Genomic DNA, 72089 nt, shown 5'->3' on the forward strand with positions numbered 1-72089 from the left:
CAACACTTAAACATATTATTACCCCATGATTCGGGCATTTGTAGAAGACTCGGCCAGGGTTGAGGATTGTGGTTGAGACGTGACGGATGACTCTGCGTGATTTGAAGCAGTGGCACCACACCAACGGCAGCGGGTTGCGATGAGCAACCGGCTGCGATGCGCGTGCCGGCAGGGGTGTGATGAGACCCACAGGCGATGGTACGGGTGGCGACTTGGCGCATATTTGGTCGTTGTCTGCTGAAGAGCAGGTGGACGAGCAGCCAACGGACATGGTTGCTGTGGCCTGAGCTTCTGATGCTAGGCAGAGTAAGTAGAGAAGAGGAGAAGCGAATGTTGGATATGTCGGTTTCATTACTTGCAGAGTAGCATAGCACCATATATAGTCATAGTCTAGGTTTGGATTGGAACCAGCTACAGGAGCACGTCTCTCTTTTTTCTAAAACTCAGCAACGTCTCTTTACTGGTACACTAGCTTGTTCTGTACGCCTTCTCAAGTCTTTGATTCCTCCACCTGACATCTAGGACCCACCAGAAGGGTCTCTGTATTTCACGAAAAAAATGTGCCCCCCGTTGACAGGTCGGACCCACCAGCTATCTTCGCACGCAAGGAAGTGCCTCCTTATTATGCACAAAAAAAATGAATACTCCCCCTGCCAGCTGGAACCCAGCATCGTGGGAGGCTGACTTGTGGGCCTACCAAGTTGACGGGGATGGAGGGCTTTGTCAACTTAGTCAATATGAACGATTCTAGCTCCAGTTACCGTACGATGTTCATCCAACGACAGTAGTGCTTCTTCAACCTCTAGTCTTCTTGCTCCAGCCGCCCAAACCAGCGCCGGTTGTGCCGCGTGCTCCTGCCTCCTATGGCCGGCTGTGATGCCGTGGAGGCCTTACCGCCCCCTACTACTCCCACCGCTCGCCAGGCCATCCCCCTACTCACCCACACCCCCTGTTATTCTGCGGCGACGACAGCCTCACACCACAGCCGAACCAGTGAACCCTCGTACTCCTCTCCACCTGGGCATCCACTGCTGCGTCTTCCCCGGCTCCGCGTCGTCCCCTTCCTAGGCCTCACCATCGTCCACCGCCTTGGTGCTCTCGGCGCGGCGTGATCAATGTGGTCAACGACCGACTTCTATCGGAAGAGTACTGTACGTGAAGAGGCTGACAGCTGGGTCCACGGCCGCAGCTGGGTCCACGGCCACAGCCCAGTCTTTTTGTGATTTGCCAGGTAAGTTGCTTTGTCAGGCCTGTTGGGCTGCAAATCTTTTAAGACGAGGAGAGATTCATTCGGTTGGGCGAGAAAATGGCCTATAAGTAATGAGAAATGGGCTGTACATTTTTGAAACACATCAAACCGGCAATTAGTTTCAAATTTCTTCTTTTCATTTCGAGATTTTAAATTGCATTGATTTTTATGCGTGGACAATTTGTTGGATTTTATATTGACATATATTTATTTTTAAAATCAGTTTGAATGTGACTCGAAATTTCGGGATTAAAAACAGTTCGGACCGCACCGAAATATGCAAAATTTTGTATAATTTTTTAACCGTGGCCACAAGATGGGCTGTAATGCTAACAAAAAGAATATGGGCTCCAAAAAAACCCTTAAGAATTAGCAAATGGGCTGTAAATTATTAGAAATAATGGCAGATGGGTTGTATGATGTTTTCCACAGATTTTAGGCTTTCCTAAAAAAAAGGTTGACGCACAAGGAGTGACTGTTGGATGTCCATCCAACAGCCGTCGTGCTTCTTCAATCTCTGCTCTTCCTGCTCCAGCCGCTCAAACAAGCGCCGGCGGGACTGCCTGCTCCCTCCTCCCCGCGGCCAGTTGTGCTGCCGCGCAGGCCTCACCGCCCCACCGTACTCCCATCGCTGGACTAGCCATCCCTCTACTCACCCACACCTGCTGTTATTCTCCGGCGATGGCAGACGAATCAGTAAACCCTTGTATAGTCGTACTCCGCTCCGCGTGGGAAACAACTGCCGAGTCTTCCCTGGCTCCGTGTCGTTCCCTTCCTAGGCCTTGCCGTCGTCCATCACCCTGGTGCTCTCGGCGCGGCCTGGTCAACGTGGTCAACGACCGACATGCATCTGAAGTGGACTGTACGTGGAGAGGCTGACAGCTGGGTCCACGGCCGCACGCAAGGAAATGCCTCCTTATTACGCGCAAAATAATGATTCCTCCACCTGACATCTGGGACCCACCGAAAGGGCCTCTGTATTTCGCGAAAAAAAACGTTACCGTTGCTGACAGCTTGGACCCACCAGCTATATCTTCGCACGCAAGGAAGTGCCTCCTTATTACGCACAAAAAAAATGAATACTCCCCCTGCTAGCTGGGACCCAGTACAGTGGCAGGCTGACTTGTGGGCCTACTAAGTTGACGGGGACGGAGGGCTTTGTCAACTTAGTCAATATGCACGATTCTAGCTCCATTGACCGTACGATGTCCATCCAACGGCCGTAGTGCTTCTTCAACCTCTGGTCTTCTTGCTCCAGCCGCCCAAAGAAGCGGCGGTCGTGCCTCGTGCTCCTGCCTCCTGTGGCCGGCTGCGATGCGGCGGAGGCCTCACCGCCCCCTACTACTCCCACCGCTGGCCAGGCCATCCCTCTACTCACCCACACCCCCTGTTATTCTGCGGCGACGGCAGCCTCACACCGCAGCGAACCAGTGAACCCTCATACTCCTCTACGCGTGGGCATCCACTGCCGCGTCTTCCCCGGCTTCGCGTCGTCCCCTTCCTAGGCCTCTCCGTCGTCCACCGCCCTGGTGCTCTCGGCGCGGCGTGGTCAACGTGGTCAAGGAACGGCTTCCATCGGACGTGGACTGTACGTGGAGAGGCTGACAGCTGGGTCCACGGCCGCAGCAAAGAAGTGCCTCCTTATTACGCGCAAAATAATTATTCCTCCACCTAACAGCGGGGACCCACCGGATGGGCCATCGTATTTCGCGAAAAAAACGTTTCCCCCTGACTGCTGGGACCCACCAGCTACATCTTTGCACGTAAGGAAGTGCCTGACAGTCGGGACCCACCTGGTCGAAGCGTACGTAGCATTGTCATTCTGTTCGCGAACGTGTACGTACATACTGGTCGATGTAGAGGCGCGCACGTGTCGTAGTAGAGGCGCGCACGTAGCATGTACACGTATGTACAACGGCCAGGGTGCAAGAAAGTAAATACGGCCACATACGTACATACGGGCGGGGTCTCGAACGCCTACTCACGCGTACGTACGGCCAGGCCTCGTGTACATGGCTGGGTCGGAACGGAGAAACAGCGTCGTCGTCGTGTTCATGGGGAGCCAACCGGCTGGGTCGGAACGGAATGCGTCGTCGTGTTCATCGGGAGGGCTTGGACGGAATAGCCGATGGAAACGAGGCCTAGCGTACCGCAGAACAAAGGAAACGGCCTTGTGTTCGACCGGCCACGTGCGAAACAGGATCCTGTTCATCGGGAGGGGTCTGGCGTACCGCAAACCGGAGGAAACGGACCTCCTATAGTCGAAACGGGGGTCCTGTTGATCGGGAGGGGTGTGGCATACCGCAAAACGGAGGAAACGGACTTGTGTTGGAGCGCTATGGTCGAAACGGGGGTCCTGTTCATCGGGAGGGGTGTGGCATACCGCAAAACGGGACTCCACGGGATACTGTTCATCTCCACCGTCGACCCCCTCCAGCCTCCATGGGCTACTGTTCATCCACCGTCGACCTCCTCCAGCCTCCACCTGCGACTGTTCATCCACGGGCTCCTGTTCATCCAGCCTCCACCGCGCGCTACTCCACCGGCTATTGTTCAACCAGCCCTCTCAATGGGCTTTGTTCAACCATCCCTCCATGGGCTACTCTTCATCCTGCCCTCCACCATCTACTGTTCATCCTGCCCTCCACGGGGTGGTCCTATTCATCCTGCCCTCCACGGGTCCTGTTCATCCAGCCCCAACTGGCTCGAACGATCGGGGTCCTGTTCATCCACCCCCACCGAGAACTGTTCATCCAAATCCCCCAAAAACACTCACTGTTCATCCAGAGGCAACGCCACGGGGTCCTATTCATCCACCCCCACCGGGAACTGTTCATCCACCCCCCCCCCCCCCCCGCAACGCTCACTGTTCATCCAGAGGCAACATCGATCGGCTTCAGTTAGCAGCAGTAGCGAAGGAATCGCTCGATCGGGTTCAGTTAACAGCCATCGATCGATCGCTTGGGTTCAGTAACGTGTAGCCTGCAGTGCAATCGCTCGGGTTCAGTTAGATCCCAATGCCTCGCTCGGGTTCAGTTAGAGCCCAACGCCTCGCACACACGCGCGTACGTATGAGAGAAACGCGCATCGCTCGGCCCCCGACCACCCACCGTAACCGGGGACTCCCCAATATTTTCCGCGCCCTCGCTTCTACCACGGTTTTTTCCATCATGGACAGCCCAAAGAATGTCATGCAGCTACGTCTCCGGCCCGCCCAGGACGAAAAGCCCATTTTGTATCATGATTTTTTGTCATAGAAGTAGGACCCCACCACATCTATGATGATACCGGGTTTTGTCACAATTATCGTCATAGAAGTGTCATAAGTATGACAGAAAAGATTTTCGTTCGGCCCAAAATGTCACGGATGTGTCTTTTTTTTGTAGTGACGTCTTGTCAAAGCAGAGATCGTGTCCCCTTATTGCGGGATTCTCATCAATACAGGCGTGGGTAACCCAACCGTGTCGTTTACACATCCCTTGGGAATAGGCGAGTTTTGAGGAGAGTGGGGAGGCGCTTGACATTCTCGGCCTTTATAAGGGGATAAGGATTCGTCCCCATTTACTCACGCCTTCTCCTTCCTCCACCCATCCATTCTCGAGCTCCAGCGCCCAAGCTCTAGCTTTCCCCACCCGAGAAAGTACTCCAACCATGTCCGGATCCGGAGCTGGCGACAAGTGGATGGCCTCCTCCGTTAAGAAGAAGGATATCAAGGACCTCCGAGAGGCCGGATACCTGACCAAGGAGATCGTTCACCGACTCCCGGCCAAGGGACAAATCGTCCCTACCCCAGAGCCCCATGAGAGGGTTGTGTTTCTCACGCATTTCGTCTGCGGGATGGGATTCCCTCTCCACCCGTTTGTCCGCGGACTGATGTTTTACTATGGGTTGGACTTCCATGATCTAGCCCCCAACTTTATCCTCAACAGCTTGGCATTTATAGTCGTGTGCGAGGCCTTCCTCCGCATCCCACCTCACTTCGGCCTATGGCTAAAGACCTTCAATGTGAAGCCGAAGGTGGTGACCGGCCAACAAGCAGAGTGCGGAGGTGCCATGGTGGGCAAGATGCCCAATGTCACCTGGCTCGAAGGCTCCTTCGTGGAGACGGTGAAGGGGTGGCAATCAGGGTGGTTCTACATCACTGAGCCACGCGACACCAACTGGGCGGCGGCCCCCGAATTCTGATCCGGAGTTCCGATGCGGCTCACCTCCTGGCAAGAGAAGGGCCTAACCTGGGGTTCTGCGAACGAGCTGACTGGCTCCAGACGTGCGTCCAGAACATGATAACCAAGAGAATCAAACTTGTCAACGTGATCCAGCTTATGCTCATTCGCCGGATCCTTCTTGCCAACGCCGGACTTGCTATTTGTGGGAGTTCAATCCGGCCAAGCACGAGACACTGCTAGAGCTCTTCGGCATGACGCACGAAGACATCTGGAAAGTGCTCTTCAAGGCCGGCGAGACACCACCGCCTACGATCGAGGATTGCGGGCTTAGCTTAAAACGTGAGGCCAATTCGGTAAGTTATTTCATGTTTTCAAGGTATAGCCTTTACTGGCATATTTTGAGGAAGGAGTCTAAGCCTTCCTATCAATTTTTAGGCCTGGACCGACATAGCGGGGCGGATTAATTGTCCGGCCCCACTAACCAAAGACGAAGAAACCCCACTCCTGACGAAGATGCTGTTTCCGGCACCTTATGTCGTGCGGGAGAAGAAGGTCAAGAAAATAGCCAAAGGGACCAGGAGTGGCCTTCCCCAAAGAGGTGCTTCGGACATGTCGTCCGAAGACGAGACTCACTCTTCGGCCGCCAAAGACGACGACGACGAGGAGGAAGAAAGAGACTCCCCCCTTGAGGGGGGAAGGAAGAAAAGGGGGGCCTCCACAAATCTGGAGGCGAAGGCGCCCAAGAGGGGGAAGGGCTCCCTTGCAGATAACTCCGCGTGGGATGTCGATAGCAGTCCGGAGCGAATGCCCCGGACCAAGCCTCAGGCCGCCTCGTAAGTACCAAAAACCTTATGCACATCCAAATGCCTGGCCTTTCCACTTTGTAATATTAATATGTTTAAATTATGCCATTGTGGTCCGGCCCGCGACAGCTCCCCGCGATCCTTGACAGAGGGTTCACTAGATTCAAAGGAGATGGCTAGCATGTCACCGCCGCCCGCTCACTCTGTCTCGGCCAAGGGTGATTTCGCTAGAATCAAAGGAGATGGCAAGCATGTCACCGCCGCCCGCTCACTCTGTCTCGGCCAAGGGTGATTTCGCTAGAATCAAAGGAGATGGCAAGCATGTCACCACCGCCCGCTCACTCTGTCTCGGCCAAGGGTGATGACGAGGTGGTGTCCCAAAGGACCTTCCCAGACCGGAGGGAGGTTTCGGAGATCGTCGGGGTGGCGCCCAAGGATGACTCCTCAGTCGCCGGACACATGGGGGGAAAAGCCCCCATGGGGACTGGTGATGGGGGCCGAATTCCATTCGGCCCCCAGCCAGATACCATTCCGGAGACCTACGCGGCTCCGGAGTCCAGCGAACGGCCTTCCCGAAAGGAGGAGGTATGCCTATTCCGCCGGTGACCTCTGTCCAACCAGAGGCACCAGATAATCTGATGGAAGCGCTGCGAGGCGCTTCCATTGTGGATGAACACCGTGTCCTTATGGGTATGGTTATCGAGAAGGTTCAGTCTGCCAAAAGTGGACTGACCGAGGCCTGCGCTAGCCTTTTAACAGGCTTTGAGGTAAGTAATGTAATTGTAGACAGAATATCACAGAGTAGACAGTAGCCCCTGATGCTCTGTTCGGTGTTCGGAAAGAAAAAGCCGAACAGAAGATCAAAATAATTTTCGCAGGAGTCTAACATAAGATGTCTATGTGAATAAGCATGTGTCACTGCTGGCTGCTGCCGCTCATACTGCGGAGGTGTCCGTCCTGAAGCAAAGCCTGGAGCGGGCCGAAGAAGAGCTCGGCCTCATGAAGAAGCAGCTAGAGGACATCCAAGGTATGCAGTAACCTGCGCGTATATTTAGGAAGGATGATTTCGTACTGACTAAATTGTCATGAACTTTATTAGGGGCCACGACCGAGGTGACGGTCCTCAAGAAGGTGTTAGCCGAGGCCGAGGACAAAGCGGCCAAGGAGCGCGCTACGCGCGAGAAGCACGAGGCCCAGGTCAGTGAGGTCCAGCAAGAGCTCCAGGACGCCGTCAAGAAGTACGAGTCTTTGGAGCGTGATTCTAAGACGCAAGCGTCCGAACTTGCGAAGGCCCGCCAGAGCACGTAAGAGGCTCGAGCTGAGGCCCAGAGCGCCCTTCAGGAAATCTAGGCGGCCAAGAAGATCGCAGCGGGTAAGGCTTTCATTATGCAAAGCAAGTCTGTGAAGGAAATGTTCCTTTTACTTACCCGAATTTGGAGCTCTCCAGGGGCATTTACGGATTTGCCGCGTAGCGTATCAGATGCTGCCGAGTTCTATTGAGCCGAAGAAGGGAGTTCTACGGAGAAGCTGTTCTAGTCTCAATATCTTGGACCAGAACATCTGGTGCCCTTTAGCGACCAGCTGAAACAGCTGGTCGAGCTGCACAAGGCGGCCGAGCTACCCATGAAGGACCTGATAGTCCAACTATGGCCTGCCGCGCCGATACCCAGCAGCTACTTCGGACTTGTGAAGTGGCTTGTTAGTGCCTGCCCATGGCTTGAGGTCATAATGCAGTCGGTCTGTATGGAAGGTGCACGGATGGCCTTTGCCCGCGTCAAGATGCACTGGGCGAAGATGGACGCCAAGAAGCTGATGACCGAGGGGCCACCTGAGGGCAAGGAGCACCGCCGACCCGAGTTATACTTTGATGGTGTCCTGGAGGGATCCCGCCTTGTGGCGGAGCAATGTGCGAAGGATGGTATATTCCCATGAAAACATTCGTATTATCCTGTCCTGTAATATGAAACAATGATGTTATGTAATATAATGCTTGTGACTTTTAAAATTTTACCTCCTGTGCGGCCGTTTATGAAATCTGAGGGTTGGCCAGTCGCCGGCTCCTGCCCCAAGTAGATAGTACGAGGGTGTTCGGGATAAATCTAAACACTCTTTACTCCACATTCTGGTCCTTAAAGGAGGTGTTTAGCGCAACGAACGAGGCAATCAGACTATACGGCATTTATCGCCCTCACTTAGCCATAGGAGTTTGACAATGAGAATTTTGGCGAAGCCCGTGGTATTCGAAAGGCTGAACTTGGGGCGTTATACGCACCTGATCGGATAAAAACCGATTCCTCGCATAAAGCGGAAAAAATCTCTAAGGATTTGAAACCTCTCGAACAGCTGACCAGCTCTCGCTGCATCATGACAATCAGTTTTCGGCTTTCTCTACTGAGGTGCTCGTCCGGAAGAACCGGGACATATCGCAGTAGTTCTCCCTTTACTACCCTAGCCGATATAGCGGAACATAAGGTAGTAAGCACAGGAGCCGGGCAACCCAACTATTGACCAAAGACATGATTCAGAGCCGATGCATATAATGCTATAAGTTCGGGGTGCCGAACTGTACTGAAAAAGGTGTTCGGACTTTATTGTCGTACTGCGGGGCGCGAAAGCCCCTGGCGAAGTAAAACGTACCAGAGTGTACGGGTGCAATGAATAATAAATACAAAGGTAAGAAAAAAGAAAAATCAAGTAATAAGCTGACGCTACCATTTTATTTTCCATTGTAATGTGACTAATACGTCGGGGCGTACTTGTACAAGTAATACGATAAGCAAGTAAGGCTATTTAACATGCCATGACCAAGAGCGAGTTGCGTGCTGGTATGTAAAATAGGTATAGCAATCGTTAGCAGAGACCACCTGGGGATTCCCTTGTACGTCAAAGCTCCTTGCCTCATCGGTGTGTCCGATGATCGGGTTATCAGAAAAAGCCTCGAGAGGAGAAAAACCTGGAAGGAAAAGTGAAGGTCTGCGAATCTAGGGTCGGTCGAGCCGCACTGTGGATCACGAGCTGGCTATGCCTCCATCGATGCCCATGGGATTTTGAGTGTGTAGTTATGTACGCGCGGTACGAATGCCGTTGTTTGATCGGGACTGGGACGGAGGCCAAATTGCTAAAGCTCTTGACGAGCCGGGCTGTCTTGCTGCAGAATAGTCCGGACTCTTTTAATGGTGTTCGAGGGCTTGGCCACCGAACTAAGGTTCTACTGAAAAAGGCTGCGCTGTATTTCTGCTGCTAAGGCCGTGGTATGCTCCTCGGTACGGAGGGAGGGTTCCGTATTTCCATTGATTGTTATGACGCCACGTGGTCTGGGCATCTTGAGCTTGAGATAAGCGTAGTGAGGTACCGCATTGAATCGAGCAAATGCGGTTTGTCCGAGCAGTGCGTGATAGCCGCTGCGAAAGGGGACAATATCGAAGATTAACTCCTCGCTTCGGAAGTTGTCCAGAGATCTGAAGACGACCTCTAGTGTTATTGAGCCCGTACAACAGGGCTCTACGCCTGGTATGACTCCTTTAAAGGTAGTCCTTGTGGGTTTGATCCGTGATGGGTTAATGCCCATTTTGCGTACTGTGTCCTGATAGAGCAGATTGAGGCTGCTGCCACCGTCCATGAGGACTCGCGTCAGGTGGAAGCCATCAATGATTGGGTCTAGGACTAGTGCGGCTGATCCGCCATGCCGAATACTGGTCGGATGATCCCAATGATCAAAAGTGATCGGGCATGATGACCATGGATTGAATTTTGGGGCGACTGGCTCTATCTCATAGACGTCCCTGAGTGCGCGCTTGCGCTCCCTCTTGGGGATGTGTGTAGCATATATCATGTTCACCGTTTTGACCTGGGGGGGACTTCTTTTGTCCCCCTGTAGTTGGCTGCAGGGGCTCCTCATCATTGTCCTCGCTTTGCGATCCCTTTTCCTTGTTCTCGGTGTTTAACTTGCCGGCTTGCTTAAAAACCCAGCAATCTCTGTTGGTATGATTGGCTGGTTTGTGTGGGGTGCCATGGATTTGGCACGGTTGGTCAAGTATGCGGTCCATGCTAGATGGTCCCTGATTGTTTCTTTGATACGGCTTTTTCCGCTGGCCGGACTTGGAGCCGCTGAATCCGGCGTTTACAGCAGTGTCATCGGTGTTATCGCCATTGCTTCGGCGTTTGTGTCTGCCGCGTCGGAGCTTGCTGTTGCTGTTTTTGGCCTTGGAGGGGCCTGCCTCGCTGACCGTATTTTTACTATGAGCCAGCCAGCTGTCCTCACCCGCACAAAAGCGGGTCATGAGTGCCGTGAGGGCTGCCATAGATTTCGGCTTTTCTTGGCCGAGGTGGCGGGCGAGCCATTCATTGCGGATGCTATGTTTAAAGGCCGCTAGGGCTTCGGCATTCGGACAGTTGATGATCTGGTTCTTTTTGGTTAGGAACCTAGTCCAAAATTTCATGGCTGACTCTCCAGGTTGTTGGACTATGTGGCTTAAATCATCAGCGTCTGGTGGCCGGACATATGTACCTTGGAAGTTGTCGAGGAAGGCTTCTTCCAAGTCCTCCCAGCTGCCGATAGAGTTTTCAGGCAGGCTGTTTAACCAGTGCCGAGCTGGCCCTTTGAGTTTTAGTGGGAGGTATTTGATGGCGTGAAGATCATCCCCGCGGGCCATGTGTATGTGGAGAATGAAATCCTCGATCCATACAGTGGGATCGGTTGTTCCGTCATATGATTCAATGTTAACGGGTTTGAACCCTTCGGGGAATTCGTGATCCATTACTTCATCGGTGAAGCAAAGAGGGTGTGCGGCGCCTCTATATCGGGCCGCGTCGCGACGTAGCTCCGATGGAGTCCGTCTGCGGTTGTCGGCTCGGGTGTGACTAGGTTTGTCACGTCCGAATAGGTAGCCATCATCACGTGTCGAGGAACGTCCTCTACTATCCAGGGTTTGCCGGAGGTCGTATGTATGACCCAGAACTATTTTGTCTCTGTTTTTTCATGGCGGCGGGGCGGGGCCGCTGTTCGGCTTGAGTTGCCGCTCTATCCCGACCACGAGGTGGTCGGTCCGCCGCACTGTCCCGACCGCGTAGTGGTCGATCAGCCGCATTACGCGAGGGAGGTATGGGCTTCGGTGCCTCTTCATCGAACTAGGGTAGTAGCCTTCGCTTCGGGTAACTCTTGGCTGGGCGTCTGAGGCCGTATTCTTTGGCTGCGAGGACATCAGTCCATCTGTCGACGAGCAGATCTTGGTCAGCTTGAAGTTGCTGCTGTTTCTTTTTCAGGCTCCTTGTAGTGGCTATTAGCTGGCGCTTGAAGCGCTCCTGCTCGAGAGGTTCCTCAGGCACGATGAAATCTTCATTGCCGAGGCTTTCCTCATCCTCGGAGAGCGGACGGTAACTACCGTCCTCCGAGTCGTTGGGCCTGGCCTGTTCGTCGGGGCTAGCTTGCCCGTTTTCTTGCTCCTCCTGTTCGGATGTTACCTCAGCGAGGTCTTCATTTTTTTCGGCATCATCCGGAGTATTATTTTCACCGGTCCCAGCATTGCTGTCTTTTGAATGACGTGACTTAGAGCGGCGCCGAGGACGCCGGCGTTTTTGCTGTGTCTCAGGAGGTTTATTCTTGACTGGATTTTCTTTGTCATCGTCGTTGGTTGTTTTGGGTGTATCCACCATGTACACATCATATGAAGAAGTGGTCGTCCAGTGTCCAGTATATGGTGGATTTTGGTCTTGCTCTTCATCAACATCGTCGTCCATACCGTCGATGTCTTCGGAGCCGTAATCAAGCGTGTCGGTTAAATCCTCAACCGTGGCTATAAAGTGGGTGGCGGGTGGGAAGCAAATTTCTCCATTATCAGCCCCTAGTTCGTACCGAACATGGTTCGGCTGTGAGTCCCCCGCCAGGGACAAGTTCTTTAATGAGTTCAGCACATCGCCCAAGGGCGAGTGCTGGAAGATGTCTGCGGCGCTCAACTCGAAGATCGATAAGCGATCAAGTTCGGCATCCGCGAACTCACATGGTTCGGAACTTATACCCAGAGAAGAGTCCGGAGTTCCGGTGACACGAGTATTGTGCAAGGTTAAGTCCATGTGCGGCTCCAACGCCGGGGAATCTGTGGCCTCCTGATACGTCTCCAACGTATCTATAATTTTTGATTGTTCCATGCTATTATATTATCTGTTTTGGATGTTTAATGGGCTTTATTATGCACTTTTATATTATTTTTGGGACTAACCTATTAACCGGAGACCCAGCCCAAATTGTTGTTTTCTTGCCTATTTCAGTGCTTCGAAGAAAAGGAATATCAAACGGAGTCCAAACGGAATGAAACCTTCGGGAGAGTTATTTTTGGAACGGAAGCAATCCAGGAGACTTGCAGTAGACGTCAGGGAAGCTTCGAGGAAGCCACGAGGCAGGGAGGTGCGCCCTACCCCCCTGGGCGCGCCCCCACCCTCGTGGGCCCCTCGTGGCTCCCCTGACCGACTTCTTTCACCTATATATATCCATATACCCTCAAAACATCAGAGAGCAGAATAGATCGGGAGTTCCGCCGCCGGAAGCCTCTGTAGCCACCAAAAACCAATCGGGACCCTGTTCCGGCACCCTGCTGGAGGGGGAATCACTCACCGGTGGCCATCTTCATCATCCCGACGCTCTCCAGGACGAGGAGGGAGTAGTTCACCCTCAGGGCTGAGGGTATGTACCAGTAGCTATGTGTTTGATCTCTCTCTCTCTTTCTCTCTCTCTCGTGTTCTTGAGATGGTACGATCTTGATGTATCACGAGCTTTGCTATTATAGTTGGATCTTATGATGTTTCTCCCCCTCTACTCTCTTGTAATGGATTGAGTTTTCCCTATGAAGTGATTTTATCGGATTGAGTCTTTAAGGATTTGAGAACACTCTATGTATGTCTTGCATGTGCTTATCTGTGGTGACAATGGGATATTCACGTGATCCACTTGATGTATGTTTTGGTGATCAACTTGCGGGTTCCGCTCGTGAACTTATGCATAGGGGTTAGCACACGTTTTCGTCTTGACTCTCCGGTAGAAACTTTGGGGCACTCTTTGAAGTACTTTGTGTTGGTTGAATAGATGAATCTGAGATTGTGTGATGCATATCGTATAATCATACCCACGGATACTTGAGATGACATTGGAGTATCTAGGTGACAATAGGGTTTTGGTTGATTTGTGTCTTAAGGTGTTATTCTAGTACGAACTCTATGATAGATTGATCTGAAAGAATAACTTTGAGGTGGTTTTGTACCCTACAATAATCTCTTCGTTTGTTCTCCGCTATTAGTGACTTTGGAGTGACTCTTTGTTGCATGTTGAGGGATATATAGTTATATGATCCAATTATGTTATTATTGTTGAGAGCACTTGCACTAGTGAAAGTATGAACCCTAGGCCTTGTTTCAAAGCATTGCAATACCGTTTGTGCTCACTTTTATCATTAGTTACCTTGCTGTTTTTATAATTTCAAAAACCTATATCTACCATCCATATTGCACTTGTATCACCATCTCTTCGCCGAACTAGTGCACCTATACAATTTACCATTGTATTGGGTGTGTTGGGGACACAAGAGACTCTTTGTTATTTGGTTGCAGGGTTGTTTGAGAGACACCATCTTTGTCCTACGCCTCCCACGGATTGATAAACCTTAGGTCATCCACTTGAGGGAAATTTGCTACTGTCCTACAAACCTCTGCACTTGGAGGCCCAACAACGTCTACAAGAAGAAGGTTGCGTAGTAGACATCAAGCTCTTTTCTGGCGCCGTTGCCGGGGAGGTGAGTGCTTGAAGGTATATCTTTAGATCTTGCAATCGAATCTTTTAGTTTCTTGTTTTATCACTAGTTTAGTTTATAAAAGAAAATTACATAAAACATGGATTTGAGTTTGCCTCATACGCTTCATCTTTTTAATATCTTTGGTGAGAATGATGGAAAGAAAAATTGTGCTCAAGTGCTAGAAGAAGAAGTCTATAAAATGTTTGGCACTAAATCTTTGAATGATGAGCATGATTGCAATGTTGTTAGTATGAATTCCTTGAATATCCATAGTACTAATGATGATTGCACTAGTCATGATGAAAATGTCTCTTATAAGCATGTCAATTTCTGCGGAGTTCATAGAGCTTGCAAGTACACACCAAATAGGGAAACTATATTTTGCAAGAGGCATAAGTATTTGGAAACTAAATGGTTGCAAGAAAGGCTAGATGTTTGTGCTGAAAATTTAAACTTTCTTTGGCGTCCTTGTGAACTTTGCAATGAACGTGATCATTTCAATACCCAATGCAAATTGTTTCATGATCGTATCGTGTCCAAAAATTGTGATGACTTGATTTCCCTTGCACATCATAATGAAACTTAGTTTGCTTTTGGGTTATGAAGAAATGAAACGTATAACTAAGGATCTTCCAGAATTTGTCCTTGATAAAGTTCTTGATTTTGATTTAGAAGAAATTTTTATGTATTGTGCGGTGAATTGCATTGAAAATCCTTATATTGCCAATTACATAAAGAAAAGAAAACAAATAGAGGATGAAGAGAATACTAATGAAAGGGAAGAGGCTTCCCAATATCCTCCTATTATTTCTTATGATGAATCAGGTAACGAGGAGGAGCCTTCTATTCAACCAATCTCATTAATAAGGAGCTCAAAAAAGAGGGTTAAACCCACACATGATGTGAAGAAGAAAAAGAAAAGACGGAGAAGCAAAGGTGAAAAGGTATCCCTCCCAAATGATGTTGCTCCTATTACTCATTGTGATGATGATAATTGCTATACTATTGGTGCTATCCATACTATTAATGATGAGAGTGATTGTGCTTATGATATGAAAAGGCCCAAGCTTGGGGATGCTATGTTTGATGAGAATGACATGTTTGAGAATATATTTTCTGCAATTAATGTTTGTCCCAAGCTTGGGAATGCTATGTTTAATGAAGATGATATTTTTAGCCTCCCAAGTTTTGATGAGCAAATTTGTTATGATGATAGCATGCCTCCTACTTATGATGATTATATTGATGAAAGTGGGTTTGGAAGAGTGTCAACTTTAGGAAGTAATGATCCCACTATTTTGGAGGATGTTGGATCTTATTGTGATAATTATGAAAGTGGATTTGGAGAGGTCATGACTTTATTTAGTAATGGTTCCACTATCTTGGAAGAGGTTTCAATTGATTATGATGAGAACAAAGTTGCTACTTATGATGATTATTGTGATGATACCTATGCAATAAAAAGTAGTGATGATTGTATTTATAAAACTTGTCATGATTATGATTACCCTTTTTCTGAACATTACCCTTTTAATGTGGAAACAATTCATAGTATTCAAGTTTCTTATGATACTCCCACTATTCTGAATGAGAAGAATTTTGCTTATGTGGAAAGTTATAAAATTTCTATGCTTGTAGACCATGAAAAGAATTCTTTAGGTGCTGGTTATATTGTTGAATTCATTCATGATGCTACTGAAAAATATTATGATGGAGGAACATATGCTTGTAGGAATTGCAATAATATCAAGTTTCCTCTCTATGTGCTTAAAGTTTTGAAGTTATGCTTGTTTTGCCTTCCTATGCTAGTTGATTATTGTTCCCATAAGTTGTTTGCTCACAAAATCCCTATGCATAGGAAGTGGGTTAGACTTAAATGTGATAGTCATATTCTTCATGATGCTCTCTTTATGTTTTAATTCTTATCTTTTATGTGAGCATCATTGAAATCATCATGCCTAGCTAGGGGCGTTAAACGTTAGCCGTTATTGGGAGGCAACCCAATTTTATTTTTGTTCTTTGCCTTTTGCTCCTGTTTAGTAATAAATAATTCATCTAGCCTCTGGTTAGATGTGGTTTTATGTTTTAATTAGTGTTTGTGCCAAGTAGAACCTTTGGGAAGACTTGGGTGAAGTCTTTATGATCATAGTGTAAAAAACAGAAACTTTAGCGCTCACGAGATTAGCTGCCATTTTTTACTGGAGAGTGCTTTTAGGTTGATTCTTTCTGCAGATGATTAATAGACAAATTCCTCAGGTCCACCAATTTATTTCAGAATTTTTGGATTTACAGAAGTATACGTTTGATACATATTACTACAGACTGTTCTGTTTTTGACAGATTCTGTTTTCTATGTGTTGTTTGCTTATTTTGATGAATCTATGAGTAGTATCGGAGGGTATGAACCATAGAGAAGTTGGAATACAGTAGATATTACACCAATATGAATGTAGAATGAGTTCACAACAGTACCTAAGTGGTGATTTATTTTCTTATACTAACGGAGCTTACGAGTTTTTTGTTAAGTTTTGTGTTGTGAAGTTTTCAAGTTTTGGGTAAATATTCGATGGACTATGGAATAAGGAGTGGCAAGAGCCTAAGCTTGGGGATGCCCCAGAAGGCATCCCCTCTTTCGTCTTTGCTCATCGGTAACTTTACTTGGAGCTATATTTTTATTCACCACATGATATGTGTTTTGCTTGGAGCGTCATTTTATTTTCTTTTGTTTTGCTTGCTGTTTGAATAAAATACCAAGATCTGAAATTCTTAAATGTTAGAGAGTCTTCACATAGTTGCATAATTATTCGATTACTCATTGATCTTCACCTATATCTTTCGGAGTAGTTTGTTGTTTGCTCTAGTGCTTCACTTATATCTTTTAAAGCACGGCGGTGGATTTATTTTGAAGAAATATATGAACTCTCATGCTTCACTTATATTATTTTGAGAGTCTTTAGAACAGCATGGTAATTTGCTTTGGTTATAAGTTTAGTCCTAATATGATGGGCATCCAAGAGGGATATAATAAAAACTTCCATATAAAGTGCATTGAATACTATGAGAAGTTTGATTCCTTATGATTGTTTTGAGATATGAAGATGGTGATATTAGAGTCATGCTAGTTGAGTAGTTGTGAATTTGAGAGATACTTGTGTTAAAGTTTGTGATTCCCGCAGCATGCACGTATGGTGAACCGTTATGTGATGAAGTCGGAGCATGATTTATTTATTGATTGTCTTCCTTATGAGTGGCGGTCGGGGACGAGCGATGGTCTTTTCCTACCAATCTATCCCCCTAGGAGCATGCGCGTAGTACTTTGTTTCGATAACTAATAGATTTTTGCAATAAGTATATGAGTTCTTTATGACTCATGTTGAGTCCATGGATTATACGCACTCTCACACTTCCCCCATTGCTAGCCTCTCTAATACGGCGCACCTTTCGCCGGTATCATACACCCACCATATACCTTCCTCAAAACAGCCACCGTACCTACCTATTATGGCATTTCCATAGCCATTCCGAGATATATTGCCATGCAACTTTCCACCGCTCCGTTTATTATGACACGCTCCATCATTGTCATATTGCTTTGCATGATCATGTAGTTGACATCGTATTTGTGGCAAAGCCACCGTTCATATTTCTTTCATACATGTCACTCTTGATTCATTGCACATCCCGGTACACCGCCGGAGGCATTCATATAGAGTCATATTTTGTTCTAATTCTTGAGTTGTAAGTAAATAAAAGTGTGATGATCATCATTATTAGAGCATTGTACCAAGTGAGGAAAGGATGATGGAGACTATGATTCCCCCACAAGTCGGGATGAGACTCCGGACGAAAAGAAGAAAAAAGGAAAAAAGACAAAAAAGAGGCCATAAAAAGAGAGAAAAGGCCCCAAAAAATGAGGAAAAAGACAGAAGGGGCAATGCTACTATCCTTTTACCACACTTGTGCTTCAAAGTAGCACCATGATCTTCATGATAGAGAGTCTCCTATGTTGTCACTTTCATACACTAGTGGGAATCTTTCATTATAGAACTTGGCTTGCATATTCCAATGATGGGCTTCCTCAAATTGCCCTAGGTCTTCGTGAGCAAGTAAGTTGGATGCACACCCACTTAGTTTCTTTTGTTGAGCTCTCATACACTTATAGCTCTAGTGCATCCGTTGCATGGCAATCCCTACTCACTCAAATTGATATCTGTTGATGGGCCTCTCCATAGCCCGTTGATACGCCTAGTTGATGTGAGACTATCTTCTCCTTTTTGTCTTGTCCACAACCACCATTCTATTCCATCTATAGTGCTATGTCCATGGCTCACGCTCATGTATTGCGTGAAGATTGAAAAAGTTTGAGAACATCAAAAGTATGAAACAATTGCTTGGCTTCTCATCGGAGTTGTGCATGATTTAAATATTTTGTGTGATGAAGATAGAGCATAGCCAGACTATATGATTTTGTAGGGATAACTTTCTTTGGCCATGTTATTTTGAGAAGACGTGATTGCTTTGTTAGTATGCTTGAAATATTATTGTTTTCATGTCAATATTAAACTTTTGTTTTGAATCTTATGGATCTGAATATTCTTGCCACAATAAAGAAGATTATATTGATAAATATGTTAGGTAGCATTCCACATCAAAAATTCTGTTTTCATCATTTACCTACTCGAGGACGAGCAGGAATAAAGCTTGGGGATGCTTGATATGTCTCCAACGTATCTATAATTTTTGATTGTTCCATGCTATTATATTATCTGTTTTGGATGTTTAATGGGCTTTATTATGCACTTTTATATTATTTTTGGGACTAACCTATTAACCGGAGGCCCAGCCCAAATTGCTGTTTTCTTGCCTATTTCAGTGCTGCGAAGAAAAGGAATATCAAACGGAGTCCAAACGGAATGAAACCTTCGGGAGAGTTATTTTTGGAACGGAAGCAATCCAGGAGACTTGGACTAGACGTCAGGGAAGCTTCGAGGAAGCCACGAGGCAGGGAGGCGCGCCCTACCCCCTGGGCGCGCCCCCACCCTCATGGGCCCCTCGTGGCTCCCCTGACCGACTTCTTTCGCCTATATATATCCATATACCCTAAAAACATCAGAGAGCAGAATAGATCGGGAGTTCGGCCGCCGCAAGCCTCTGTAGCCACCAAAAACCAATCGGGACCCTGTTCTGGCACCCTGCCGAAGGGGGAATCCCTCACCAGTGGCCATCTTCATCATCCCGGCGCTCTCCATGACGAGGAGGGAGTAGTTCACCCTCGGGGCTGAGGGTATGTACCAGTAGCTATGTGTTTGATCTCTCTCTCTCTCTCTCTCTCGTGTTCTTGAGATGGTACGATCTTGATGTATCGCGAGCTTTGCTATTATAGTTGGATCTTATGATGTTTCTCCCCCTCTACTCTCTTGTAATGGATTGAGTTTTCCCTATGAAGTGATTTTATCGGATTGAGTCTTTAAGGATTTGAGAACACTCTATGTATATCTTGCATGTGCTTATCTGTGGTGACAATGGGATATTCACGTGATCCACTTAATGTATCTTTTGGTGATCAACTTGCGGGTTCCGCTCGTGAACTTATGCATAGGGGTTAGCACATGTTTTCGTCTTGACTCTCCGGTAGAAACTTTGGGGCACTCTTTGAAGTACTTTGTGTTGGTTGAATAGATGAATCTGAGATTGTGTGATGCATATCGTATAATCATACCCACGGATACTTGAGATGACATTGGAGTATCTAGGTGACATTAGGGTTTTGGTTGATTTGTGTCTTAAGGTGTTATTCTAGTACGAACTCTATGATAGATTGATCTGAAAGAATAACTTTGAGGTGGTTTTGTACCCTACAATAATCTCTTCGTTTGTTCTCCGCTATTAGTGACTTTGGAGTGACTCTTTGTTGCATGTTGAGGGATATATAGTTATATGATCCAATTATGTTATTATTGTTGAGAGCACTTGCACTAGTGAAAGTATGAACCCTAGGCCTTGTTTCAAAGCATTGCAATACCGTTTGTGCTCACTTTTATCATTAGTTACCTTGCTATTTTTATAATTTCAAAAACCTATATCTACCATCCATATTGCACTTGTATCACCATCTCTTCGCCGAACTAGTGCACCTATACAATTTACCATTGTATTGGGTGTGTTGGGGACACAAGAGACTCTTTGTTATTTGGTTGCAGGGTTGTTTGAGAGAGACCATCTTCATCCTACGCCTCCCACGGATTGATAAACCTTAGGTCATCCACTTGAGGGAAATTTGCTACTGTCCTACAAACCTCTGCACTTGGAGGCCCAACAACGTCTACAAGAAGAAGGTTGCGTAGTAGACATCACCTCCGTGGTGGGGTTGAGCCTCCAATCCTTGGATGCCGCAGTGTGCTCTGGATCTAAGGACAGAGTGGTTACATGAGCTGTCTCTTGGATGCCGTCTGACGATAGATTTAGGTCATGTTTGTCAAGGTGACCAGGAGCGGTCGCCCGGTCTCGAATCCGGCGAAGATCAAATCACCACGGATGTCCGCAACGTGATTCAAGCTCCCAAATCTGATCTGATGGCCAGGGGCATAGCTATCGATCTGCTCCAGGTTGCCAAACGAGTTGGCCCACAACGCGAAGCCGCGGAACACGAAGATCTGTCCGGGGAGGAAGGTTTCTCCTTGGACAGCGTCATTGTCGATGATTGAAGGGTCCATCGAACCTTTTGGGGATGGCACAGTGGAACTCTCCATGAAAGCACCAATGTCGGTGTCAAAATCGGCGGATCTCGGGTAGGGGGTCCCGAACTGTGCGTCTAAGGTCGATGGTAACAGGAGACAGGGGACACGATGTTTACCCAGGTTCAGGCCCTCTCTATGGAGGTAATACCCTACTTCCTGCTTGATTGATCTTGATGAGTATGAGTATTACAAGAGTTGATCTACCACGAGATCGAGATGGCTAATCCCTAAAAGCCTAGCCTGTATGACTATGGTAATGAGTATCTCCCCCTCCGGACTAAGTCCTCCGGTTTATATAGACACCGGGAGGATCTAGGGTTACACAAGGTCGGTTACAAAGAAAGGAATCTACATATTCGGTCGCCAAGCTTGCCTTCCACGCCAAGGAGAGTCCCATCCGGACAAGGGTGCAGTCTTCGGTCTTCGTATCTTCACAGCCCATCAGTCCGGCCCATGGCTAACAGGCCGGACGCCCGAGGACCCCTTAGTTCAGGACTCCCTCAGAGGCTAGCACATAGATTGAGAAGCAACCAACCAAGAAACAAAAATTCTCATAAATGAGCATTAAGCATAACTAACACTGAATAATGCACCACAAGTAGGATGTAATTTCATTGCGTAACTATTGGTACATACCCTCAGCCCCGAGGGTGAACTACTCCCTCCTCGTCATGGAGAGCGCCGGGATGATGAAGATGGCCACCGGTGAGGGATCCCCCCTCTGGCAGGGTGCCGGAATAGGGTCCCGATTGGTTTTTGGTGTCTACAGAGGCTTGCGGCGGCGGAACTCCCAATCTAGGTTATGTTCTGGAAGTTTGGGTATATATAAGAGGTTTTGGCGTCGGGAACAAGTCAGGGGGGTCTCCGAGGCGGCCACTAGGTAGGGGGGCGCACCCAGGGGGGTAGGGCGCGCCCCCACCCTCGTGGGTGCCTCAGGACTCTTCTTGCCCATCTCCGATACTCCGTGGGCTTCTTCTGGTCCAAAAATAATCTCCGTCAAGTTTCAGGTCAATTGGACTCCGATTGGTATTCCTTTTCTGCAATACTCAAAAACAAGGAAAAAAACAGAAACTGGCACTGAGTTCTAGGTCAATAGGTTAGTCCCAAAAATCATATAAAATAGCATATAAATGCATATAAAACATCCTAGATGGATAATATAATAGCATGGAAGAATAAAAAATTATAGATACGTTGGAGACGTATCAAGCATCCCCAAGCTTAATTCCTGCTCGTCCTCGAGTAGGTAAATGATAAAAACAGAATTTTTGATGTGGAATGCTACCTAACATAATAAAAAATGTAATTTTATTTATTTTGGCAGGAATATTCAGATCCATAAGATTCAAGACAAAAGTTTAATATTGACATAAAAATAATAATACTTCAAGCATACTAACCAAGCAATTATGTCTTCTCAAAATAACATAGCCAAAGAAAGCTCATCCCTACAAAATCATATAGTTTGGCCATGCTTCATTTTCGTCACACAAAATGCTCCCATCATGCACAACCCCGATGAAAAGCCAAGCAATTGTTTCATACTTTAGTATTCTCAAACTTTTTCAACTTTCACGCAATACATGAGCGTGAGCCATGGACATAGCACTATGGGTGGAATAGAATATGATGATGGAGGTTGTGTGGAGAAGACAAAAAAAGGAGAAAGTCTCACATCGACGCGGCTAATCAACGGGCTATGGAGATGCCCATCAATTGATGTCAATGCGAGGAGTAGGGATTGCCATGCAACGGATGCACTAGAGCTATAAATGTATGAAAGCTCAACAAAAGAAACTAAGTGGGTGTGCATCCAATTTGCTTGCTCACGAAGACCTAGGGCATTTGAGGAAGCCCATTGTTGGAATATACAAGCCAAGTTCTATAATGAAAAATTCCCACTAGTATATGAAAGTGACAAAATAAGAGACTCTCTATCATAAAGATCATGGTGCTACTTTGAAGCACAAGTGTGGAAAAAGGATAGTAGCATTGTCCCTTCTTTTCTTTTTTTGGGCCTTTCTCTTTTTTTCTCTTCTTTTTTTGTTTCTTTATTTGGCCTTTTTTCATGGGACAATGCTCTATTAATGATGATCATCACACTTCTATTTATTTACAACTCGATACTAGAACAAAATATGACTCTATATGAGTGCCTCCGGCGGTGTACCGGGATGGGCAATGAATCAAGAGTGACATGTATGAAAAATTATGCATGGTGGCCTTGCCACAAATATGATGTCAACTACATGATCATGCAAGGCAATATGACAATGATGAAGCGTGTCATAATAAACGGAACGGTGGAAAGTTGCATGGCAATATATCTCGGAATGGCTATGGAAATGCCATAATAGGTAGGTATGGTTGCTGTTTTGAGGAAAATATAAGGAGGTTTATGTGTGATAGATCGTATCATATCATGGGGTTTGGATGCGCCGGTGAAGTTTGCACCAACTCTCAAGGTGAGAAAGGGCAATGCACGGTACCGAAGAGGCTAGCAATGATGGAAGGGTGAGAGTGCGTATAATCCATGGACTGAACATTAGTCGTAAAGAACTCACATACTTATTGCAAAAATCTACAAGTCATAAAAACCAAGCACTACGTGCATGCTCCTAGGTGGATAGATTGGTAGGAAAAGACCATCGCTCGTCCCCGACCGCCACTCATAAGGATGACAATCAAAGAAACACCTCATGTTTCAAATTTGTCACACAGCGGTCACCATACATGCATGCTACGGGACTTGCAAACCTCAACACAAGTATTTCTCAATTTCACAATTACTCAACTAGCACGACTCTAATATCACCATCTTCATATCTTAAAACAATTATCAAGTATCAAACTTCTCATAGTATTCAATGCACTCTATATGAAAGTTTTTATTATACCCATCTTGAATGCCCATTATATTAGGACTAATTTTATAACCAAAGCAAATTCCAATGCTGTTTTAAAAGACTCTAAAAATAATATAAGTGAAGCATGAGAGTTCATCTATTTCTTCAAAATAAAACCACCGTTGTTCTCTAAAAGATATAAGTGAAGCACTAGAGCAAACGACAAACTACTCCGAAAGATATAAGTGAAGATCAATGAGTAGTTGAAGAATTATGTAACTATGTGAAGACTCTAACATTTAAGAATTTCAGATCTTGGTATTTTATTCAAACAGCATGCAAAACAAAAGAAAATAAAATGACGCTCCAAGCAAAACACATACATGTGGTGAATAAAAATATAGCTCCAAGTAAAGTTACCGATGAACGAAAACGAAAGAGGGGATGCCTTCCGGGGCATCCCCAAGCTTAGGTTCTTGGTTGTCCTTGAATATTACCTTCGGGTGCCTTGGTCATCCCCAAGATTAGGCTAGTGCCACTCCTTATTCCATATTCCATCGAATCTTTACCCAAAACTTGAAAACTTCACAACATAAAACTCAACAGAAAACTCGCAAGCTCCGTTAGTATAAGAAAATAAAACCACCACTTAGGTACTTTTGTGAACTAATTCTAAATTCATATTGGTGTAATATCTAATGTATTCCAACTTCTCTATGGTTCATACCCTCCGATACTACTCATAGATTCATCAAAATAATCAAACAACACAATGAAAACAGAATCTGTCAAAAACAGAACAGTCTGTAGTAATCCGTATCAAACGTAAACTTCTGGAACTCCAAAAATTCTTAAATAAATTGTTGGACCTTAGGAATTTGTCTATTAATCATCTGCAAAAAGAATCAACCTAAAATCACTCTCCAGTAAATATTGGCAGCTAATCTCGTGAGCGCTAAAGTTTCTGTTTTTTACAGCAAGATCATAAAGACTTCACCCAAGTCTTCCCAAAGGTTCTACTTGGCACAAACACTAATTAAAACATAAAACCACATATAAACAGAGGCTAGATGAATTATTTATTACTAAACAGGAGAAAAATGAAAAGAACAAAAATAAAATTGGGTTGCCTCCCAACAAGCGCTATCGTTTAACGCCCCTAGCTAGGCATGACGATTTCAATGATGCTCACATAAAAGATAAGAATTGAAACATAAAGAGAGCATCATGAAGAATATGACTAGCACATTTTAGTCTAACCCACTTCCTATGCATAGGGATTTTGTGAGCAAACAACTTATGGGAACAATAATCAACTAGCATAGGAAGGCAAAACAAGCAAATCTTCAATATTTTCAACACATAGAGAGGAAACTTGATATTATTGCAATATGTAGAAGCATATGATCCTCTCTCATAATAATTTTCAGTAGCATCATGAATGAATTCAACCATATAACCATCACATAAAGCATTCTTTTCATGGTCTACTTGCATAGAAATTTTACTACTCTCCACATAAGCAAATTTATTCCCATCAATAGTAGTGGGAGCAAACTCAACAAAATAACTACCATGTGAAGCATAATCCAATTGAAAATTAAAATCATGATGACAAGTTTCATGGTTATCTTTATCCTTTATAGCATACATGTCATCACAATAATCATCATAGATAGCAACTTTGTTCTCATAATCAATTGGAACCTCTTTCGAAATAGTGGATTCATCACTAAATAAAGTCATGACCTCTCCAAATCCACTTTCATCAATATAATCATCATAAATAGAAGGCATGCTATCATCATAATAAATTTGCTCATCAAAACTTGGGGGACAAAAAATATCATCTTCGTCAAACATAGCATCCCCAAGCTTGTGGCTTTGCATATCATTAGCATCATGCTATTCAAAGAATTCATACTAACAACATTGCAATCATGCTCATAATTCACGTATTTTATGTCAAGCATTCTATGTAATTCTTCTTCTAGTACTTGAGCACAATTTTCCTTCCCATCATTTTCACGAAATACATTAAAAAGATGAAGCATATGAGGCACCCTTAATTCCATTTTTTGTAGTTTTCTTTTATAGACTAAACTAGTGATAAAACAAGAAACTAAAAGATTCGATTGCAAGATCTAAAGATATACCTTCAAGCACTCACCTCCCCGCCAGCGGCGCCAGAAACTGCTTGATGTCTACTACGCAACCTTCTTCTTGTAGACGTTGTTGGGCCTCCAAGTGCAGAGGTTTGTAGGGCAGTAGCAAATTTCCCTCAAGTGGATGACCTAAGGTTTATCAATCCGTAGGAGGCGTAGGTTGAAGATGGTCTCTCTCAAACAACCATGCAACCAAATAACAAAGAGTCTCTTGTGTCCCCAACACACCCAATACAATGGTAAGTTGTATAGGTGCACTAGTTCGGCGAAGAGATGGTGATACAAGTGCAATATGGATGATAGATATGGGTATTTGTAATCTGGAATTATAAAAACAGCAAGGTAACTAATGATAAAAGTGAGCAGAAACGGTATTGCAATGCTTTGAAACAAGGCCTAGGGTTCATACTTTCACTAGTGCAAGTGCTCTCAACAATAATAACATAATTGGATCATATAACTATATATCCCTCAACATGCAACAAAGAGTCACTCCAAAGTCACTAATAGCGGAGAACAAACGAAGAGATTATGGTAGGGTACGAAACCACCTCAAAGTTATCCTTTCTGATCGATCCGTTCAAGAGTCCATAATAAAATAACACGAAGTTATTCTTTCCGTTCAATCTATCCTAGAGTTCGTACTAGAATAACACCTTAAGACACAAATCAACCAAAACCCTAATGTCACCTAGATACTCCAATGTCACCTCAAGTTTCCGTGGGTATGATTATACGATATGCATCACACAATCTCAGATTCATATATTCAACCAACACAAAGAACTTCAAAGAGTGCCCCAAAGTTTCTACTGAAGAGTCAAGCCGAAAACGTGTGCCAACCCCTATGCATAGATTCCCAAGGTCACGAAACCCGCAAGTTGATCACCAAAACATACATCAAGTGGATCACGTGAATATTCCATTGTCACCACAGATAAGCACATGCAAGACATACATCAATTGTTCTCAAATCCTTAAAGACTCAATCCGATAAGATAACTTCAAAGGGAAAACTCAATTCATCACAAGAGAGTAGAGGGGGAGAAACATCATAAGATCCAACTATAATAGCAAAGCTCGCAATACATCAAGATCGTGCCGAATCAAGAACACGAGAGAGAGAGAGAGATCAAACACATAGCTACTGGTACATACCCTCAGCCCCGAGGGTGAACTACTCCCTCCTCATCATGGAGAGCGTCGGGATGATGAATATGGCCACCGGTGAGGGATGCCCCCTCCGGCAGGGTGCCGGAACAGGGTCCCTATTGGTTTTTGGTGGGTACAAAGGCTTGCGGCGGCGGAACTCCCGATCTAGGTTATGTTCTGGAAGTTAGGGTATATATAAGAGGTTTTGGCATCGGAAACAAGTCAGGGGGGTCTCCGAGGCGGCCACTAGGTAGGGGGCGCGCCCAGGGGGGTAGGGCGCGCCCCCCACCCTCGTGGGTGCCTCGGGACTCTTCTGGCCCATCTCCGATACTCTGTGGGCTTCTTCTGGTCCAAAAATAATCTCCGTCAAGTTTCAGGTCAATTGGACTCCGTTTGGTATTCCTTTTCTGCAATACTCAAAAACAAGGAAAAAACAAAAACTGGCACTGGGCTCTACGTTAATAGGTTAGTCCCAAAAATCATATAAAATCGCATATAAATGCATATAAAACATCCTAGATGGATAATATAAAAGCATGCAACAATAAAAAATTATAGATATGTTGGAGACGTATCACACTCTTACTTATCGAAAGGACTACGATAGATCCCCTATACTTGTGGGTCATCAAGACTCTTTTCTGGTGCCGTTGCCGGGGAGTGAAGTGCCTTTGGTAAGGAAACATTTATATAGTGTGCTGAAATTTACTGTCACTTGTTACTATGGAAAATAATCCTTTGAGGGGTTTGTTTGGGGTATCTTCACCTCGACCGGAACCACAATTAGCTACCCCTCAACCTACTTCACCTACTGAAAATATTTATTATGAAATTCCTTCGGGTATGATGGAGAAACTGCTAGCTAATTCTTATGCAGGAGATGGAACATTACATCCTGATATGCACCTAATCTATGTGGATGAAGTTTGTGGATTATTTAAGCTTGCAAGTATGCCCGAGGATGTTGTCCAGAAGAAAGTCTTCCCTTTATCTTTGAAGGGAAAGGCATTGACATGGTATAGGCTATTGGATGATATTGGATCATGGAACTACAACCGATTGAAATTGGAACTTCATCAGAAGTTTTATCCTATGCATCTGGTTCATCGTGATCAGAATTATATATATAATGTTGGGCCTCGTGAAGGTGAAAGTATCGCTCAAGCTTGGGGGAGGCTTAATTTAATGTTATATTCGTGCCCCAATCATGAGATCTCAAGAGAAATTATTATTCAAAAAATTTATGCTCGACTTTCTCATAATGATCGATCCATGCTCGATACTTCTTATAATGGTTCCTATATGAAGGGTATTGAATTCAAATGGGACTTATTAGAAATAATTAAACGCAACTCTGAAGATTGGGATCTCGATGAAGGTAAGGAGTCAGGTATAAATCTTAAGTTCGATTATGTTAAATCTTTTATGGATACTGATGCTTTTCGTGATTTTAGCACTAAATATGGACTTGACTCTGAGATAGTGGCTTCTTTCTGTGAATCTTTTGCTACTCATGTCGATCTCCCTAAAGAGAAGTGGTTTAAATATCATCCTCCCATTGAAGTTAAAGTAGTTGAACCCATTAAAGTTGAAGAAGAAACTACTACTTATAATGTTGATCCTATTGTTCCTACTGCTTATATTGAGAAACCAGCATTCCCTGTTAGAATAAAGGATCACGCTAAAGCTTCAACTATGGTCAAGAAAAGTAATATTAGAACACCCAAACCCTCTAAACAAATTAAAGTTGAACCTAGTATTGCTATGGTTAAAGATCTCTTGATTGATAATATTGATGGGCATGTTATTTATTTCTGTGATGAAGCTGCTAGAATTGCTAAACCTGATACTAAAAATAAACATAGACCTGTTGTTGGCATGCCTATTGCTTCTGTTAAAATTGGAGATCATTGTTATCATGGGTTATGTGATGTGGGTGCCAGTGTGAGTACAATTCCTTACACATTATATAAAGAAATTATGAATGATATTGCACCTGCTGAAATAGAAGATATTGATGTTACTATTAAGCTTGCTAATAGAGATACTATATCACCAATTGGGATTGTTAGAGATGTTGAAGTCTTGTGTGGGAAGATAAAATATCCTACTGATTTTCTTGTTCTTGCTTCCCCACAAGATAATTTTTGTCCCATTATATTTGGTAGACCCTTCTTGAATACTGTTAATGCTAAGATAGACTGCGAAAAAGATATTGTTAATGTTGGTTTAGGGGATATGTCTCATGATTTTAATTTCTCTAAGTTTCATAGACAACCCCATGATAAATAATTGCCTAGTAAAGATGAAATTATTGGTCTTGCTTCTATTGTCGTGCCTCCTAAAGATCCTTTAGAACAGTATTTGCTAGACCATGGAAATGATATGTTTATGAATGAAAGGGGGGAAATAGACTAAGTATTCTTTAATCAGGGACCTATTTTGAAACACAATTTGCCTATTGAAATCCTTGGGGATCCTCCTCCACCTAAGGGTGATCCCGTGTTTGAGCTTAAACAATTACCTGATACTCTGAAATATGCTTATCTTGATGAAACGAAGATATATCCTGTTATTATTAGTGCTAACCTTTCAGAGCATGAAGACAAGAAATTATTGAAAACTCTGAAGAAGCACCGTGTCGCTATTGGATATACTCTTGATGATCTTAAGGGCATTAGTCCCACTCTATGTCAGCACAAAATTAAATTGGAGAAAGATGCTAAACCAGTTGTTGATCATCAATGACGGTTAAATCCTACGATGAAAGAAGTGGTAAGAATGAAATACTAAAGCTTCTGTAGGTAGGTATAATTTATCCTATTGCTGATAGTCAATGGGTAAGCCATGTTCATTGTGTCCCTAAGAAGGGAGGTATTACTGTTGTTCCTAATGATAAGAATGAATTGATTCCTCAAAGAATTGTTACAGGTTATAGAATGGTAATTGATTTTCGCAAATTAAATAAAGCTACTAGAAAATGTCATTACCCTCTACCTTTTATCGATCAAATGCCAGAAAGATTATCCAAACATACACATTTTTGCTTTCTAGATGGTTATTCTGGTTTCTCTCAAATACCCGTGTCAAAAGAGGATCAAGAGAAAACCACTTTTACTTGCCCTTTCGGTAACTTTGTCCTTCCTTGGACAAGCCTTCCACTTATGATTAACCCCTCTCGCAAGCACCTGCAAGTACAAAAGAAGTATTAAGGCAAACCTAACCATAGCATGAAACATATGGATCCAAATCAGCCCCTTATGAAGCAACGCATAAACTAGGGTTTAAGCTCCTGCCACTCTAGCAACCCATCATCTACTTATTACTTCCCAATGCCTTCCCCTAGGCCCAAATAATGGTGAAGTGTCATGTAGTCGACGTTCACATAACACCACTAGAGGAGAGACAACATACATCTCATCAAAATATCGAACGAATACCAAATTCACATGATTACTTATAACAAGACTTCTCCCATGTCCTCAGGAACAAATGTAACTACTCACAAAGCATGTTCATAATCATAATTAGAGGAGTATTAATTATCATTAAGGATCTGAACATATGATCTTCCACCGAATAAACCAACTAGCATCAACTACATGGAGTAGCCAACACTACTAGCAACCCACAGGTACCAATCTGAGGTTTTGGGACCAAGGTCGAATACAAGAGACGAACTAGGGTTTGAGAGGAGATGGTGCTGGTGAAGATGTTGATGGAGATTGACCCTCCCTCGATGAGAGGATCGATGGTGATGACGATGGCGATGATTTCCCCCTCTAGGAGGGATGTTTCCCCGGCAGAACAGCTCTGCGGGTGCCCTAGATTGGTTCTGCCCAAGTTCCACCTCGAGACGACGACGCTTCATCCCGAAAGCTTCCTTATGATTTTTTCCAGGGTAAAAGACACCATATAGCAGAAGATGGGCACCAGAGGCCTGCCAGGGGGCCCACAAGGTCAGGGGCGCGCCCTCCACCCTTGTGGCTGGCTGGTGGCCCCCTCTGGTACTTTCTTCGCCCAATATTTTTTATATATTCCAAAAATAATCTCCATGAATTTTCAGGACTTTTGGAGTTGTGAAGAATAGGTCTATAATAGTTGCTCCTTTTCCAGCCCAGAATTCCAGCTGGCGGCATTCTCCCTCTTCATGTAAACCTTGTAAAATAAGAGAGAATAGCCATAAGTATTGTGATATAATGTGTAATAACAGCCCATAATGCAACAAATATCAACATCAAAGCATGATGCAAAATGGACGTATCAAAGGTCCTTACATTATCAAGGAGGTCTATCGTTTCGGTGCCATAAAAATTAACAATGCTGAAGGAAAAAATCCGAAGGTGGTAAACAGTCAAAGAATCAAACATTATATCTCAGGTACTCCCATAAACGTTGAGACCAATATAATTAATACCGTAACACCGGAGGAGTACATAAGGGACACTTTCCAGAATGTTTCAGACTCCGAAAAGGAATAGGTATGTGGTACGGTAAGTAAACCGACTCCAAAACTTTCCAATGATAATTTTTTCTCTGTTTTGGAATATTTAAAAAATTAGGAAAATTAAAAGTAGTCCGAAAGAGACACGAGGCAGCCACAAGGGTGGAGGGCGCGCTCAACCCCCCTAGGCGCGCCCCCCGACTTTGTGGCCACCTCGTGTGCCCTCGGACTCTGTTTTCTTGCATGATACTTCTTTTGGTCGGTAAAAATTCATTATATAATCTCCTGAAGGTTTTGACCACCGTACCATGACAAAATCCTCTGTTTTCGTTTTGAGTTGTTTCTGCAGCAAATTTGGAGCAAGATGTCGTCCTAGGATTCAAAGGGAGAGAGCTATATGGCTGATTATATCACAATCCCAAAAGCATATGGGGATGTGGAACATTATGGCTGGACCATGGAGGAAGAAGAAGATTGTGAACCAAAGGGGAAGGAGGAGACAAGCTCCGATGAAGAGGATTATCCACTACCTCAACCTGGCGATATGCATGTGGAGTTCAAGAAGTCAAGCCTCCCTAAGGTCCAATCTATCCCACCATATTTTTCGCAAGGCGGCATTATGCAAAAAGATAATGAAACTCGAGCTCGAGAATGAAGATCTGAGGGAGGAAAATTTTAGCCTCAGACGCAAGCTCGAGAAGAAAAATGCAACAACTCCTTCATCACCACCTCCGAAGAAAGAGATCTAAATACATGGGTATGGGCACTCCCTTTGGCAACTGCCAAGCTTGGGGGAGTGCCCCAGTATCGTATCACCATCACATCTTTATCTTTATCGCTTCTCTTAGTTCGATCATTTTGGTTATGCCTTGATCTAGTAGAATAAAGTTTCAGTATGATCTAGCTTTGAGTTTGCTTTATGCTCTATCTATGTAATTGAGTCCGTGAGAGATATAATAAAGAGTAATTTTGAGTTGAGGGCTTTGCTTTCTTTCCATGATCTTGAGGGATTTAAATAAAAAGAAAGAAATAAAAAAGTTCATGTATTGATCTTATGGAGAGTAATGACTTCACATATAAAGAGTATGATGAATAAAAGTTATTGAAGGTTGACAAACTTAGTTTTGGTCATTGTTGCAATTAATAGGAAGTAATAAAGAAAGAGAGGCTTCACATATAAATATACTATCTTGGACATCTTCTGTAACTGTGAGCACTCATTAAAATTTGACATGCTAAAAGGTTGATGTTGGATAAGGAAGATAACATAATGAGTTATGTTTGCTTATATCTGAATAGAAGTTATATTTTCATGGATCATCCAACATGTTGAGCTTGCCTTTCCCCCTCATGCTCGCCAAATTCTTTGCACCAAGTAGAGATACTACTTGTGCTTTCAAACATCCATAAACCCAGTTTTGCCATGAGAGTCCACCATACCTACCTATGGATTGAGTAAGATCCTTCAAGTAAGTTGTCATCGGTGGAAGTAATAAAAATTGCTCTTTAAATATGCATGATCTATTAGTGTGAAGAAAATAAGCTTTGTACGAACTTGTGATATGGAAGAAATAAAGGCGACAGACTGCATAATAAAGGTCTTTATCACAAGCGGCAATATAAAGTGACGTTCTTTTGCATTAAGATTTTGTGCATCAACCATAAAAGTGCATGACAACCTTTGCTTCCCTCTACGAAGGGCCTATCTTTTACTTTTATCTCCTACCCTTATGCAAGAGTCATGGTAATCTTCACCTTTCCCGTTTACACTTTTTCCTTTGGCAAGCTCTGTGTGTTGGAGAGATCCGGATATATATATCCACTCGGATGTAAGTTATCATAAAGCATTATTGTTGACATTACCCTTGAGGTAAAAGGTTGGGAGGCGAAACTATAAGCCCCTATCTTTCTCTGTGTCCGATTGAAACTTTGTACCCATAAGTATCGCGTGAGTGTTAGCAATTGTGAAAGATTATATGATAGTTGAGTATGTGGACTTGCTCAAAAGCTCTTATTTGACTCTTTCTGATGTTATGATAAATTGCAATTGCTTCAATGACTGAGATCATAGTTTGTTAGTTTCCAATGAAGTTTCTGATTCATACTTTACCTTGTGAACGAATTGTTACTTTATCATAAGAAATTATATGGCATTATATGTTGGTGTTCTAAAGATGATCATGATGCCCTCATGTCCGTATTTTATTTTATCGACACCTCTATTTCTAAACATGTGGACATATTTATCAATATCGGCTTTAGCTTGAGGACAAGCGAGGTCTAAGCTTGGGGGAGTTTATTCATCCATTTTGCATCATGCTTTTATGTTGATATTTATTGCATTATGGGCTGTTATTACACATTATATCACAATAGTTATGCCTTTTCTCTCTTATTTTATATGGTTTACATGAAGAGGGAGAATGCCGGCAGCTGGAATTCTGGGATGGAAAAGGAGCAAATATTATAGATCTATTCTGCACAACTCCAAAAGTCCTGAAACTTCACAGAGCATGTTTTTGGAATATACAAAAAATATTGGGCGAAGAAAATACCAGAGGGGGACCACCAACCAGCCACAAGGGTGGAGGGCGCGCCCTCCCCCGTGGGCGCACCCCGACCTTGTGGGCCCCCCTGGCAGGCCTTCGGTGCCCATAATCTGCTATATGGTGTCTTTTACCATGGAAAAAATCAGAGAGAAGGTTTTGGGATGAAGTGCCGCCGTCTCGAGGCGGAACCTGGGCAGAACCTATCTAGGGCTCCGGCGGAGCTGTTCTGCCAGGGAAACATCCCTCCCGGAGGGGGAAATCATCGCCATCGTCATCACCAACGATCCTCTCATCAAGAGGGGGTCAATCTCCATCAACATCTTCACCAGCACCATCTCCTCTCAAACCCTAGTTCATCTCTTGTATTCGATCTTGGTCCCAAAACCTCAGATTGGTACCTGTGGGTTGCTAGTAGTGTTGATTACTCCTTGTAGTTGATGCTAGTTGGTTTATTCGATGGAAGATGATATGTTCAGATCCTTAATGATAATTAATACTCCTCTGATTATGATTATGAATATGCTTTCTGAGTAGTTACGTTTATTCCTGAGGACATGGGAGAAGTCTTGTTATAAGTAATCATGTGAATTTGGTATCCGTTCGATATTTTGATGAGATGTATGGTGTCTCTCCTCTAGTGGTGTTATGTGAACGTTGACTACATGATACTTCACCATTATTTGGGCCTAGGGAAAGGCATTGGGAAGTAATAAGTAGATGATGGGTTGCTAGAGTGACAGAAGCTTAAACCCTAGTTTATGCATTGCTTCATAAGGGGCTGGTTTGGATGCATACTAGATCATTGATGGCGCGCGTTGCTGCGCCCGTATATTTTTACAATAAAATGGTAGGTATCTCTAAAAATAAATAGGCATATTCTGTTCTATTTCAAAACAATGAAACATCGAGGCAATGTAAATAGCATGATGTAATAGTCGTTACACCTCAGGAGCAATGGAATAGGGTGATCTTTGGCTAGACCATTGAAGCTCTTCTTGGACTCAATTTTGATTAGTACATGAGTTTATGCATAAAACTGAGCAATTTTGAAAGCTTTGAAATCTAACCTACAAGAGAATCATTCTATAAGAAAACTAAACATGAATTTATCCATGAAGCTAAACAATGTTGGAAGTCTAAAATATAACTTATAATAAAATTGTTCTTTGACAAAAGCAAACCAGAATATATGCATGAAACTGAACAAGGTTGAAAGCTTGAGATCTAGTTTTTGTACAAAAAAATAGCTCGGAAAGATGTTGACTAACTGGTTGATGCTTTAGAGTCATCCTCTTGTAACTCGGACAGATATAGACAACTACAACAACATACATCCGTCCGCAAAGCTGAAAAATATACTAACTGGTTGATGCTTTAGAGTCATCCTCTTGTAATTTTCTCTTCGTGGACAGAGGCGGACCCATCTCCATCCCTAAAAAGCCTTGAATCTTTGAGAGATCAAGTAAATAAATGTATGGATATATAATGTCAATCTATACAATTCAAATGTCGTGCACTTAAACCACTCAGTTATGTATATATATAAAGGGGAGAATGTGATTTGTTGGCATCCGGGAGAGAGACTAATCTTTTATATAGAGATTGCTTGTAACAATAAGTTACCCATAGGGTAGGCCGTAGGGGGACATCAAAATCTGACATATGAGGAGATTGTATTTGTACTACTACAGGCACGTATTCACCAAATTCAGAACTGGATGGTAGCATCACGAGACTTAAGTAGACAATTCCAAGCTACAACAACATTAATAAAATCCCACATAGGATTGAAGTAGCATATGACCTGTTCTTTCTACGCTGAAGCAGTTGCAATCAACTGAAACTTTTTAGCCCAGCAATTAACCATGTTCACATATATTACTCATAGAAGTATAGAGGAAGACGCTAGATTACAGAAGCGCAGCTTAACATTTTTCAAAAGTCGTCAAACTGTGGATATCAGTAATATATGGAGTATACCAATTCATTGGAGATCTAAGATGAAGTAAACGGTGTAGGTGAATTCAAATATCGTGATGGCACCCTCAAACATGATGAAGAGGATAGTGCACCGTGTGCCACAATGCCCTGTTCCAGATAAACTTCAACCCAATGCTCGCATTGACAAAAACACCTTTTTCGATGACAAGGGCTGCAGTTTTGATTCTCAGAATAGTTCATTTACCACATGAAATTAAGAACATTGCAGTATCCAGAGACAAGCATGATAACCTAAAGAGTTGTGTCCTATATTTTGCGCAAGTTCGTTGTATTAGCTCCCCTGTAATCTTAGAGATGGTCTGACTAACCCCTTGCAGATAATAATCATGTCAAAGATAAATAATCAATAAGCAAAGCAAAATGACCAAAATCTACAACTGTATATGTCTCCATCAATTTCAGAAGAAAGCAATTATGCTCAAGGAGTCTTGATTTCATTTTCAACAAAACTTCCAGACGGGAGTATATGTACTCTCCTACATAAATGTTTGATTATTGTATGGTAGAACCAACTATAATTGTATGATTGGCCAAATTAGGTAGTAATAGTAATTAAACTATAGTCTGGCTAGTAGTATTACATCCCTGGCGTTATCCCAAAGAAAACTGCAAGTGACTCTTTTTAACAAAAACTGATAAGAATAATGCTATGCCATTGGTTAGACATTTCAATGGCAATATTTGAGATAGATATGCCTATAACAACTACTCCCTCCTTCCATCTATATAGGGTCTAATGCATTTTTCGAGGCTAACTTTGACCAAATGTTAGAGCAATAATATATGACATACTACTTACACAAAGCATACGGTCAAATTCGTATGTGAAAGGAGCTTCCAATGATATAGTTTTCACATTATACATCTCATGTACTATTAATCTTGTCAGTAGTCAAAGACGGCCTGAAAATTCATTTAGTTATCAGATAAGAACAATTCTACTGTCTCAGACCTTGGGACCTTGCAATTCATTTAGCAATGTTAAGTTGTTAACTGTGCCCATTTATGAAAGGCTAAGTTTAGGCAGTGAGCAAAAATCAAAGAGCATCTAGGATCCACCTACGTAGCAAAAGAGCAGAGTTCAAGTAAAGTACATAATTACAAACTTTATCCTCTGAACTAATTAAACATCAAGAACAAAAAAGATAACCTTTGTATGTGATTTTTCAAAAGAAATGTTCTCGACATGATGCGTACCATGTACTTACAGGATCCCTTCATTGGGTTTCATTTCCTTCATCTGCGACCGACTGCCGTGGCTGTTATCGTCAACACCTCAATGTGGACTCAAGGGGCCATAATCAGTCTCAACATGGCCAGCGATGCCCTTGCGACTTGAGCTCCGTGATGCAAGCACTGTACTTTTAAGCTTGGGCTAGCGAGATATGATGGTTGCAACTTGCAACAGCGCAGACGCCCATTGCAATGGAAGCTGCTCCGCCGCTAGGGCATGGCTGGGGTTTCATCCCAGCGTTCATGAGATAAGAGATGAAGCCGAGGGGTCGAACGAGCGGCGGACGCTAATGACGTCAGAAGCAAGGGGGGATACTACGACGGCCATGAGGACATCAAAGACGGGTAGCGGCGGGGCACCTAGGATCCATCCAGGTCATGATGAAGAGGAGAGGTCGGGAGGAGAAAGGGGTGTAAATACCACCAGCGTGACGACGAAGATCCATGGCTGGGGATCCAGGGCCTCCGTTAAGATGTCTTCGTACGCCTGCTTGGTGCGATCGCCCTCGCCTGGGATTCTTTTGTGATAGGGAGAGAAGGGGAAGGAGACGTACTGACTACCCCTACGGGGGAACCAAGCAACAAGTGCAATCGGAAAGCCCTGATTGGCCCAGTTAACTATATAAGATGGAATTTTTTATGGGAGTATCTGCCCTAGAGACTTCCATCCCGAAGTTGATTGGACAACCAGAAAATATTCATATCAGAGATCCGACGGTCAAAAATGTTGATGGCCTGAGAGGGCAGAAAAAGTGCTCGGTTATAATGTCTCTAAATGTTTCATGCTATGGTTAGGTTTACCTTAATACTTATTTTGTAGTTGCGGATGCTTGCGAGAGGGGTTAATCATAAGTGGGAGGCTTGTCCAAGGAAGGGCATCACCCAAGCACCGGTCCACCCACATATCAAATTATCAAAGTAACAAACGTGAATCATATGAGCATGATGAAAACTAACTTGACAACAATTCCCATGTGTCCTTGGGGGGCTTTGCTTTATATAAGAGTTCGTCCAGGCTTGTCCTTTGCTACAAAAAGGATTGGGATACCTTGTTGCACCTTGTTTACTTCTATTACTTGTTACCCGTTATGATTTATCTTATCACATAACTATTTGTTACCGATAATTTCAGTGCTTGCAGAGAATACCTTCCTGAAAACCACTTGTCATTTACTTCTGCTCCTCGTTGGGTACGACACTCTTACTTATCGAAAGGACTACGATAGATCCCCTATACTTGTGGGTCATCAGTCACACAACTTGGTATTTTCTTGAGACATCGTGACAAAGCAAGCAATCTAACACACAGCAAACAAAAAGCAAACGAAGAGACGAATGGAAGAAGGGCGAATAAAAAAGGCAAATATTTTTGTGTTTTTCTAAAAAAGTTTTAGAAGTGGGGGAGAGGAAAACGAGAGGCACATGGCAAATAATGTAAATGCAAGAGATAAGAGTTTATGGTGGGTACTTGGTAGGCTTGATGTAGAATCTCCCCGGCAACGGCGCCAGAAATTCTTCCTGCTACTTCTTGAGCTTGCGTTGGTTTTTTCCTTGAAGAGGAAAGGGTGATGCAGCAAAGTAGAGATAAGTATTTCCCTTAGTTTGAGAACCAAGGTATCAATCCAGTAGGAGGTACATGCAAGTCTCCAATCTATGCACCTGCACAAACAATTAAACGCTTGCACCCAACACGATAAAGGGGTTGTCGATCCCTTCACGGTCACTTGCAAGGATGAGATCTGGTAGAGAGATATAAAAGATTACTAAAATCTAAAATAAAATAAAAGTAAATAAATCACAACAAGGTATTTTTGGTTTTTTTATTTATAGATCTAAAAATATATGATGGAAAATAGACCCGGGGGCCATAGGTTTCACTAGAGGCTTCTCTCTTGAAGGAAAATAATACGGTGGGTGAACAAATTACTGTCGAGCAATTGATAGAAAAGTGCAAAGTTATGACGATATCCAACACTACTAGGGAAAACCCTAGTAGTAGCGCTTGAAATATACATAGGAGTAGCGCTGGGTCCAGTGCTACTGCTACCGCAATACAGCTAAGTTGTAGCAGTAGCGCTGGTATGGGCAGCGCTACTGGTAAGTATTGTTGGCAGTAGCTCTGCCCGGACTAGCGCTGCTGATAACTATCTGTAGCACTTGTGCAAATGAAGCGCTGCTGCTAATCCAGCGCTTCTAGTAGATGCCTTCCAACGCTACTGCTAATATTCCTGCTTTCACAGATTTGCACCCCCTCTACGTATTTGTGATGTATTTATACATGCTCTATACAGTAGTTTCCAGATCATACTAAACATACACTATTCTCATCATATCATAGACATACAGTAGTCTCGTCATACCATCAACACAAATATCATCACATCTTGAAAATAGCGATACACAAGTGATCATGTCATGTCTCGAATAAGTGCAACTGCATGGTCATGGCACACACACACAAGTTTCATCATCTCTATCTAAACCATGATGTAGAAGAGAAGAGCAATCAGCATGAGCAAGAGCGCGACTATGTAGTACTTGAGGCACCGGCGGTCCCGCCCTCGCTCATGCCGGAGTGTCCACCTCAAGTAACTACTTTCCGCTTCAGCTCCGCTGTCGAACCCTCTGTGGCTAGCACCCGGGTACCTGTACACCTGGTCCTGAGCGTCTGGCCAGTGGTCGTAGACTCCTGGAACCCTCCCAACGAACATGGTGTAGTAGTCCTTCGCCATCTTTGATCTATGTACCTGCATCGCCATTTGATGAATTCAATGATAATATTCAACATAATGTACTTAAGAAATGAAAGAGGCATAATTAGCAAAATACAAGCAACCAATAGTAAACATAAATGACAAAGTTCCTCATACCCAAACTAATTAACTAGAGCGATCTACGCTAGTTCAGGACCACGCGGTTTAATTACATCACATAGTTTCACCGTGCATAAATTCAAAGTTTTGCGATAGAAAGACAATAGTGACACATTGTCATCGACAATCAGTCCTCCATGTCGGCAGTCCAATCTTCATAGTCAGGGAGGAAGCACCCGAGCTTCTTGAAAGGCTTCAGGTCCAGTCGCTGAGCGAGTAGCAGTGCTCGGACATCAGCCCGTGTGATTGGCGGATGGTAGAACACCCCCGTTGGTTCGAGGACCTGCTTCATCATCACTTGGGCAAGTTCACACTATACGTGATAAAACTCAGCTCGGATTCGATGATCCGGTGTCTTTCCTATGCTTGTGGTCCAGCTGACAATCTCGGCATCTTCGGTAGTAGCTGACATGCGAAGGTGTTAATTATCCCTTCTATACTCGAGCAGGTGATGCATGAGGTAGAATCCATCAACCTTACTGGTGTGCGGTTGCTGGATGCAGCAGAAGTTGATCTTATGGCAGAAAACCAACCCATTCTTCCTGTGCCTTTTCACCTTGATATATCCACCAGACAGGCTAAAGGTTAACAGGGCACTATCGAGAACACTCTTTACGTGTGTGTAATCTTTTTTCTTGAGGTTCTTCGATGAGTCCAAGTACATAGCATGGGAGTATTCCGGGTACAGAACGATGAGCACGGCACCGCCCCCGCTGCGCAAAATAAGTACACCTCAAATTAGCCTCCATGCTTGCAAAGGAATGATTAACACTTACGAAAGGATATGCGCGGATGACTTACGTGGGATGATAAGGCAGGAGAATCGCTTCCTTGTCCTTATTAGCGATCATGAATTCGCCGAGGTACTTGCTCGCATAGTCACGGTGCTATTTGCAAACTGCCAAGAAGCTCTCGTGCATATAGTACGGGTCCGCGACGCAGATATATTTTATGTTCTCGATCCTGATGAAGTAGTTGAGATACAACACATACATGCGGATGAACTGGAAATCCAGCTTGGTCATGTGGAACATGTCATAGATGTAGTCAAATCACAGGATGAACTAATTCGTGGGCCAGGTCTCGACGTACAACTTCCCACCTGGCACCTGAGCCGCGTAAAGCGGGTATCCTGGTTTTTCTGTGATCAGAAGGCTTTTCTCTCTGGCCATCACATCTTCATGGAGTCTCTTTAGATCATTGTTCAGTATGTGCTCTAGCGCTTTGGCAGGTAGGATCGGCTCGCCCGCGATGTGGAAACTCTTCGCACCTTCAACAGGTATTCTGTCTACCACCCGGGGCTTCAGAGGCGGCTGGCTGCTTGAAGCAGCTCTGGCGCCTTTAGGGCCTTTCCTGTCCGGTCTCCTCCTTTGCTTCTTGGCGGGTGGCGGTAGTGAGCCCACCATACCTTCCCTAACCACCACCCCCAGTGTCGTCGGGCTAATAAGTGGATGGGCCTCGGGGGTTTGTTGGGTAGAGGTGGCAGCTGGAGGCGTATCCTGCGAGGATCTCTTGAAGAGAGACTTTTTGCATTCCGCCTTAGGACGTTCCGGCTCCGGCAAATCAGGCAGCATCAAGTCATCACCTCCACGCTCATAGCCTGAGTCTTCATCGTCATGAGCCATCAATCTTCCATCAACATAGGCGGTATTGAAATACTTGTCTGGGTCATCATCATCCTCCTCCATGTCATCATGAACATTTGCTTCTTCGACAGCGGGGGCGACATGATCTGACACTAATGGAGGCTCTCCTCGCGTCATCCGCTATCACCCAGCACGAAATGTGCATGTAATTTGCTAGGTGGGGTGGTGTTCATACCTTCTTGAGAAGGTGGCATTGGTGTGATACTGGGCGCCTCGAGACGAAGAAGAGACTTCGGCCAAGGCAAGAACCAGCTCTTGCATGCGCCAATCCTCGGGGGGGGGGGGGGGGTCCCGTCGTCATCGACTAGTACCGGAGGAGGCAAATCCTCGAAGCCCGCTAAGACACTGGCCACGTTAACCTTGAAGACGCCATCGGGCATCTCTCAGTTGTGGAACATGCTATCTTTCGGCTTCACGATAGTTGCCTTTCCCACGGCCACCTTCTGACCCTTGATGTCGTACAGTAGGGTGCATGGGGTATCGGCCTACGAAGAAGACATGACTGCAACGTCAAACATCCGAAAGGCAACTGAAACGGAAGACTATAGACATGCTGATGAAAAGGGTATAACGCGTGATATGTCTCCAACGTATCTATAATTTTTTATTGTTCCATGTTGTTTTATTATCAATCTTGGATGTTTTATAATCATTTTATAGTCATTTTATATCATTTTTTGGTACTAACCTATTGACATAGTGCCAAGTGCCAGTTGTTGTTTTCTGCATGTTTTTTACATTGCAGGAAATCAATATCAGACGGAGTCCAAATGCCACGAAACTTAACAGAGATTTTTTATGGACCAGAAGGAAGATATTGGGCCCTGGTTGCACCTGGGCAGAGTCCCGAGGAGGGGACAACCCACCAAGGCGCGCCAGGACGCCCAGGCGCGCCCTGGTGGGTTGTGCCACCTCGGGTGCCCCCGGACCGCCTCTTTGCTCCATAAATACCCCAAAAATCCCAGAACCCTAGGGGAGTCGATGAAATATTCATCCAGCCGCCGCAGAGTCCAGAACCACCAGATCCAATCTAGACACCATCTCTGATGGGGTTCACCACCTCCATTGGTGCCTCTCCGATGATGCATGAGTAGTTATTTGTAGACCTTCGGGGTCCGTAGTTAGTAGCTAGATGGCTTCCTCTCTCTCGCTGAATTCTCAATACAATGGTCTCTTGGAGATACATATGATGTATCTCTTTTTGCGGTGTGTTTGTTGGGATCTGATGAACTTTGAGTTTATGATCAGTCATATCTTTTTATATCCATGAAAGTTATTTGAGTTTCTTTGATCTCTTATATGCATGATCTCTTATAGCCTCGTATTTCTTCTCCGATATTTGGGTTTTGTTTGGCCAACTTGATCTATTTATCTTGCAATGGGAAGAGGTGCCCGGTAGTGGGTTCGATCTTACGGTGCTTGATCCCAGTGACAGAAAGGGAAACGACATGTATGTATCGTTGCTACTAAGGATAAAATGATGGGGTCTATCTCTACATAGATAGATCTTGTCTACATCATGTCATCGTTCTTATTGCATTACTCCATTTTTCCATGAACTTAATACACTAGATGCATGCTGGACAGCGGTCGATGTGTGGAGTAATAGTAGTACATGTAGGCAGGAGTCGGTCTACTAATCTTGGACGTGATGCCTATGTAATGATCATTGCCTGGATATTGTCATAATTATTTGGGGTTCTATCAGTTGCCCAACAGTAATTTGTTCACCCACCGTTTGCTATCTTTCTCGAGAGAAGCCACTAGTGAAACCTACGGCCCCCGGGTCTTCTTTCTCATATATTTGCCTTGCAATCTATTTTATTTGCACTTTTTATTCAGATATATTAAACCAAAAATAAAAAAATACTTTGCTGCACTTTATTTTATTTGCAATCTATTCATTTCAATCTATTACAACTTTCTCCCATCAACACGCAATTTCTGGCGCCGTACCCCGAAAGGGATTGACAACCCCTTTAACACGTCGGGTTGCGAGGTGTTGTTATTTGTGTGCAGGGGATGTTTACGTTGTGTTGCTTGGTTCTCCTATTGGTTCGGTAACCTTGGTTTCATATCTGAGGGAAATACCTACCGCCACTGTGCTGCATCATCCCTTCCTCTTTGGGGAAATACTGACGTAGCTTCAAGTGACATCAAAAGGAATTTCTGGTGCCGTTGCCAGGGTGGATCTTCAACATATACCAGGTTCCTAATCACAAATCTCATCTCCTTGCAATTTACATTATTTTCCATTTGCCTCTCGTTTTCCTCTCCCCCACTTCACAAAAATTTGCCGTTTTATTCGCCCCTCTTTTCCGTTCGTCATTTTCTTGCCGAATCTGTTTTTTAGTGCAATCTTGTTGTGTGGTCATCATGACTCAAGCGAACACCAAGTTATGTGATTTCTCAAATACCAACATCAATGATTTTCTTGGCACTCCGATTGCTCCTCCCGCCACTAGTGCAGAGTCTTGTGATATTAATACTGCTTTGCTGAATCTTGTTATGAAAGATCAAATTTCTGGTACTCCTAATGAGGATGCCGCGTCCCATCTTAATACCTTCGTGGAATTATGTGATATGCAAAAGAAAAAAGATGTGGACAATGATGTGGTGAAGATGAAATTATTTTCGTTTTCTTTGCGTGATTCTGCAAAAATTTGGTTTTCTTCTTTGCCTCACAATAGTATCGATTCTTGGAATAAGTGCAAAGATGCTTTTATCACTAAGTATTTTCCTCCCACAAAAATTATTTCCCTTAGAACCCAGATCATGAATTTCAAGCAACTTGAACATGAGCATGTTGCACAATCTTGGGAAAGGATGAAAATGATGCTAAGGAAGTGCCCAACCCATGGGTTAAATCTTTGGATGATCATACAATTTTTTTTATGCAGGGTTGAATTTTGTTTCTCATAATCTTTTAGATTCCGCCGCGGGTGGAACTTTTATGGAAATTACTTTGGGTGAAGCCACCAAATTTCTTGATAATATCATGGCAAATTATTCACAATGGCATACCGAAAGAGCTCCTACTAGTAAAAAGGTTAATTCGGCTGAAGAAATTTCTTCTTTGAGTGATAAAGTTGATGCTCTTATGAAATTGGTTGCTAGTAAAAGTGCTCCTATTGATTTTAATGATATGCCTTTGTCTACTTTGATTGAGCAAAATAGTGATCCCATAGATGTGAATTTTATCTCTCGAAATAATTTCAACAACAATGCTTATAGAGGTAATTTTAATCCTAGGCCTTTTCCTAGTAATTCCTCTAATAATTATGGTAATTCCTATGGAAATTAATCTTATAATAATAATATGAACACCTCTGATCTTGAGAATAATATTAAAGAATTTATCAACACACAAAAAGTTTTCAACACTTCTATAGAAGAAAAGTTGAATAAGATTGATGATTTGTATAGAAGTGTTGATAGAATCTCTCTTGATGTGGAAAATCTCAAGTTGAAAATTTTTGTGCGTAGAGTTGATGAATCAATTAAAGCTCTTTATGTTTCTATGGATGAAAGTAAGAAAAGAACCGCTATGCTTAGAGCTAAAAGAGAATTTTTAGAAAAAAGCGTTCTCTAGTGATTACTTTCGTAAAAGTGATGAAGATCATAAAATGATTGGTGTTTCTTCTATTGATTCCTTGTTTAGTAAGGTTAAGATTGATGAGAAAGGTACTGGAGAAGTGTCAACTTTAGGTAGAAGGCGTCCCAATATTTCGAGGGTGAAAATCTTATTGAGAAAATTGATGAAAGTTGGTTTGGAGAGGTCAAAACTTTAGCTAGTGATGCACCCACTCTTTTGGATTACAAAGACATTAATTATGATAGTTGCTCTTTGATTTATCGTATTTCCTTGTTGCAATCCATGATAAATTCACCCCATGCTTATGAACAAAATAAAGCTTTTGCTAAACATATTGTTGATGCTATGATGAAAGCTTTGGAAGAAAAGTTGGAATTAGATGCTATGATGCTATAATGGGAACCCACTATCAAAGTCAAGATTAAAAATTATGAGTGTTTTGTTTTGTGTGACTTGGGTGCTAGTGTTTCCGCAATTCCGAAATCTTTATGTGTTGTGCTTGGTCTTACCAATCTTGAAGAATGTTCTTTGAATTTGCACTTGGCGGATTCTACTATTAAAAAGCCTATGGGAAGAATTAATGATGTTCTTATTCTTGCAAATAGGAATTATGTGCCCATAGATTTTAGTGTTCTTGATATTGATTGCAATCCGTCTTGTCCAATTATTCTTGGTAGACCGTTTTTATGCACCATCGGTGCCGTGATTGATATGAAAGAAGGCAATATTAAGTTCCAATTTCCCTTGAGGAAGGGTATGGAACACTTTCCTAGAACAAAAATCAGGCCACCATATAAATCAATCATGAGGGTATCTTATGGATCTTGAACCAAAGATGGCAAAACTTAGATCCTTGCTTTATGCCTAGCTAAGGGCGTGAAACTATAGCGCTTGTTGGGAGGCAACCCAATGAATAAAATTTATTTTTGCTTTTTGCTTTCTGTTCTTGAGTGTTAGCACAATTATGCTACAGTTATGATTGTGTTTTTTGTGTTTTAATTAGTGTATGTGCCAAGTAAAGCCTATAGGATCTTCTTGGGTGATAATTGTTTAATCTTGCTGAAAAACAGAAACTTATGCAGTTATGAAAACAATTGTTAAAAATCACCAGAACGTGATAAAATGTCAATTCTTTTTGCAGAAGGTTAATATACAAATTACCCTGGTCTTCCTATTTTTTCAGAATTTTGGAGTAACAGAAGTATTAGAAATAGTCAGATTGTTACAGACTGTTCTTTTTTGACAGATTCTGTTTTCTTTGTGCTGTGTGCTTATTTTTTTTGACTGGGAACTGTAGGGGAAACCCCCACAACATATCAAAACTTTATTGATAAAAAGAGAGCCAGTACAAGCATAATGGGGGATTACAAGAGGTAATCAAAGTAAGCTAGGGGAAGAAGGAGAACTAACAAGTTGAGAGATACAGACTATTGGCCTCAAGGTGGCAGATATGAAATCCAGCGGAGGAGATCATCTTTGTAGGCAGCTTTCACTCTATATTGCATTAAGCTGATGTCAGGGAAGAATGCACTTCTCCATTTATTGAATCTAGCTCTCCCATGCCTGAAGACCTTAGCGTTCCTGATGATCCAGATATTCCAGCAAGCAATGAACACCACTTCGGTGAAGAAGGGCTTCCTAAAACTCCTGCTAGCATTAATAACCAAATGAGCCATGGAGTCACCAGATGACCAATCAATTTGCAGATAGTTCCAAACTCTGACACTAAAGTTGCAATTAAAGAACAGATGATCCCTTGTTTCCCTAGTCTGCAAAGGACAAAGGACACAGTTTACTCCATCCTCCAAATGCTAATGCCTCCTATCCACCATGTCCTTGGTGTTCAACCTGTCCATAATAAGCATCCAAGCAAAAACTTTGATTTTCATTGTACAGGAGGACTTCCAGATCCAAGCTGTCAAAGGGTTAAAGGATTCTGATGCAAAAGTATGTGAGTAAAACAACTTTGGTGAGTATCCCTTGGCAGTTCCCTTCCAAAACCAAATATCCTTAGACCCAGGTGTTCTATTGAGGCCACCCAACATGGACTGGAGAGTAGTCAGATCATCAAAAGCCTAGCTGGACAAAGGAAGGTGGAAGTGCTGGAACATATCCTGAGAGTCCAAGAACTCATGAATAGTGATCCAGGGGTCCTTAACATAGGAATAGAGCCTGGGAAATCTGAGTTGAAGGCTAGACACCTGACCATCAAGCTGCAGGTTATCTGACCACATGAGGGCAGTGTCCCCTCCATTAATCTGAACCCAAGCACACTCCCTAAAAAGGTGTGCTTATTTTGATGGCTCTATGGTTTTCTTTGATGAGTTTTTGCCATAGAAAAGTTGGAATACAGTAGATATAATACAAAAACAAAATATGAATTGGTTTGATACAGTACTTATAGTAGTGGTTTGCTTTCTTATACTAACGGATCTCATGAAGGTTTTGTTGAGTTTTGTGTGATTGAGGTTTTCAAGTTTTGGGTTATCTTACGATGGATGAAAGAAGGATAGAAGAGCCTAAGATTGGGGATGCCCCGGCATCCCAAGCTATTATCCAAGAATGAGCAACCAACTAAGCTTGGGATGCCCCCGAGTGGCATCCCCTCTTTCTTCTAACAACTATCGGTATTTTACTCGAAGCTATATTTTTATTCGTCACATGTTATGTGTTTTGCTTGGAGCGTCTTGTATGACAGAGTATTTGCTTGTTTTATTTTGTGTTTTAAGTCATAAATCCTTGCTGAACAAACTTATTTGAGAAAGCCAAATTTATGTCATGACTTGTTAGAATTGCTCTCTGTGCTTCACTTAAATCTTTTATGAGCTAGGACTTGCTCTAGTGCTTCACTTATATCTTTTTGAGCATGGTGTGCTTAGTATTTTTAAAGAAGTGCTCTCTTGCTTCACTTAGATTTATTTGAGAGTTAGTAAAATTTTAAAGAAATTCTCTCTTGCTTCACTTAAATTATTTTCAGAGAAATAAAAAATTGTATGCTCACGATCTTCACTTATATTTGTTTGAGCTTATGAAAAGCAACACATGAAAATATTTTCCATGCTGGATGTGTTATTCTCACGATGAGTGTTTATTCACTTGTCATTGCACGAGAGTAAGGCAAAGGTTTTAGGGATGCCCAGTCCCGAAATGCAAAAATGAATGGGGATTTTGATTTGTTGCCACCACTTATTTGGGACTTTGACAATTTGCCACTGTTTACTTTGCAATTGATATTTTGCCACTTCTTAGTTGGCACTTTGAGAATTTGCCATTACCCACGTGAAATACTGAATTTGCCCATGTTCTCGATTGGCCGAGCACGCGGACGAGCTCTTACTGTTTTCCTGTCAGAACTGCTACTGATTATTCCTTGGGAGCATGGCGAGCATGCAAGCAGCTGGTCGATTCTTCTATGATAGCAAACGAAGGATCTTTTTTACGCTAATACACATCAGTGATTGCTCCCGCTCCAAGAGTCAGGATTATGCATCGCATCAGCTGCCATTTGTTCAGAGCACAAGAGTCTATGCGGCCGGCCAGTGCGGAGGCACTAGACGTGGGCAGCACCAACAACACTATGTGCGGCGGCGACGACCAGTAGCTACTGCTGTAGCACTAGTACGCGGACGAGGAAGGGCAGCATGGGGCAAGCGGGTGTCACTGGCGAACTAAGTAGCAGGGGGCGGCGGGTGGAAGTGGTTGAGCGGCTCGGCGGCATCCTGAAGCACTCGTCGGCGCTCCCTAGCCGCTGCGGTGCGCTCGGCACCGCATAGGTCCTCTCTGTAGCGGCTGCCCGGGCGCAACAGGGGCGACGACGGCAGCTGAATTATAAGTTGGGGCTCATCCCGATTTGGAGGAGGTCGTGCAGTCAAACAGGTAAAAGGGTAGTTTTGTCCTCTGTTTTGTGGAGTTGTTTTGTCTATCATTTACATAGATTGTTTTTGTGTTGAAAAGTGGCAAAAAATTAAAGTGCAAACTAAGAAGTGTCACCAGATCAATTTCAATGTAACGAGTGGCAAAATGTCAAAGTCCAAAGTAACTGGTGGCAAATAATCAAATCGCCAAAAATGAATTTACTTTATGTTGTCAAATAATAAATTTCTTGGAAAGTGTTGGTATGGAAGGCACCCGTGGATACGACTAGCCATGGAAAGTGAAAGAATGGTGGAAAAAGGAATAAACTTTATTTTTTGTTTGGGAACCGCCTATTAGCATGGAAAATGTTCGGAACTCTAAGTCGTTTTCGTTGGTGGGATGGATACACCTCCCAAAATGTTTTTATCTCTATTTTTCTCGCCTTGAGCTCTGGCACCTCTACAAATCCCTACTTCCCTCTGCGAAGGGCCTTTCTTTTACTTTATGCAATTTTTATTTGAGTCTCCACCTTCTCTTATAAAAGCACCAACTAAGAGGCAATATGATCGTACTTAAGTATTGGGTGTAGCTAATATTCGAGTGTGTTTCATGAATGGATCAATGTTTGAGCATGATGGGCTAGGGATAACTTATATTAGCGTTGATATTTTGAAAGACATGGTTGCTTGTTGATATGCTTGAGTACCTAAATTATTATGTCAAAACTAGACTATTGCTTTGAATCACATAAAAGTCCAAATGTCCATGCCATAAAGAAAAGAATATGATATGACATGATAAACAACACTCCATATCAAAAATTCTGTTTTTATCACTTACCTACTCGAGGACGAGTAGGAGTTAAGCTTGGGGATGCTGATACGTCTACAACGTATCTATAATTTTTGATTGTTCCATGTTGTTTTATTATCAATCTTGGATGTTTAATCATTTATAGTCATTTTATATCATTTTTTGGTACTAACTTATTGACATAGTTCCAGGTGCTAGTTGTTGTTTTCTGCATATTTTTTACATCGTAGGAAATCAATATCAGACAGAGTCCAAATGCCACGAAACTTTACAGAGATTTTTGATGGACCAAAAGGAAGATATTGGGCCCTGGTTGCACCTGGGGGGAGTCCCGAGGAGGGGACAACCCACCAGGGCGCGTCAGGAGGCCCAGGCGCACCCTGGTGGGTTGTGCCCACCTCGGGTGCCCCCTGGACCGCCTCTTTGCTCTATAAATACCCAAAAAATCCCAGAACCCTAGGGGAGTCGATGAAATATTCATCCAGCCGCCGCAGAGTCCAGAACCACCTGATCCAATCTAGATACCATCTCGGATGGAGTTCACCACCTCCATTGGTGCCTCTCTGATGATGCGTGAGTAGTTCTTTGAAGACCTGCGGGTTCGTAGTTAGTAGCTAGATGGCTTCCTCTCTCTCGCTGAATTCTCAATACAATCATCTCTTGGAGATCCATATGATGTAACTCTTTTTGCGGTGTGTTTGTTGGGATCTGATGAACTTTGAGTTTATGATTAGTCATATCTTTTTATATCCATGAAAGTTATTTGAGTTTATTTGATCTCTTATATGCATGATCTCTTATAGCCTCGTATTTCTTCTCCGATATTTGGGTTTTGTTTGGCCAACTTGATCTATTTATCTTGCAATGGGAAGAGGTGCCCGGTAGTGGGTTCGATCTTACGGTGCTTGATCCCAGTGACAGAAAGGGAAACGACACGTATGTATCATTGCTAGTAAGGATAAAACGATGGGGTCTATCTCTACATAGATAGATCTTGTCTACATCATGTCATCGTTCTTATTGCATTACTCCATTTTTCCATGAACTTAATACACTAGATGCATGCTGGATAGCGGGCGATGTGTGGAGTAATAGTAGTAGATGTAGGCAGGAGTCGGTCTACTAATCTTGGACATGATGCCTATGTAATGATCATTGCCTGGATATCATCATAATTATTTGAGGTTCTATCAATTGCCCAACAATAATTTGTTTACCCACCGTTTGTTATCTTTCTCGAGAGAAGCCACTAGTGAAACCTACGCCCCGGGTCTTCTTTCTCATATATTTGCCTTGCGATCTATTTTATTTGCACTTTTTATTCAGTTCTATTAAACAAAAAATACAAAAATACTTTGCTGCACTTTATTTTATTTGCGATCTATTTATTTCAATATATTACAACTTTCTCCCATCAACACGCAATTTCTGGCACCGTACCCCGAAAGGGATTGACAACCCCTTTAGCACGTCAGGTTGCGAGGTATTGTTATTTGTGTGCAAGGGCTGTTTACGTTGTGTTGCTTGGTTCTCCTACTGGTTCGATAACCTTGGTTTCATATATGAGGGAAATACCTACCGCCGCTGTGCTGCATCATCCCTTCCTCTTTGGGGAATACTGACGCAGCTTCAAGCGACATCAATGCGTAATTACCATGAGGGCGTCGAGCTCAGCCAGCGATGAAGGCCCGCCGAGCATGCCATAGATGGAGGTCGGGCTGCTATGAACAGGAGCGGGACCTTTTGCGGTTTCTTGAGCAGGTGCTGGTGTTGTGGTGTTCGCCGAATTGCTCCCGGCAATGTTGGGAAGGGGAAAGTCCTCCGACCCTACATTTGGATTGTTCTTTGACCAATTGAAAATTGCCGGAATCAAGCTGACCACCGCGTCAGTAACTGCTACATTGACTAGCCCGACCAACTCTTCTTTGGTCTCGGCCTTGGTCTTATTGACCACAATCGCAACCTTTTCATCGATGGTCTGCTGAGTGACGACCAACCGTCTCTTCCTTCTTTCCTCTGGCTCCTACCGGTAGCATGTATTCCACGAGGCGCCATCTCCGACGCCGTGCACACGTCCATAGGACGGCAGCTTGTCCACCGGGACCTTTTTCAGCATGTTCAGGGCCCGGTTGAATGGGTTGTCCCACTTGGGCCTCGCCGACGACTGTGACGACTCATCGCTTTCGGCTGCCTTTTGGTGCTACTCTTTCTGCAAAAGGAACGTGGATGGTTTACTAATGTGACAAAACTTGTAGTCGAATTGATTGGAAGCTAATATGATAATGTGGTAATATAACAATTACCAGAAGTCTCATGAACTCCCTCGTTTTTGGGTTCGTGTAAAATATCTTTTTGACTTTGTCCCACTTGTACCGGGCCCTGATCCAGTCATGCTCCAGTGGGTCGGTGAACTCCGCCAAGGGGTCTGGAATTCCGTGATTTTCCCGTTCGGCATCCTCCTTAGCCCATACGTGCCTCTTCCCCTCATAACCACGGCTTCCGAGGCGGTAGGGAGGCGTGTTCTTGGCCTGGAGCGCCTTCATTTTCTCCGACCTTGCCTTAACTTCTTCTTTAGCACAAGTCTCCTTGAATTTTTCAAAGTCCTCTTCCTTTAGGGATGGATTGTCAGCATGAATCTTGGACCATGGTTCATTCTTCGCAATCGCTTTTTTCACCCGAACTTTCCAGGAGGACAAGTCATTGGTGAACGTCACCATCGCCTTGTCGTTATCTTTGTCATGGCGACGTCGTCCCACGGCTCTTTATAATTGCCTTCATCCCGGCCGGGGAACAGGAACCTATTGTGCAACTTCTTTAGGAGCATGTGCTCCATATGTGGTATCTTCTTCAACCTCTCATCGTTGATGTTGGCGGTTTCCCTGAGGATGCATCCAAGTTGATTGCCCCGGCACGAGCGCACTTCCTCCGGCACCGTTGGCTCTAACTTCTTGGGGTGCATCTCCGTGACCACAATTTTTCCGATGCCAAGCTCGTTTGGTCTTCGTGACCTCTTCTTCTTTGGTGCTTTACCGGCTACGACATCATTGTTGCTGGTCTCAGGGGTGGTGTCGGTGCCAGTGTCGGCATCGGTATCGGGGTTGGTGCCACTGCCGCCACCATGCAAACCCATCTGGTGTTCGTCCAGGTAATCGAAATAGTGATTTGCTGCCTCGATGGGGTCTACTGCGAGGCGAGCAGAACCCCCGGCTTCGACGTCGGTAGACATGTTTCCTATTCGACAATTATAAATAAAAGATATAATGAAGAGAAAAAAGGGGCCTATATTTGGTCGGAATGTTGATTCATTCCCCTTCCGGCAAATCTCGGGTACTCCACATGTCCTAGTTTCTAGCACAAGTCATGCCGAAAATCACGGAAATTTTCGGCATGACCTTTGCTAAAAAGTGGACATATGGAGCGCCTGAAATTTGCCGGAATGGAAATGAATCAACATTCTAGCAAAACATAGGCCACTCAGATTTTTTTCGACATTCAACAAACATTGCAAAATCATATAACATCAATGGCATATATCATTCAAGCAAGTACATAGAGTGAAATGACCTCATTAAACATTCCACCCCAAGAATTTGCTACTAGTTTGCCCTAAACTAATAACCAAATTTGCTACTAGTTTGCCCTAAACTAATTTACTAATTTGCCACAAAAATTTGCTACTGTTTTTTATTTATAGGTATTTTAGCGACTGCCCTAATTAGCTACTATTTTTTATAAATTGGCCCTAGTTTAGCTATTGCCCTAATTTATAGGTATTTTAGCTACTGCCCTAATTTTCTACAAAAAATTGCTACTATTTTTTATTTATAGGTATTTTAGCTACTACCCTAATTAGCTAAATTTGCTCATTTGCTAAAAAAATTGTAGCTACTGTCCTAATTAGCTACTGTTTTATAGCTAATTTATATACCTACAAAAACTAATTAGCTACTTTTTTTTGTAAATTTTAGCTACTGTTTTTTATAAATATTTGCTTTTTAGTTTAGTGCAATTTGCTACTATTTTTTATTTATAGGTATTTTATATACCCTGAACTAAATTGCCCAAAACTAAATTGCTAGATTGCACTAAAATAAATTTGCTAAATTTCCCTAAACTAAATTGCCCTAGACTAAATTGCTAGGCTAGGGTTCAAATTAGAGAGAGAGAGAGAGGAGGGCAGGGGAGAGGAGAGGGAGAGGCTTACGGGGCGGGGGAGAGGGCAGCGACGGCGAGGTCGAAGGCGGTGGAGAGGATGGCGGCGGCGAGGTCAAGGGCGGCGGTGGCTAGGTCGAGGGCGGGCGCAGGGCGACGGACAGCGAGGTCGAGGGCGGGCGCAGGGGCGACGGCCGGCGGCGGCGAGGTCGAGGGCGTCGACGGCGGGCACATGGGCGACGGCCGCGACAGAGGGGGGGAGGTGGAGATTGGGGGGATGAGACTTGGTGAAATTTCGAGCCCGCGAGGCGCGGGGTTAACTCAACATAGCGGTAGCGCTGGTTTGGAAACAAGCGTTATAGCTATCTTAGCTATAGCGCTGGATCCTAAACAAGCGCTACTGCTAACTGTTCCAATTTTTAATTTTTTAATTCTGGAATACAAATAGCAGTAGCACTACTGCTAACTGTTCCTAACCCAGCGCTACCGCTATTTTTCTTTTCTTTTTATTATTTTCCTTTTCTAGTTTTTAGTTTTCTTTTCTTTTATTATTTTCCTTTTCTTTTCTGCTTACTTTTCTTTTTCTTTTGTATTGCTTTCTCTCTTTTGTTTTTATTTTTTTGTTTTTCTCCCGACGACAGCGTCTCCCTGTCCCACACTGCGTGAATATCACCGGAACCATGCATGTGGTGGTAACATATCAGTTGACCGATAACGGTTACTTAAGTGCGTACACAAAATAGATACATATATATAAATGATGGTTTCTCAGTTACGTCGATGAAGTTTCACATTGAGCTTCTTCCCTTTCTTGTTTGTTGCCGAATAATTGAGCCCCTCCTTGTGACTTTTCCGGAACCATGGAGTATGATCTTTCTTAGGTAATGTAGTATTGATTCTTCTTTTCATATATGCTTCATCATCATCATCTTCCCTCATCGGGTTGCCGTATTGGTCTTAGTCTTCCTCGTTGGCAACTCCATCCATTCGGACGATGCTCCTTTTGGATCTCCTCACGACAACACGACTGGGATTGGCCGAGTCGGTTATGAAGAAGCATTGTGTCACGTGCTTAGCGTGTACCCATGGCTCATTTTTGGCAATGAGGTTAACGTTCACGGGAGTGCTCTTCGCGTCGGGTATAGACATGGTAGTGAAATACTTGTTTTCTCTTACGACGTCCTTGGCCCATCTGACACCGAACATCGTCGCATTGTGCATTCCAGCATAGTCAAGCTCCCAGATCTCTTCGACCCTTTCGTAGAATCTTTCAGTTGTGTCGTTGACGTCGGTCACACATTCAATTGTCACCCCGGAGTTCTGTTAATCACTGTCCATGTCTTTGGCCTCCGTGTAGAACATGTACCCGTTGATATCGTATGACTGATAGGTCGTGAGCTTGGGCACGGAGCCATTTGCTAAGGCGTGTATGAGCAATCCGTCCGAACTGCCCTCTTCTGGGGGATTTTTCAAGAACTTGCTCTCTGAACCAACACAAGAAAGTGGTGTTGTGCTCTATAGTAACTTCGTCGTCCGTCTTGAGCATCCCCTTATCACGGTACTTCTTTGCGATGCTTTCTTTGTGCCGTGCCACATAATCATCTACCACAGCTAGGTGTTGTAGCACTACTAAGTTAGCCCTGTCAAAGTCGCTCCGTCGATCCGAGTAGTCCACGTGCAATTCCCTCCGGCCGTTGTTGTGACCATCTCCTTCGAGCTTCCCATCGTGCTTCTTGACGGGCAAACCAACGACAGGGTATCCAGCGCCTGTATAATTCTCGCAAAAGGAGATGCACTCATGCGTCAGATACCCCTGGATGATGCTCCCATCAGGACGGGACATGTTATGAACGAATCCTTTGATGACCCCATTCACCCTCTCGAACATCATCATGCTGTGCAGGAATGTCGGCCCGAGGTCGATGATGTCGTCCATGATTTGGACACACAGATGCACCATGACGTCAAAGAACGTGGGCGGGAAGTACATCTCAAGCTCACATAGTATGACAACGATTTCTTCCTGTAGTCTTCGGAGCTGCTTCACACTTATGGAGTTTATAACGGTTTACCTTGCATGCCAACATGCTTGTAAACTGGTTGTGATGTAGTATGATAGGATGGTATCCTCCTTTGAATGATTCGAGTGGCTTGACTTGGCACATGTTCACGCATGTAGTGGAAACAAAATCAACATAGCCTCCACGATATTTATGTTCATGGTAACTTATATCCTACTCATGCTCGCATTCAATGTTGGTTAATCTCAATGCATGTTTATGACTGTTGTCCCTCTCTAGTTGGTCGCTCCCCAGTCTTTTTCTAGCCTTCACTTGTACTAAGCGAGAATACTGCTTGTGCATCCACTTCCATAAACCCAAAGTTGTTCCATATGAGTCCACCATACCTACCTATTTGTGATATTTACCTACCATTCCAAGTAAATTTGCATGTGCCAAACTCTAAACCTTCAAATGATAATCTGTTTTGTATGCTCGGATCGCTCATGTAGCAACTAGGGCTATCAATATCTTCCATGCTAGGTGGATTATTCTCATGATGAGTGGACTCCACTCATCATTCACGAGAAAATGGCTGGTAACCGGGTTGCCCAGTCCCATGCTCAAATCAAATCAAAATAATTGCAAACAAAACTCCCCCAGGACTGTTGTTAGTTGGACGGTACCCGTTGTTTCGGATGATCCGTGGAGTGCACTTGTTGGTGGTGGTGGAGTATAAACTTTACAATTCTGTTTGGGAACCGCCTATAATGTATGTAGTATGGAAGATATCGAGATCTCTTGATTGTTATGTTGACAATGAAAGCATACCGCTCAAAATATTAGTTATCTCTATTTCAAAAACTCGAGATCTGGCACCTCTGCAAATCCCTGTTTCCCTCTGCGAAGGGCCTATCTATTTACTTTTATGTTGAGTCATCATTCTCTTATAAAAAGCACCAGTTAGAGAGCACCACTGTCATTTGTATGCATTGCTATTAATTGATATTGAGTATGACTGTGACTGGATCTCTTTTGCCATGAATTACAATGTCTAGTCAGTCATAGATCTTCAAGGGTGCTCTGCATTTATTTTTTGCGGTCTCAGAAAGGGCTAGCGAGATACCATCTTGTTATATCATATCATGGTTGTTTTGAGGAAGTGTTGTCATCCGAGATTTATTATTATTGCTCGCTAGTTGATTATGCCATTGATATGAGCAAATGTGAGACCTAAATGTTATTGTGAATATGGTTAGTTCATAACTTTGCTGAAAACTTGAATGCTGGCTTTACATATTTGCAACAACAAGATCAAACAGAGTTTGTAAAAGTTTTTTTTATCATTTTTAGTTTGTCAACTGTATTGCTTGAGGACAAGCAATGGGTTAAGCTTGGGGGAGTTGATACGTCTCCATCGTATCTACTTTTCCAAACTCTTTTACCCTTGTTTTGGACTCTAATTTGCATGATTTGAATGGAACTAACCCGGACTGGCTCTGTTTTCAGCAGAATTACCATGGTGTTATTTTTGTGCAGAAATAAAAGTTCTCGGAATGACCTGAAACTTCACGGAGATCAGTTTTGGAATAAATAAAAAATATTGGCGAAAGAATCAACCGAAGGGGGCCCACACCCTGTCCACAAGGGTGGGGGCGCGCCCTCTGACCTTGTGGGCCCCCTGGACCTCCACCGACCTCAACTCCAACTCCATATATTCACGTTCGGGGAGAAAAAATCAAAGAGAAGGATTCATCGCGTTTTACGATACGGAGCCGCCACCAAGCCCTAATCTTCCTCGGGAGGGCTGATCTGGAGTCCGTTCGGGGCTCCGGAGAGGGGAATCCGTCGCCATCGTCATCATCAACCATCCTCCATCACCAATTTCATGATGCTCACCACCGTGCATGAGTAATCCCATCGTAGGCTTGCTGGACGGTGATGGGTTGGATGAGATTTACCATTTAATCGAGTTATTTTTGTTAGGGTTTGATCCCTAGTATCCATTATGTTCTAAGATTGATGTTGCTATGACTTTGCTATGCTTAATGCTTGTCACTAGGGCCCGAGTGCCATGATTTCAGATCTGAACCTATTATGTTTTCATGAATATATTTGTGTTCTTGATCCTATCTTGCAAGTTATAGTCACCTACTACGTGTTATGATCCGGCAACCCCGGAGTGACAATAGTCGGGACACTTCCCGGTGATGACCGTAGTTTGAGGTGTTCATGTATTCACTAAGTGCTAATGCTTTGGTCCGGTACTCTATTAAAAGGAGGCCTTAATATCCCTTAGTTTCCAATAGGACCTTGCTGCCACAGGAGGGTAGGACAAAAGATGTCAAGCAAGTTCTTTTCCATAAGCACGTATGACTATATTCGGAATACATGCCTACATTATATTGATGAATTGGAGCTAGTTCTGTGTCACCCTATATTATAATTGTTGCATGATGAATGCCATCCGACATAATTATCCATCATTGATCCATTGCCTATGAGTTCATTTCATATTCGCTTCGTTACTTTTCTGTTGTCACTATTACAATTGCTTCAAAACTGCTACTATTACTTTTGCCACCGTTACCTTTACTTCCATATTACTTTGCTACTAAATATTTTGCTGCAGGTATTAAGTCTTTCAGGTGTGGTTGAATTGACAACTCAGCTGCTAATACTTGAGAATATTCTTTGGCTCCCCTTGTGTCGAATCAATAAATGTGGGATGAATACTCTACCCCCGAAAACTGTTGTGATCCCCTATACTTGTGATTTATCAATGCCCTTCATGATCGAACCCCCCTCTGACAGGATGCTGGAAAAGTCCCCAAGATGGGATCTCGTCGAAACAGAGGCTTGCGGCGGCGAAAAAGTATTTTGATGGATGCTTCTGGTCGTTTGGGAATATTTGGGAGTTTATAGTGAAAGAATTAGGGTTGGAGGAGTCCCATGGGGCCCACAAGCCGAGGGGGCACCCCCCTAGGGCGCGCCCTGAGGGCTTGTGGAGTCCTCATGACTCTTCTTGCCCCCTCTCCAAGTTTGCTGGGTGTCTTCTGGTCCAAGAGAAACATCGCGAAAATTTTATTCCATTTGGACTCCGTTTGATATTCCTTTTCTGTAGGACTCAAAAACAAGGAAAAAATAGAAACCGACACTGGGCTCTAGGTTAATAAGTTAGTCCCAAAAATAATATAAAATAGCATATTAATGCATATAAAACATCCAAAGCAGATAATATAATAGCATGGAACAATCAAAATTATAGATACATTGGAGACGTGTCATATAATAGCATGGAACAATAAAAAATTATAGATACGTTGGAGACGTATCAGTCTCCGCGCGCTCCCAAGAGTAACACTTTGGATATGTGATCCGAGTAGGCCTCTCACATTTTTGCACTGACCACCACGCGAGAATAAGTATGGGCACTCTACATCGTACGATTCTTCCGAAAGCTCACATATGTCAGCGGTTTGGCGGCGCGCGCCCGGTTGGACAGTAACCATCTACACTTGTATTAGGGGGTGGTCTGCTCCAGGCCGCATTCGCAAGGCGCAGGATTGCAAAGGAAGATTGGCCCATGACCCCTTCACATTTAGGATTTAGACCGACATGCTGGCCTCTCTGTTGAGCCTAGGTAGGACTATGGTATGTCGATCATCCGAGGCCGGGCATGACCCAGAATAGTGCATTTGGCCGGAGTTAATCGAGCGTGTTGGTAAGTTTGTGCACCCTTGTAGGGAAGTTAATCTATTCGAATAGTCGTGTCCACGGTAACGGACGCTCGGAGTTGTATCCTGATCTATACAACTAGAACTAGATACTAGAGACACGAAATGGATATGATGGCTCCGGGATTGCTTTCTCCTAGGGAGTCGAGGAAGGATCTCTAGGCATTAATACAATACACTCGTTACTTATATTATGCTAATCTACACTCTTCTAATGCTGCAAGATGCTTCAAGATGCTATTCTTTGATAGGCTGGGTCTTTCCCTTCTCTTCTGGCATTTCTGCAGTTCAGTCCAAAGATATAGGCCCATTCCTTTGATACTGATGCATACTTAGTATAGATCTGATGTAAGTCTTGCGAGTACTTTGGATGAGTACTCACGGTTGCTTTGCTACCTCTTTTCCCCCATACTCGATTGCTGCAATCAGATGACTGACCCCAGGAGCCAGCTGAGCCCACTGACGACTACTACTACCCCGAGGGTACCTACTACTACGTGGAGGCCGCCGACGACCAGGAGTAGTTAGGAGGCTCCCAGGCAAGAGGCCTTGCCTTTTTTATCGTTGTTTTTGTTTTTGCTAGACTTCTTAAGGCAGACTTGTTTACCTTATGTCTGTACTCAGATATTTTTGCTTCCACTACCTCGTTTATATTCGAGCCCTTGAGGCCCCTGGCTTGTAATATAAAGCTTGTATGACTTTAATTGGTGTTTATAGTTGTGTTGTGATATCTTCGCATGAGTCTCTGATCTTGATCGTGCGCATTTGCGTGTATGATTAGTGCACGATTAAGTCGGGGCATCACAGGAGTCGTCCCGGTGATGGGGGTGTTTAGAGCTTGCTCATTCCTCCAAAGGAGCTCCTCGCGCTGCTCCTAAGTGAGAGCTTGAGCGACGTATGGCTCGTGACGGAGGGGAAGGTTATCCTCCCCGCCGTCATTGGTGTGCCCACGAGAAGTGCCCGTGCGTCTGCCCCGGGGTCCCGTGTACCCCTGGGGCGCGTGATACTCCCCGTTGTTTGCCATGAGGACCTCCGTCGTCGACTCGATGCTCTCGCACTCGGACTCATCGGAGGAGTCATCGTGAAGTCCATCAGAGAGGTCGAGGGCGGGCTCATAGGACCCGAGAGCCGCCACATGTTCCGCCGCGGCCTAAAGGGACACGACGTGTTTGGTCCAATGCTGCAGCCACGAGCGTCAGGAGCGCTTGCAACGGCGCACAACCGGGAGGAGAGGAGCCACTTGGTACAGAACTAATGCCTGCCGGAGAAGGACTCCAAATGAAGACGCACGGAAGTGTGCCGCGCCACAGATGAACAATGCCTCCACGTCCAACGGGGCCTCATGAAGCTACGCTGAGTCGTCGGCGATGAAGTTGGGTGCTCTGAAATGGACTTCGTCGCCGACTAATATGATGATGACGATGATGATGAAATTCCACCTGCGACGTAATATTGCCAGACGCCTTGCCCCGTGGTGGGCGCCAACTGTCGGGGTTACGATCCTGACAATAAGTACTAGGGGTACGAAAGACGGGCAAAGCCTAGCTACAGCGCAGGTGTAACCCTCAGTGTTTTACAAGTTCAGGCCCTTCTCGGAGGAGGTAACAGCCCTACGTCTCGTGCCTTGAGGCTTGTTTTCTTTGGGGGATATGATTACAGAGATTGCTTAACCCCAGATCAGGAGGAGGAGGGCTTATATAGAGTGCGCCGCAGCCTCTAGCACTCCAACGTCGCTGGGGTGTTTAATGCCCATAACTACGACAGTTGCTAGTATAAATAGTCACAACCACAGCGGTTACAGGTAACGGTAGTTATGACTCTACTTTAAGAATGACTTAGGATTCCTTGACCGTTGTAGCTCCCACGTCGTCCCTTCACCTCTCGTCCTGGTGATGGTGGTTGTGCCGACTGGAGAGTGGGTATCCGAGTGTCGTTGAGGTGTCCGAGAGAACCTCCTGTCATTTGCATCCGAATGCTAGTGTGGTCCTGAGACCTACCAATAATGGTGTGGGGCCCTAGGTGGGTCCCATATGACAGGTCCTTGACCCTACCGGTAGTAGGGACCACATTAGAGGGGCCTGCGTATCAGCAGGTGATGAAGAAGGCGGCGCAGGTAACATCGAGTTGGAGCCGCTACGGCTGCGGGTCCTCAAGATCTCCACCAGAGCAGTTGCCACCCGCCTTGGACGATGACAAGGGACTCCGCGACACAATCCGACACTCCTACACGTCGGCGGAGACGGACGCACATCATCGGCGTCGCAAGAATGCATCAGCGCTCCACCGGGCACTCGAGGAGTCCGAAAGGCTAGCTCAGCAGAAGGCGGTGGCGGCGGAGCAGAACCGCGTCGCCCGACGCATGGTGAGGTTCGTCAGCTCCTCCTCCTCCGATGACAAGGGCGCTAACGCATATGCGGAGGACAACCGTCGCTTCCGAGACTCCAAGGGGAAGCGACATACGAGGAAGTGGTGAACTCCAGCCGCGCCCCACCCCCAATATGTTTTTTGTTGAGAAATCTCGCCCACTTTATTGATTCATCTCAATGTTCATAGGTACAAGGTTTTGGTCATGGGGTGATGCCAACCAAAGATGTCGGCCAAGCCCAAGATTACAACCAAATTTGGCGAGAATATGAGCTTCAAAATTAAACAAACTACTCTCATAATTAAAACTACAGAAATCAAAAGTATTCCTAGTGATAATGATCTCCTTTATGATGGCGCCCTGCTCTCCACCAGATCCATCCCGGATATCCTTGATCACCCTATCGCATTCTGAAGCAATGTGTATCCTTTGTAAATTAAGGTCTGCTGCTAGTGCTAGTGCCTCTCGAGCTGCGTAAACCTCCAAAGTGGAAGGATTAGTGGAGTTTGCAAACACCAGAACAGAGGAGCCCAAATACATACCATCTCGATCCCTGCATACTGCTGCTACCACTCCTTTTTGTCCAAGTGAGTTCACCACCCCAACAACACTCAGTTTAACAAGGCCCTCTGGCGGGGGAACCCAGCTACGAGCCGAAGGTGCTCGTGTTGCTGGTCCCGGCGTGGCAATAGATCATACTGGCCCTGGCTTCGGTAGCGATTTTAGGTCTAGTAAATAGTTGGTGATAAAAGAGTGCATTTGCTTTGGGCTTTGGGAGATCCCTTCATAAATAGCCTTCCTCCTGACATACCAAATGGACCATAGTGTAACTACCATCTCCGCAAATTGGTCATGGCTCAGGATTTGCTGCATGTCACATACAAAGCTCTTCGCATTTTATCTCTATTCTTCGCTATGAGATCAACCAGGTCCGAGTCTGAGAGCGCCCAGATGCACCTTGCCATGGTGCAACTTATTAGGGCATGCCTCCATGAATCCTCTCCACCTCAGTGCAATTGTAAACCTCAGTGCTTCCCATAACGACACCCAGTCCTTCTCATGTTTTGTACTGTCAGAAGTTCCTCCTCTTCCTTCCAGCAGGCCATCCCGGTGTGATTTGGTGTTGATCATAAGTTTATAGGCAGAACTTACTGAAAATTGTCGCTTGTTTTCCGGGTACCAGGCCCAAAAATCGTATGTTCCTCGTAAACACTGGGATATTCAAAATAGTTTCAGCATCGAATGGAAGAAAAATAGACCGGATCAACTCCTCATTCCACTGAGCCGTCGCTGGCACCAATAATTCAGATACCATAGTTGGAGGGTTAGGAATCAGAGATAATAAAGGTCTAAGTGAACTCTTAGGTAACCAATTATCTGTCCATATCTCTGTATTTTGCCCGTTCCCTATTCTCCTTATGATACCTTGCTTCATGATCTCTCTCCCATCTAGTATTGCACACCAAATCTGGGACGGGTGTGCTCCCAAATCTGCTGTCAAGATATTCCCATCCGGATAATAAGCCACTTTCAAGATTCTAGCACTCAAAGATTCCGGCTCTTGTAAAAGTCTCCATGCTTGCCATGATAGAAGAGCAAGGTTAAAAAACTCCATATCGCGAAAGCCGAGTCCACCCAAGTACTTTGGCCTCGTCATAACTTCCCACGAGACCCACGCCAGCTTCCTTTGTCCTTGTTTACAATCCCACCAGAACTTGTGGATGATGGAGTTAATATTTTTGCACAACCCTCTAGGCAACTTGAAGCACGACATAGAGTAGACTGGGATGGCTTGGGCAACTGATTGAATCAGTACATCCTTACCTCCTGCAGACAGAAGTTTACTCATCCATCCTCTTACCTTCTGCCATACTCGATCACTGATATATTTGAAAGTACCCATCTTCGAGTGTCCCACATCGGTCGGCATACCCAAATATCTATCACTCAAAGATTCATTTGGAACCTGAAGATGGCCTTTGACTGCATCTCGTACTATTTGTGAGCAACCCTTACTAAAATAGATACTGGACTTATCTCTATTGATTCTCTGTCCTGAAGCTGCACAGTAGGTCTCAAGTAGGTTTGATACCTCCTCTTCTCCATTAACACTTGCCCTGAAAAACAACAAGCTGTCATATGCGAATAAAAGGTGGTTCACCGGCGGGGCCGATGGTGCCACCTTAATACCACTGAGTTGAGATGACTGATGCTGGGATTTTAATAGGCACGAAAGGCCCTCTGCTGCTAACAAGAAAAGGTATGGAGAGATTGGATCTCCCTGCCGAATACCCCTGGATGGTTTGAAAACCTCTGATTTTGATCCATTGAACATGACTGAAAAAGAGACTAAGCTTACCAAGTGCATGACAATGTTAATCCATGATGGTGTAAAGCCAAGCTTTCCCATAATTGCTCTTAGATAGCTCCACTCAACTCTATCGCATGCCTTCATCATGTCCAACTTGACTACACAGTAGCTATTATTCTTTGACTTGCTCCTCTTCATAAAATGCAGACATTCATAAGCCTAAATAATATTGTTAGTGATTAGCCTTCCTGGGACAAAGGCAGACCGTTCCTCGGAAATTATCTGAAGCAAGATCACTTATAGGCAATTAGATAGTACTTTAGATGAAATTTTATAAAATACATTGCATAAACTAATAGGACGAAATTGTGATAGTAGAGTTGGGTTTGATACCTTCGGCATGAGTACTAGAATTGTATCATTTATGCATTCCGCACTCTCCTCACCCTGAAGAATTCCCAAGACCGCATCTGTGACCGAGTCACCACAAACCCAATGCCTTCGGAAGAAGTGAGCCGGGAATCCATCAGGTCCCGGAGCCTTGGTTGGAAACATCTGAAAAGGGCCCTTTTTACTTCTTCTTGGTCATATGGAGCTAGCAAAACATCATTCATTCGTGCTGTCACTTTTGCCGGGACATGCTGAAGAACATCCCCAACCCCTTGTACACCTTCTGACGTATATAAAGCTTTGTAAAACTCCAAAGCCAAAGCTTGCATTTCTGTTGGACTCTCCGTCAGCGTCCCATCTGGCCCTTGCAAGGCTTTAATCAGGTTTTTCCTCCTCCTCATCAAAGCACGGAGATGGAAAAAATGTGTGTTACGATCACCCTCAGAGAGCCATTGAACCCCGACCTCTATCGCCACATTGTCTCCTCCCTGAGATATAGTTCAATTAGCCTATCATTTATCTTAATCTCATTGTTACTAGGACCCGTTCTAGCAAGGTCACTTCTCAGCTTTTCAAGTTCACATTTGAGCTTCTTTATCTCCCCTCGTACACTGCCAAAGATCGCCTTGCTCCATTCTCCCAGCTCATTACCTAGTGCGGTCAGGTTAGCTCGCACTTCACTGGTCGTTCGATTACGGCCGTTCGGCTCCCATGCAGAATCGACGGCCCTCTTCAAGTCTGGGTGCATGTCCCACATCACCTCATATTTGAAAGATTTCTCCAGCCGATGGCCTGATGCAGCTAGCTTTACCAATAGAGGTGAATGGTCAGAAGTGGCAGAGGTTAAGTGTTCGACCAATGCCAGCAGAAACTGTGCACACCATTCAGAAGAGTCGAGGTCTTACTCTGGTATAGGTACCACCGGAAACCTTTTTCTCAAAAGTCCATGGTCGTCCCTAAAAACCCAGGTCAATCAAGCCACATATATCGACAACATCTCTAAAACCTTGTATCTGGCTTTGGCTTCGCTTTCCTATGCCATCGTATTCCTCCAAACTCAGAACCTCGTTAAAATCGCCAAGGCATAACCAGGGTAGATCACTCAAAGATGCCATATTCCTCATCGTGTTCCAAGTGTTGTGTCTCAGGTGGGTTTGAGCTTCCCCATACAAACATGAGAATCTCCATGGGGCTCCACCCAAGTCAGTAACTTTAGTATCTATATGATACCTCGAGTAACCCAAAACCTCAATATTTATTTCATTATTCCAAAACATAACAAGCCCGCCACTCCTACCAGTGGCCTCCATAGCGAAAGAACTATCAAAACCTAAACCGCTAGCAAGATTTTCAGCTCTATCTCTACCAATTTGAGTTTCAACAACACATAGCAGTCTAGGGGCAAACTTTTGCGAAAGATCGCGTAACTCTTGAACTGTCGGGGCATTGCCTAACCCTCGACAGTTCCAATATAGCAGATTCATTGGGACCGGCGGTCCTCCGCCGGGGAGGCCGCCAATCGTCCTTCGTTGCTTTTTCCACCGGGAAGGTGTTTCTTCACATTGTTGCTGCTATTCCCATGGCCTGCTACAGCAAACAAAACAATCCCAACATCAGCTATGCGCTTGCTATTATAATCATTCATCGCTGGGATTCCAATCCCATCTGTAATCTGCTTCCCTGGATCAACCTTGCGGGGTGCCCCCGTGGAGATCGATTCATCAACTGCCATCCTTGAAACGCTAGCCCGAGGAGAAAATTCAGACTGTGAGAGGACCCTAACCCAACGACCCCTCCTGCAGACCACCAAGGCCGGGAAACGATGCAAGGATCGTCCCTTAATCAGCCCGAGTGGGTTCCACGGCGGGGCACAGCAGAAAGGAAACGAGCGCTCAACGGCGGCCATCGCCATCGAGAGGAGCGAAACCCTTTTTTCCGTTCCCCCAATATGTTTTATTAATACTTTTATCTACTATCTAATTTAAGTATGAACTCGGTCGGCCATTTTGTAGGAACTATATCTATGTTCGATGTCCGGGTTTTCATGTTCTATACGATGATCTATCTACTATGCATGAGTGTGTATAGATTTGTGTGAGGACACGTAGGAATTATGGCTGTGGAATGTGCGAAATAGGCTCTGTCCAGTCACGGCCAGCAGCAATGTCTGCGGGCGTACAGTGCACCAGATCTTTATTTTATTTTACCTAATATTAAAGGGAGGATTGTTTCTCCACTTTTTTGGTCATACGGTCGGACCCAGATAAACAATCCTCCCTTTAATATTAGGATCGTACATCGGGCGTTTTCTCACTCGTCCAGATTTGTTTTCTGTGGAAAAAAGAAATTAAGACGCGCATAGCCTTGATGGGCCGGCCCATTAGTACTGCTGCCGCACCAGCGAAAAAATTCCAAGCAAAAACAATACTGCGCCTCATGGAGTCGAACCCGGTCAATCAAGCTAGAGGCTTGGAAAGCCAGCCACTGAACTAAACAAGCACATATGTTTACATGGCAGGATGTGGTGGTAGAGGATGAGGAATTCCTGGAGGAGGCGACCCGGTGGATGGCCATAGCTAGGGTTTATACAGAGAAACCCTATAGTCAGTATTGGTTCTACAAGAACATGAGGGTTGCTTGGGATCTGGCAAAGGAAGTGAAGATAAGGCCATTAGAGGAGAATCTGTATACGCTCCAGTTCTCGTGCCTTGGGGATTGGGAACGCGTGATGGAGGAAGGTCCGTGGATGTTTAAGGGGAAAGCGGTCGTGCTGACGCCCTACGACAGCTACACAAAACCATCGACAATCGAGTTTAACAAGATTGATATATGGATGCAGATCCACGATCTGCCAGATGGTTTCTTCCCAAAAATCAAAGCTCTCTCCTCTACGATTTCATATATGCTGAACCAAGATCGCAGGACTTTGAAGGAAACTTTGCTCGGGTTCGAGTGAAGATTGACGTCACCAAACCTTTGAAGAATGTTGTATCCCTTGTTATCAAGAAGCAAGATGTTCTGCAAAGAGTGATTTTTAGGGTAAAGTTTGAGCGGCTTCCGGATTGGTGCTCGGTATGCGGTAACCTGGGTCACTTGTTCAAGGAGTGTGGGGACGGTATCCACCCACTGAAAGCACAGGTTTTCAAGGACCTGAGACCATCATGGTTTAGGGGTCCGGGCCGAGGACCAGGAGAGGGCAGAGGACAGGGAGGAAACAGAGGAAGAGGGAGGTCAGGCCGTGGGGCTGGCCATGCAGGAGGGCAAACTTGCAACGCTGATAGCCTTGATGACCCTCTGAACGATACTGCAATGGAAGATGCCGAGGCCAACAGAAAGAGTGTTGTCGAACAGACAGCTCCCGCGCGAGCAAACAACATGGCTCCGGCTCTGCCAGCTATGGGGAAGAAAATATTGGCTCTCCCACCGGCAACTGTACCTCCAAGTCCGTCCAAGCAAGACCCCAAGAGATCCAAAACCAGCACAAGTGACAAGCTAGTCCCAAAGAATTCTACCTCAACAAACAACCCAGATGCGCGTTTGGCGGGCCTCCAAGGGGGGTCGCGCCTAGCGCAATGAGTATCTTAACATCGAACTGTCGCGGGGCTGGCAAACCCGCGATGGTTAACGAGCTTCGTGACCTTATGAGGCAGTTTGCCCCCTCTATATTATGTATCGTGGAAACTCAAATAGAGGGCTCCCGAGTGGAGAGTTTAGCAGGTACTCTAGGGTTTGATAAGAGTTATGCAATAAATAGCTTGGGTAGGAGCGGAGGAATAGGTATTTTTTGGAAAGATGAAATAAAAGTTGAGGTTATTGGTTTCTCGCAGTATCATGTTGATGTTATAGTTGAGAATCTTGCTGAGATAAAATTCAGGGCTATGTTTGTGTACGGGGAGGCCCAGGTGAACAAGAGATACAAGACATGGAATACTCTTCGGGGTATAGTGAATGTTAGCAATCTTCCATGGATGGCTATGGGGGATTTCAATGAAGTAATTCATGCCCGCGAACATGATGGTGTGGGATAGAGAAGCCAAGCACAAATGGACGCATTCCGGGATACGCTTGACACATGCGGCCTAACTGATCTGGGTTACAGTGGGATCAACTGGACTTTTGAAAAAAAGATTTCTTGAGGCTCATATACCAGAGTAAGACTTGACAGGTGTGTGGCTACCCCTGAGTGGCTCTTGGCCTTCCCGCATGCCGCGGTGGAGCACAAACAAGCAGCAGGTTTCGACCACATACCGATATTGCTTCGAATAACGGAAGATCATGCATGCAGGCGGGCCCCACGGATGTTTAGATATGAAACATGCTGCGAAAGAGATCCTTCTCTCCCTGACGTGGTGGGTGCTAGTTGGACAAAAAGTCAGGGCAACTCGGTGGATTCGTTACATTCAAAGCTGCAGATACTTTCCAATGATTTGGGTTCTTGGGAATGCAACCAGTTTGGGAATGTTAGGCAAGAGATCGCCCAGTTAAAAAAGCAGCTACAGGTGCTGCACGAATCCCAAGGCAGGATGGGACCGATGCACGCAGAGACAAAAATAGCCGACAGGTTGGTCGAGTTATTTCACCGAGAAGAAATGTTGTGGCGGCAAAGGGCGCGGATGGATTGGCTAGTTCATGGGGACAAGAATACTTACTTCTTCCATCTCAGGGCCAGCCGCCAGAGGAGGAAGAACTAGATAAAATCCTTGCAGCGGGCGGACGGGCAACTGACAGAAGATAAGGAGGAGATGGAGGCCTTGACGAACTGATTTTACAAAAATCTCTACACATCTGAAGGGGTGCAGAACATGCAACAGGTGCTTGACACAGTCCCATGCAAAGTTGCCCAGGAAATGAATGCATTGCTCAACGCCCCATACAGCCAAGCAGAAGTCAAAACGGCACTATTCCAGATGTTTCCAACAAAATCACCAGGACCGGATGGCTTTCCAGCGCATTTTTTCCAACGTCACTGGGAGATATGTGGTGATGAAGTGACCCAAGTGGTTCTAAAAATCGTAGAAGGAACAGAGTCAGCTGAATGCATAAACGAGACAATACTGGTCTTAATTCCGAAGGTGAAGAATCCCACCCAACTTTCTCAATTTTGCCCTATTAGTCTCTGCAATGTCTTGTACAAAATTGCTTCTAAGGTTATCTCCAATCATCTGAAGTTAGTCTTACCTGAAATAATATCAGAAGAACAATCGGCCTTTGTCCCGGGTAGGCTGATTACAGACAACATCATAACAGCATACGAGTGCCTTCATTTTATGAAACGGAACAAGGCAAAAAAGCATCAGTCATGTGCCCTAAAGCTCGATATGATGAAGGCCTATGACAGAGTTGAATGGCCATATTTGAAGCTATAATGCTGAAACTGGGGTGCATTGAGAGATGGGTGAACATAGTTATGAGCCTTGTGTCAACGGTAATCTTTTCAGTGATGTTTAATGGAAGAAGATTAGAGGAATTCAACCCCTCTAGGGGCATCAGACAAGGGGACCCGATCTCCCCATACTTGTTCTTGTTGGCAGCAGAGGGCCTTTCGTGCCTTTTAAAATCCAGAAGTGAGTCATCCAATCTGCATGGTCTACAAGTGGCACCCTCGGCGCCACCGGTGAACCATCTTCTATTTGCTGATGACAGCCTGCTATTCTTCAAGGCTACGAGTGTGGGAGCGACTGAGGTGAACCTAGTTTTGTATATGTACTGTCAGGCTACGGGCCAGAGGATAAATCACTCTAAATTCTCCATATTTTTCAGTAAAGGGGTTCCAGACAGCACCAGACAAGATATCAAAGTGATCCTCAATGTGCCCAATGAAACTCTTAATGAGAAGTACTTGGGCATGCCTTCAGACATAGGAAGTTCAAAAAATGGAGCCTTCAAATATCTTAAGGATAGGCTATGGGGTAAGATTCAGGGATGGATTGAAAATTCTCTTTCTTATGCAGGGTTGCCCAAGCGGTTCCAGTCTACTCCATGTCCTGTTTCAAGCTTCCAAGGGGGCTATGTGAACATCTCAATATGCTGATCAGAAAGTTCTGGTGGGGATCCAAGGAGGGACGACGCAAACCACATTGGGTGTCGTGGAAAATGATGACCCAGCCTAAAGGTATGGGTGGCTTAGGTTTTAAGGACTTTGAGCTTTTTAATATGGCTATGCTTGCTAGACAGGCATGACGTCTCTTGCAAAACCCAGAATCACTAAGTGTTAGAATCCTTAAGAGCATATACTACCCTGGAACCTCAATACTTGAGGCGGTACTGGGGAGTCACCCTAGCCAAATCTGGCGGGCTATGATAGAAGGGAGGGACACCCTAAAACTTGGACTGATTGAGAGGATTGGCAATGGACAAGAAACAAGAATCTGGGAAGATCAGTGGCTACCAAGAGGCGAGATGTTGCGACCACTTGGTTCCAGGGTGCAAAATCCACCAATTCTAGTATCTGAACTAATTGACGCAACTTCTGCTAGGTGGAATAGACAGAGAGTAACCGAAGTTTTTATGCCAATGGATGTCAAGGTAATCATGGGAATTCCCTTATGCACCAGAAATATTCCGGACTTTTGGAGCTAGTTTTCCGAGAAGAAGGGCAATTTCACGGTGCGATCGGCCTATAACATGCTAGTTACAATCAGGAGAAGAAGGGAGGCGTGGCTTGAGCAAGTCGCAGGCCCATCTGATTCGGCCAAGGAGGAAAGTGAGTGGAAAACCCTATGGAAGACTACCGTACCAGGCAAAGTCCGGATGTTCTTATGGCGGTTGTCACAACACTCAATCCCGACAAACGATGTCAGGACGCATAGGCATATGGCTGATTCTAGTTCATGTAGCATCTGCAGAGTTCCAGATTCTTGGCGCCACTCGCTTCTGGATTGTACAATGTCCCGGTGTACGTGGGCACTAGTGGATGAGGAGTTGGGACAGGCGATAGCGTCGATGATGGAACCTAGTGCGAAACAGTGGCTCTTTGCTCACATGCAATCACTCCCTCATGAGCGTTTCGTACTAATGGCGGTTACGCTATGGGAAATTTGGGCGGCAAGAAGAAAAGCAATCCACGAGGGTGTGTTTCAAAGCCCGCATACTATTCATTCCTTTGTGAACCGGTTCATCCAGGAGATGGCAATGGTTTAGGAGATGGCAAGCCATGCATCTAACCAGCGGACACAGGCTGGAAGGAACGCATAGCGACCGAAAGCTCCACCTAATGGCTATTGCAAAAT

The sequence above is a fragment of the Aegilops tauschii genome, chromosome 5 (assembly GCF_002575655.3).
Source record: "Aegilops tauschii subsp. strangulata cultivar AL8/78 chromosome 5, Aet v6.0, whole genome shotgun sequence".
NCBI classification, from domain to species: domain Eukaryota; kingdom Viridiplantae; phylum Streptophyta; class Magnoliopsida; order Poales; family Poaceae; genus Aegilops; species Aegilops tauschii.